Source organism: Dendrobates tinctorius, unplaced genomic scaffold (genome assembly GCF_039654945.1).
Source record: "Dendrobates tinctorius isolate UK_male_01 unplaced genomic scaffold, ASM3965494v1 ptg000151l, whole genome shotgun sequence".
NCBI classification, from domain to species: domain Eukaryota; kingdom Metazoa; phylum Chordata; class Amphibia; order Anura; family Dendrobatidae; genus Dendrobates; species Dendrobates tinctorius.
The window spans coordinates 21,611,218-21,683,306 of NW_027361818.1; positions in this window are offsets into that span (position 1 = coordinate 21,611,218).

Consider the following 72,089-nt stretch of genomic DNA (forward strand, 5'->3'; position numbering starts at 1 on the left):
GGATTGTGTGAGGCCCACTGACTATCTGAGCGCTGTCACAGGCTCGATGGCACAGCTGTGACCAAAGTGACTAGAGGATAAGGGAGATTTTGAATTTCTGCAGACACTTGTGGACACTGGACACTTTTGGATTGTGTGAGGCCCACTGATTATCTGAGTGCTGTCACAGGCTCGATGGCACAGCTGTGACCAAAGTGACTAGAGGATAAGGGAGATTTTGAATTTCTGCAGACACTTGTGGACACCGGACACTTTTGGATTGTGTGAGGCCCACTGAATATCTGAGCGCTGTCACAGGCTCGATGGCACAGCTGTGACCAAAGTGACTAGAGGATATGGGAGATTTTGAATGTCTGCAGACACTTGTGGACACTGGACACTTTTGGATTGTGTGAGGCCCACTGAATATCTGAGCGCTGTCACAGGCTCGATGGCACAGCTGTGAACAAAGTGACTAGAGGATAAGGGAGATTTTGAATTTCTGCAGACACTTGTGGACACTGGACACTTTTGGATTGTGTGAGGCCCACTGAATATCTGAGCGCTGTCACAGGCTCGATGGCACAGCTGTGACCAAAGTGACTAGAGGATAAGGGAGATTTTGAATTTCTGCAGACACTTGTGGACACTGGACACTTTTGGATTGTGTGAGGCCCACTGAATATCTGAGCGCTGTTACAGGCTCGATGGCACAGCTGTGACCAAAGTGACTAGAGGATAAGGGAGATTTTGAATTTCTGCAGACACTTGTGGACACTGGACACTTTTGGATTGTGTGAGGCCCACTGAATATCTGAGCGCTGTCACAGGCTCGATGGCACAGCTGTGACCAAAGTGACTAGAGGATAAGGGAGATTTTGAATTTCTGCAGACACTTGTGGACACTGGACACTTTTGGATTGTGTGAGGCCCACTGAATATCTGAGCGCTGTCACAGGCTCGATGACACAGCTGTGACCAAAGTGACTAGAGGATAAGGGAGATTTTGAATTTCTGCACACACTAGTGGACACGGGACACTTTTAGATTGTGTGAGGCACACTGAATATCTCAGCGCTGTCACAGGCTCGATGGCACAGCTGTGACCAAAGTGACTAGAGGATAAGGGAGATTTAGAATTTCTGCAGACACTTGTGGACACTGGACACTTTTGGATTGTGTGAGGCCCACTGAATATCTGAGCGGTGTCACAGGCTCGATGGCACAGCTGTGACCAAAGTGACTAGAGGATAAGGGAGATTTTGAATGTCTGCAGACACTTGTGGACACTGGACACTTTTGGATTGTGTGAGGCCCACTGAATATCTAAGCGCTGTCACAGGCTCGATGGCACAGCTGTGACCAAAGTGACTAGAGGATAAGGGAGATTTTGAATTTCTGCAGACACTTGTGGACACTGGACACTTTTGGATTGTGTGAGGCCCACTGAATATCTGAGCGCTGTCACAGGGTCGATGGCACAGCTGTGACCAAAGTGACTAGAGGATAAGGGAGATTTTGAATTTCTGCAGACACTTGTGGACACTGTACACTTTTGGATTGTGTGAGGCCCACTGAATATCTGAGCGCTGTCAAAGGCTCGATGGCAAAGCTGTGACCAAAGTGACTAGAGGATAAGGGAGATTTTGAATTTCTGCAGACACTTGTGGACACTGGACACTTTTGGATTGTCTGAGGCCCACTGAATATCTGAGCGCTGTCACAGGCTCGATGGCACAGCTGTGACCAAAGTGACTAGAGGATAAGGGAGATTTTCAATTTCTGCAGACACTTGTGGACACTGGACACTTTTGGATTGTGTGAGGCCCACTGAATATCTGAGCGCTGTCACAGGCTCGATGGCACAGCTGTGACGAAAGTGACTAGAGGATAAGGGAGATTTTGAATTTCTGCAGACACTTGTGGACACTGGACACTTTTGGATTGTGTGAGGCCCACTGAATATCTGAGTGCTGTCACAGGTTCGATAGCACAGCTGTGACCAAAGTGACTAGATGATAAGGGAGATTTTGAATTTCTGCACATACTAGTGAACACTGGACACTTTTGGATTGTGTGAGGCCCACTGAATATCTGAGCGCTGTCACAGGATCGATGGCACAGCTGTGACCAAAGTGACTAGAGGATAAGGGAGATTTTGAATTTCTGCAGACACTTGTGGACACTGGACACTTTTGGATTGTGTGAGGCCCACTGAATATCTTAGCGGTGTCACAGGCTCGATTGCACAGCTGTGACCAAAGTGACTAGAGGATAAGGGAGATTTTGAATGTCTGCAGACACTTGTGGACACTGGACACTTTTGGATTGTGTGAGGCCCACTGAATATCTAAGCGCTGTCACAGGCTCGATGGCACAGCTGTGACCAAAGTGACTAGAGGATAAGGGAGATTTTGAATTTCTGCAGACACTTGTGGACACTGGACACTTTTGGATTGTGTGAGGCCCACTGAATATCTGAGCGCTGTCACAGGGTCGATGGCACAGCTGTGACCAAAGTGACTAGAGGATAAGGGAGATTTTGAATTTCTGCAGACACTTGTGGACACTGGACACTTTTGGATTGTGTGAGGCCCACTGAATATCTGAGCGCTGTCAAAGGCTCGATGGCAAAGCTGTGACCAAAGTGACTAGAGGATAAGGGAGATTTTGAATTTCTGCAGACACTTGTGGACACTGGACACTTTTGGATTGTCTGAGGCCCACTGAATATCTGAGTGCTGTCACAGGTTCGATAGCACAGCTGTGACCAAAGTGACTAGATGATAAGGGAGATTTTGAATTTCTGCACATACTAGTGAACACTGGACACTTTTGGATTGTGTGAGGCCCACTGAATATCTGAGCGCTGTCACAGGATCGATGGCACAGCTGTGACCAAAGTGACTAGAGGATAAGGGAGATTTTGAATTTCTGCAGACACTTGTGGACACTGGACACTTTTGGATTGTGTGAGGCCCACTGAATATCTGAGTGCTGTCACAGGTTCGATAGCACAGCTGTGACCAAAGTGACTAGATGATAAGGGAGATTTTGAATTTCTGCACATACTAGTGAACACTGGACACTTTTGGATTGTGTGAGGCCCACTGAATATCTGAGCGCTGTCACAGGCTCGATGGCACAGCTGTGACCAAAGTGACTAGAGGATAAGGGAGATTTTGAATTTCTGCAGACACTAGTGGACACTGGACACTTTTGGATTGTGTGAGGCCCACTGAATATCTGAGCGCTGTCACAGGCTCGATGGCACAGCTGTGACCAAAGTGACTAGAGGATATGGGAGATTTTGAATGTCTGCAGACACTTGTGGACACTGGACACTTTTGGATTGTGTGAGGCCCACTGAATATCTGAGCGCTGTCACAGGCTTGATGGCACAGCTGTGACCAAAGTGACTAGAGGATAAGGGAGATTTTGAATTTCTGCAGACACTTGTGGACACTGGACACTTTTGGATTGTGTGAGGCCCACTGAATATCTGAGCGCTGTCACAGGCTCGATGGCACAGCTGTGACCAAAGTGACTAGAGGATAAGGGAGATTTTGAATTTCTGCAGACACTTGTGGACACTGGACACTTTTGGATTGTGTGAGGCCCACTGACTATCTGAGCGCTGTCACAGGCTCGATGGCACAGCTGTGACCAAAGTGACTAGAGGATAAGGGAGATTTTGAATTTCTGCAGACACTTGTGGACACTGGACACTTTTGGATTGTGTGAGGCCCACTGATTATCTGAGTGCTGTCACAGGCTCGATGGCACAGCTGTGACCAAAGTGACTAGAGGATAAGGGAGATTTTGAATTTCTGCAGACACTTGTGGACACCGGACACTTTTGGATTGTGTGAGGCCCACTGAATATCTGAGCGCTGTCACAGGCTCAATGGCACAGCTGTGACCAAAGTGACTAGAGGATATGGGAGATTTTGAATGTCTGCAGACACTTGTGGACACTGGACACTTTTGGATTGTGTGAGGCCCACTGAATATCTGAGCGCTGTCACAGGCTCGATGGCACAGCTGTGACCAAAGTGACTAGAGGATAAGGGAGATTTTGAATTTCTGCAGACACTTGTGGACACTGGACACTTTTGGATTGTGTGAGGCCCACTGAATATCTGAGCGCTGTCACAGGCTCGATGGCACAGCTGTGACCAAAGTGACTAGAGGATAAGGGAGATTTTGAATTTCTGCAGACACTTGTGGACACTGGACACTTTTGGATTGTGTGAGGCCCGCTGAATATCTGAGCGCTGTTACAGGCTCGATGGCACAGCTGTGACCAAAGTGACTAGAGGATAAGGGAGATTTTGAATTTCTGCAGACACTTGTGGACACTGGACACTTTTGGATTGTGTGAGGCCCACTGAATATCTGAGCGCTGTCACAGGCTCGATGGCACAGCTGTGACCAAAGTGACTAGAGGATAAGGGAGATTTTGAATTTCTGCAGACACTTGTGGAAACTGGACACTTTTGGATTGTGTGAGGCCCACTGAATATCTGAGCGCTGTCACATGCTCGATGACACAGCTGTGACCAAAGTGACTAGAGGATAAGGGAGATTTTGAATTTCTGCACACACTAGTGGACACGGGACACTTTTAGATTGTGTGAGGCACACTGAATATCTCAGCGCTGTCACAGGCTCGATGGCACAGCTGTGACCAAAGTGACTAGAGGATAAGGGAGATTTAGAATTTCTGCAGACACTTGTGGACACTGGACACTTTTGGATTGTGTGAGGCCCACTGAATATCTGAGCGGTGTCACAGGCTCGATGGCACAGCTGTGACCAAAGTGACTAGAGGATAAGGGAGATTTTGAATGTCTGCAGACACTTGTGGACACTGGACACTTTTGGATTGTGTGAGGCCCACTGAATATCTGAGCGCTGTCACAGGCTCGATGGCACAGCTGTGACCAAAGTGACTAGAGGATAAGGGAGATTTTGAATTTCTGCAGACACTTGTGGACACTGGACACTTTTGGATTGTGTGAGGCCCACTGAATATCTGAGCGCTGTCACAGGGTCGATGGCACAGCTGTGACCAAAGTGACTAGAGGATAAGGGAGATTTTGAATTTCTGCAGACACTTGTGGACACTGGACACTTTTGGATTGTGTGAGGCCCACTGAATATCTGAGCGCTGTCAAAGGCTCGATGGCAAAGCTGTGACCAAAGTGACTAGAGGATAAGGGAGATTTTGAATTTCTGCAGACACTTGCGGACACTGGACACTTTTGGATTGTGTGAGGCCCACTGAATATCTGAGCGCTGTCACAGGCTCGATGGCACAGCTGTGACCAAAGTGACTAAAGGATAAGGGAGATTTTCAATTTCTGCAGACACTTGTGGACACTGGACACTTTTGGATTGTGTGAGGCCCACTGAATATCTTAGCGCTGTCACAAGCTCGATGGCACAGCTGTGACGAAAGTGACTAGAGGATAAGGGAGATTTTGAATTTCTGCAGACACTTGTGGACACTGGACACTTTTGGATTGTGTGAGGCCCACTGAATATCTGAGTGCTGTCACAGGCTGGATGGCACAGCTGTGACCAAAGTGACTAGAGGATAAGGGAGATTTTGAATTTCTGCAGACACTTGTGGACACTGGACACTTTTGGATTGTGTGAGTCCCACTGAATATCTGAGCACTGTCACAGGCTCGATGGCACAGCTGTGAATAAAGTGACTAGAGGATAAGGGAGATTTTGAATTTCTGCACACCATAGTGGACACTGGACACTTTTGGATTGTGTGTGGCCCACTGAATATCTGAGCGCTGTCACAGGCTCGATGGCACAGCTGTGACCAAAGTGACTAGAGGATAAGGGAGATTTTGAATTTCTGCAGACACTTGTGGACACTGGACACTTTTGGATTGTGTGAGGCCCACTGAATATCTGAGCGCTGTCACAGGCTCGATGGCACAGCTGTGACCAAAGTGACTAGAGGATAAGGGAGATTTTGAATTTCTGCAGACACTTGTGGACACTGGACACTTTTGGATTGTGTGAGGCCCACTGAATATCTGAGCGCTGTCACAGGCTCGATGGCACAGCTGTGACCAAAGTGACTAGAGGATAAGGGAGATTTTGAATTTCTGCAGACACTTGTGGACACTGGACACTTTTGGATTGTGTGAGGCCCACTGAATATCTGAGCGCTGTCACAGGCTCGATGGCACAGCTGTGACCAAAGTGACTAGAGGATAAGGGAGATTTTGAATTTCTGCAGACACTTGTGGACACTGGACACTTTTGGATTGTGTGAGGCCCACTGACTATCTGAGCGCTGTCACAGGCTCGATGGCACAGCTGTGACCAAAGTGACTAGAGGATAAGGGAGATTTTGAATTTCTGCAGACACTTGTGGACACTGGACACTTTTGGATTGTGTGAGGCCCACTGATTATCTGAGTGCATCACAGGCTCGATGGCACAGCTGTGACCAAAGTGACTAGAGGATAAGGGAGATTTTGAATTTCTGCAGACACTTGTGGACACCGGACACTTTTGGATTGTGTGAGGCCCACTGAATATCTGAGCGCTGTCACAGGCTCGATGGCACAGCTGTGACCAAAGTGACTAGAGGATATGGGAGATTTTGAATGTCTGCAGACACTTGTGGACACTGGACACTTTTGGATTGTGTGAGGCCCACTGAATATCTGAGCGCTGTCACAGGCTCGATGGCACAGCTGTGACCAAAGTGACTAGAGGATAAGGGAGATTTTGAATTTCTGCAGACACTTGTGGACACTGGACACTTTTGGATTGTGTGAGGCCCACTGAATATCTGAGCGCTGTCACAGGCTCGATGGCACAGCTGTGACCAAAGTGACTAGAGGATAAGGGAGATTTTGAATTTCTGCAGACACTTGTGGACACTGGACAATTTTGGATTGTGTGAGGCCCACTGAATATCTGAGCGCTGTCACAGGCTCGATGGCACAGCTGTGACCAAAGTGACTAGAGGATAAGGGTGATTTTGAATTTCTGCAGACACTTGTGGACACTGGACACTTTTGGATTGTGTGAGGCCCACTGAATATCTGAGCGCTGTCAGAGGCTCGATGGCACAGCTGTGACCAAAGTGACTAGAGGATAAGGGAGATTTTGAATTTCTGCAGACACTTTTGGGCACTGGACACTTTTGGATTGTGTGAGGCCCACTGAATATCTGAGCTCTGTCACAGGCTCGATGGCACAGCTGTGACCAAAGTGACTAGAGGATAAGGGAGATTTTGAATTTCTGCAGACACTTGTGGACACTGGACACTTTTGGATTGTGTGAGGCCCACTGAATATCTGAGCGCTGTCACAGGCTCGATGGCACAGCTGTGACCAAAATGACTAGAGGATAAGGGAGATTTTGAATGTCTGCAGACAATTGTGGACACTGGACACTTTTGGATTGTGTGAGGCCCTCTGAATATCTGAGCGCTGTCACAGGCTCGATGGCACAGCTGTGACCAAAGTGACTAGAGGATAAGGGAGATTTTGAATTTCTGCAGACACTTGTGGACACTGGACACTTTTGGATTGTGTGAGGCCCACTGAATATCTGAGCGCTGTCACAGGCTCGATGGCACAGCTGTGACCAAAGTGACTAGAGGATAAGGGAGATTTTGAATTTCTGCAGACACTTGTGGACACTGGACACTTTTGGATTGTGTGAGGCCCACTGAATATCTGAGCGCTGTCACAGGCTCAATGACACAGCTGTGACCAAAGTGACTAGAGGATAAGGGAGATTTTGAATTTCTGCACACACTAGTGGACACGGGACACTTTTGGATTGTGTGAGGCCCACTGAATATCTCAGCGCTGTCACAGGCTCGATGGCACAGCTGTGACCAAAGTGACTAGAGGATAAGGGAGATTTAGAATTTCTGCAGACACTTGTGGACACTGGACACTTTTGGATTGTGTGAGGCCCACTGAATATCTGAGCACTGTCACAGGCTCAATGACACAGCTGTGACCAAAGTGACTAGAGGATAAGGGAGATTTTGAATTTCTGCACACACTAGTGGACACGGGACACTTTTGGATTGTGTGAGGCCCACTGAATATCTCAGCGCTGTCACAGGCTCGATGGCACAGCTGTGACCAAAGTGACTAGAGGATAAGGGAGATTTAGAATTTCTGCAGACACTTGTGGACACTGGACACTTTTGGATTGTGTGAGGCCCACTGAATATCTGAGCGCTGTCACAGGCTCGATGGCACAGCTGTGACCAAAGTGACTAGAGGATAAGGGAGATTTTGAATGTCTGCAGACACTTGTGGACACTGGACACTTTTGGATTGTGTGAGGCCCACTAAATATCTGAGCGCTGTCACAGGCTCGATGGCACAGCTGTGACCAAAGTGACTAGAGGATAAGGGAGATTTTGAATTTCTGCAGACACTTGTGGACACTGGACACTTTTGGATTGTGTGAGGCCCACTGAATATCTGAGCGCTGTCACAGGGTCGATGGCACAGCTGTTACCAAAGTGACTAAGGGATAAGGGAGATTTTGAATTTCTGCAGACACTTGTGGACACTGGACACTTTTGGATTGTGTGAGGCCCACTGAATATCTGAGCGCTGTCACAGGCTCGATGGCACAGCTGTGACCAAAGTGACTAGAGGATAAGGGAGATTTTGAATTTCTGCAGACACTTGTGGACACTGGACACTTTTGGATTGTGTGAGGCCCACTGAATATCTGAGCGCTGTCACAGGCTCGATGGCACAGCTGTGACCAAAGTGACTAGAGGATAAGGGAGATTTTGAATTTCTGCAGACACTTGTGGACACTCGACACTTTTGGATTGTGTGAGGCCCATTGACTATCTGAGCGCTGTCACAGTCTCGATGGCACAGCTGTGACCAAAGTGACTAGAGGATAAGGGAGATTTTGAATTTCTGCAGACACTTGTGGACACTGGACACTTTTGGATTGTGTGAGGCCCACTGATTATCTGAGTGCATCACAGGCTCGATGGCACAGCTGTGACCAAAGTGACTAGAGGATAAGGGAGATTTTGAATTTCTGCAGACACTTGTGGACACCGGACACTTTTGGATTGTGTGAGGCCCACTGAATATCTGAGCGCTGTCACAGGCTCGATGGCACAGCTGTGACCAAAGTGACTAGAGGATATGGGAGATTTTGAATGTCTGCAGACACTTGTGGACACTGGACACTTTTGGATTGTGTGAGGCCCACTGAATATCTGAGCGCTGTCACAGGCTCGATGGCACAGCTGTGACCAAATTGACTAGAGGATAAGGGAGATTTTGAATTTCTGCAGACACTTGTGGACACTGGACACTTTTGGATTGTGTGAGGCCCACTGAATATCTGAGCGCTGTCACTGGCTCGATGGCACAGCTGTGACCAAAGTGACTAGAGGATAAGGGAGATTTTGAATTTCTGCAGACACTTGTGGACACTGGACACTTTTGGATTGTGTGAGGCCCACTGAATATCTGAGCGCTGTCAGAGGCTCGATGGCACAGCTGTGACCAAAGTGACTAGAGGATAAGGGAGATTTTGAATTTCTGCAGACACTTTTGGGCACTGGACACGTTTGGATTGTGTGAGGCCCACTGAATATCTGAGCGCTGTCACAGGCTCGATGGCACAGCTGTGACCAAAGTGACTAGAGGATAAGGGAGATTTTGAATTTCTGCAGACACTTGTGGACACTGGACACTTTTGGATTGTGTGAGGCCCACTGAATATCTGAGCGCTGTCACAGGCTCGATGGCACAGCTGTGACCAAAATGACTAGAGGATAAGGGAGATTTTGAATGTCTGCAGACACTTGTGGACACTGGACACTTTTGGATTGTGTGAGGCCCACTGAATATCTGAGCGCTGTCACAGGCTCGATGGCACAGCTGTGACCAAAGTGACTAGAGGATAAGGGAGATTTTGAATTTCTGCAGACACTTGTGGACACTGGACACTTTTGGTTTGTGTGAGGCCCACTGAATATCTGAGCGCTGTCAAAGGCTCGATGGCACAGCTGTGACCAAAGTGACTAGAGGATAAGGGAGATTTTGAATTTCTGCAGACACTTGTGGACACTGGACACTTTTGGATTGTGTGAGGCCCACTGAATATCTGAGCGCTGTCACAGGCTCGATGGCACAGCTGTGACCAAAGTGACTAGAGGATAAGTGAGATTTTGAATTTCTGCAGACACTTGTGGACACTGGACACTTTTGGATTGTGTGAGGCCCACTGAATATCTGAGCGCTGTCACAGGCTCGATGGCACAGCTGTGACCAAAGTGACTAGAGGATAAGGGAGATTTTGAATTTCTGCAGACACTTGTGGACACTGGACACTTTTGGATTGTGTGAGGCCCACTGAATATCTGAGCGCTGTCACAGGCTCGATGGCACAGCTGTGACCAAAGTGACTAGAGGATAAGGGAGATTTTGAATTTCTGCAGACACTTGTGGACACTGGACACTTTTGGATTGTGTGAGGCCCACTGAATATCTGAGCGCTGTCACAGGCTCGATGGCACAGCTGTGACAAAAGTGACTAGAGGATAAGGGAGATTTTGAATTTCTGCACACACTAGTGGACACTGGACACTTTTGGATTGTGTGAGGCCCACTGAATATCTGAGCGCTGTCACTGGCTCGATGGCACAGCTGTGACCAAAGTGACTAGAGGATAAGGGAGATTTTGAATTTCTGCAGACACTTGTGGACACTGGACACTTTTGGATTGTGTGAGGCCCACTGAATATCTCAGCGCTGTCACAGGCTCGATGGCACAGCTGTGACCAAAGTGACTAGAGGATAAGGGAGATTTTTAATGTCTGCAGACACTTGTGGACAATGGACACTTTTGGATTGTGTGAGGCCCACTGAATATCTTAGCGCTGTCAAAGGCTTGATGGCACAGCTGTGACCAAAGTGACTAGAGGATAAGGGAGATTTTGAATTTCTGCAGACACTTGTGGACACTGGACACTTTTGGATTGTGTGAGGCCCACTGAATATCTGAGCTCTGTCACAGGCTCGATGGCACAGCTGTGACCAAAGTGACTAGAGGATAAGGGAGATTTTGAATTTCTGCAGACACTTGTGGACACTGGACAGTTTTGGATTGTGTGAGGCCCACTGAATATCTGAGCGCTGTCACAGGCTCGATTGCACAGCTGTGACAAAAGTGACTAGAGGATAAGGGAGATTTTGAATTTCTGCAAACACTAGTGGACACTGGACACTTTTGGATTGTGTGAGGCCCACTGAATATCTGAGCGCTGTCACAGGCTCGATGGCACAGCTGTGACCAAAGTGACTAGAGGATAAGGGAGATTTTGAATTTCTGCAGACACTTGTGGACACTGGACACTTTTGGATTGTGTGAGGCCCACTGAATATCTGAGCGCTGTCACAGGCTCGATGGCACAGCTGTGACCAAAGTGACTAGAGGATAAGGGAGATTTTGAATTTCTGCAGACACTTGTGGACACTGGACACTTTTGGATTGTGTGAGGCCCACTGAATATCTTAGCGCTGTCAAAGGCTCGATGGCACAGCTGTGACCAAAGTGACTAGAGGATAAGGGAGATTTTGAATTTCTGCAGACACTTGTGGACACTGGACACTTTTGGATTGTGTGAGGCCCACTGAATATCTGAGCGCTGTCACAGGCTCGATGGCACAGCTGTGACCAAAGTGACTAGAGGATAAGGGAGATTTTGAATTTCTGCAGACACTTGTGGACACTGGACACTTTTGGATTGTGTGAGGCCCACTGAATATCTGAGCGCTGTCACAGGCTCGATGGCACAGCTGTGACCAAAGTGACTAGAGGATAAGGGAGATTTTGAATTTCTGCAGACACTTGTGGACACTGGACACTTTTGGATTGTGTGAGGCCCACTGAATATCTGAGCGCTGTCATAGGCTCGATAGCACAGCTGTGACCAAAGTGACTAGAGGATAAGGGAGATTTTGAATTTCTGCACACACTAGTGGACACTGGACACTTTTGGATTGTGTGAGGCCCACTGAATATCTGAGCGCTGTCACAGGCTCGATGGCACAGCTGTGACCAAAGTGACTAGAGGATAAGGGAGATTTTGAATTTCTGCAGACACTTGTGGACACTGGACACTTTTGGATTGTGTGAGGCCCACTGAATATCTGAGCGCTGTCACAGGCTCGATGGCACAGCTGTGACCAAAGTAACTAGAGGATAAGGGAGATTTTGAATTTCTGCAGACACTTGTGGACACTGGACACTTTTGGATTGTGTGAGGCCCACTGAATATCTGAGTGCTGTCACAGGCTCGATGGCACAGCTGTGAGCAAAGTGAGTAGAGGATAAGGGAGATTTTGAATTTCTGCAGACACTTGTGGACACTGGACACTTTTGGATTGTGTGAGGCCCACTGAATATCTGAGCGCTGTCACAGGCTCGATGGCACAGCTGTGACCAAAGTGACTAGAGGATAAGGGAGATTTTGAATTTCTGCAGACACTTGTGGACACTGGACACTTTTGGATTGTGTGAGGCCCACTGAATATCTGAGCGCTGTCACAGGCTCGATGGCACAGCTGTGACCAAAGTGACTAGAGGATAAGGGAGATTTTGAATTTCTGCAGACACTTGTGGACACTGGACACTTTTGGATTGTGTGAGGCCCACTGAATATCTGAGCGCTGTCACAGGCTCGATGGCACAGCTGTGACCAAAGTGACTAGAGGGTAAGGGAGATTTTGAATTTCTGCAGACACTTGTGGACACGGGACACTTTTGGATTGTGTGAGGCCCACTGAATATCTGAGCGCTGTCACAGGCTCGATGGCACAGCTGTGACCAAAGTGACTAGAGGATAAGGGAGATTTTGAATTTCTGCCGACACTTGTGGACACTGGACACTTTTGGATTGTGTGAGGCCCACTGAATATCTGAGCGCTGTCACAGGCTCGATGGCACAGCTGTGACCAAAGTGACTACAGGATAAGGGAGATTTTGAATTTCTGCAGACACTTGTGGACACTGGACACTTTTGGATTGTGTGAGGCCCACTGAATATCTGAGCGATGTCACAGGCTTGATAGCACAGCTGTGACCAAAATGACTAGAGGATAAGGGAGATTTTGAATTTCTGCAGACACTAGTGGACACTGGACACTTTTGGATTGTGTGAGGCCCACTGAATATCTGAGCGCTGTCACAGGCTCGATGGCACAGCTGTGACCAAAGTGACTAGAGGATAAGGGAGATTTTGAATTTCTGCAGACACTTGTGGACACTGGACACTTTTGGATTGTGTGAGGCCCACTGAATATCTGAGCGCTGTCACAGGCTCGATGGCACAGCTGTGACCAAAGTGACTAGAGGATAAGGGAGATTTTGAATTTCTGCAGACACTTGTGGACACTGGACACTTTTGGATTGTGTGAGGCCCACGGAATATCTGAGCGCTGTCACAGGCTCGATGGCACAGCTGTGACCAAAGTGACTAGAGGATAAGGGAGATTTTGAATTTCTGCAGACACTTGTGGACACTGGACACTTTTGGATTGTGTGAGGCCCACTGAATATCTGAGCGCTGTCACAGGCTCGATGGCACAGCTGTGACCAAAGTGACTAGAGGATAAGGGAGATTTTGAATTTCTGCAGACACTTGTGGACACTGGACACTTTTGGATTGTGTGAGGCCCACTGAATATCTGAGCGCTGTCACAGGCTCGATGGCACAGCTGTGACCAAAGTGACTAGAGGATAAGGGAGATTTTGAATTTCTGCAGACACTTGTGGACACTGGACACTTTTGGATTGTGTGAGGCCCACTGAATATCTGAGCACTGTCACAGGCTTGATGGCACAGCTGTGACCAAAGTAACTAGAGGATAAGGGAGATTTTGAATTTCTGCAGACACTTGTGGACACTGGACACTTTTGGATTGTGTGAGGCCCACTGAATATCTGAGTGCTGTCACAGGCTCGATGGCACAGCTGTGACCAAAGTGAGTAGAGGATAAGGGAGATTTTGAATTTCTGCAGACACTTGTGGACACTGGACACTTTTGGATTGTGTGAGGCCCACTGAATATCTGAGCACTGTCACAGGCTCGATGGCACAGCTGTGACCAAAGTGACTAGAGGATAAGGGAGATTTTGAATTTCTGCACACCCTAGTGGACACTGGACACTTTTGGATTGTGTGTGGCCCACTGAATATCTGAGCGCTGTCACAGGCTCGATGGCACAGCTGTGACCAAAGTGACTAGAGGATAAGGGAGATTTTGAATTTCTGCAGACACTTGTGGACACTGGACACTTTTGGATTGTGTGAGGCCCACTGAATATCTAAGCGCTGTCACAGGCTCGATGGCACAGCTGTGACCAAAGTGACTAGAGGATAAGGGAGATTTTGAATTTCTGCAGACACTTGTGGACACTGGACACTTTTGGATTGTGTGAGGCCCACTGAATATCTGAGCGCTGTCACAGGCTCGATGGCACAGCTGTGACCAAAGTGACTAGAGGATAAGGGAGATTTTGAATTTCTGCAGACACTTGTGGACACTGGACACTTTTGGATTGTGTGAGGCCCACTGAATATCTGAGCGCTGTCACAGGCTCGATGGCACAGCTGTGACCAAAGTGACTAGAGGATAAGGGAGATTTTGAATTTCTGCAGACACTTGTGGACACTGGACACTTTTGGATTGTGTGAGGCCCACTGAATATCTGAGCGCTGTCACAGGCTCGATGGCACAGCTGTGACCAAAGTGACTAGAGGATAAGGGAGATTTTGAATTTCTGCAGACACTTGTGGACACTGGACACTTTTGGATTGTGTGAGGCCCACTGAATATCTGAGCGATGTCACAGGCTCGATGGCACAGCTGTGACCAAAGTGACTAGAGGATAAGGGAGATTTTGAATTTCTGCAGACACTTGTGGACACTGGACACTTTTGGATTGTGTGAGGCCCACTGAATATCTGAGCGCTGTCACAGGCTCGATGGCACAGCTGTGACCAAAGTGACTAGAGGATAAGGGAGATTTTGAATTTCTGCAGACACTAGTGGACACTGGACACTTTTGGATTGTGTGAGGCCCACTGAATATCTGAGCGCTGTCACAGGCTCGATGGCACAGCTGTGACCAAAGTGACTAGAGGATAAGGGAGATTTTGAATTTCTGCAGACACTTGTGGACACTGGACACTTTTGGATTGTGTGAGGCCCACTGAATATCTGAGTGCTGTCACAGGTTCGATAGCACAGCTGTGACCAAAGTGACTAGAGGATAAGGGAGATTTTGAATTTCTGCACATACTAGTGAACACTGGACACTTTTGGATTGTGTGAGGCCCACTGAATATCTGAGCGCTGTCACAGGCTCGATGGCACAGCTGTGACCAAAGTGACTAGAGGATAAGGGAGATTTTGAATTTCTGCAGACACTTGTGGACACTGGACACTTTTGGATTGTGTGAGGCCCACTGAATATCAGAGCGCTGTCACAGGCTCGATGGCACAGCTGTGACCAAAGTGACTAGAGGATATGGGAGATTTTGAATGTCTGCAGACACTTGTGGACACTGGACACTTTTGGATTGTGTGAGGCCCACTGAATATCTGAGCGCTGTCACAGGCTTGATTGCACAGCTGTGACCAAAGTGACTAGAGGATAAGGGAGATTTTGAATTTCTGAAGACACTTGTGGAGACTGGACACTTTTGGATTGTGTGAGGCCCACTGAATATCTGAGCGCTGTCACAGGCTCGATGGCACAGCTGTGACCAAAGTGACTAGAGGATAAGGGAGATTTTGAATTTCTGCAGACACTTGTGGACACTGGACACTTTTGGATTGTGTGAGGCCCACTGACTATCTGAGCACTGTCACAGGCTCGATGGCACAGCTGTGACCAAAGTGACTAGAGGATAAGGGAGATTTTGAATTTCTGCAGACACTTGTGGACACTGGACACTTTTGGATTGTGTGAGGCCCACTGAATATCTGAGCGCTGTCACAGGCTCGATGGCACAGCTGTGACGAAAGTGACTAGAGGATAAGGGAGATTTTGAATTTCTGCAGACACTTGTGGACACTGGACACTTTTGGATTGTGTGAGGCCCACTGAATATCTGAGCGCTGTCACAGGCTCGATGGCACAGCTGTGACCAAAGTAACTAGAGGATAAGGGAGATTTTGAATTTCTGCAGACACTTGTGGACACTGGACACTTTTGGATTGTGTGAGGCCCACTGAATATCTGAGTTCTGTCACAGGCTCGATGGCACAGCTGTGACCAAAGTGAGTAGAGGATAAGGGAGATTTTGAATTTCTGCAGACACTTGTGGACACTGGACACTTTTGGATTGTGTGAGGCCCACTGAATATCTGAGCACTGTCACAGGCTCGATGGCACAGCTGTGACCAAAGTGACTAGAGGATAAGGGAGATTTTGAATTTCTGCACACCCTAGTGGACACTGGACACTTTTGGATTGTGTGTGGCCCACTGAATATCTGAGCGCTGTCACAGGCTCGATGGCACATCTGTGACCAAAGTGACTAGAGGATAAGGGAGATTTTGAATTTCTGCAGACACTTGTGGACACTGGACACTTTTGGATTGTGTGAGGCCCACTGAATATCTGAGCGCTGTCACAGGATCGATGGCACAGCTGTGACCAAAGTGACTAGAGGATAAGGGAGATTTTGAATTTCTGCAGACACTTGTGGACACTGGACACTTTTGGATTGTGTGAGGCCCACTGAATATCTGAGCGCTGTCACAGGCTCGATGGCACAGCTGTGACCAAAGTGACTAGAGGATAAGGGAGATTTTGAATTTCTGCAGACACTTGTGGACACTGGACACTTTTGGATTGTGTGAGGCCCACTGAATATCTGAGCGCTGTCACAGGCTCGATGGCACAGCTGTGACCAAAGTGACTAGAGGATAAGGGAGATTTTGAATTTCTGCAGACACTTGTGGACACTGGACACTTTTGGATTGTGTGAGGCCCACTGAACATCTGAGCGCTGTCACAGGCTCGATGGCACAGCTGTGACCAAAGTGACTAGAGGATAAGGGAGATTTTGAATTTCTGCAGACACTTGTGGACACTGGACACTTTTGGATTGTGTGAGGCCCACTGAATATCTGAGCGCTGTCACAGGCTCGATGGCACAGCTGTGACCAAAGTGACTAGAGGATAAGGGAGATTTTGAATTTCTGCAGACACTTGTGGACACTGGACACTTTTGGATTGTGTGAGGCCCACTGAATATCTGAGCGCTGTCACAGGCTCGATGGCACAGCTGTGACCAAAGTGACTAGAGGATAAGGGAGATTTTGAATTTCTGCAGACACTAGTGGACACTGGACACTTTTGGATCGTGTGAGGCCCACTGAATATCTGAGCGCTGTCACAGGCTCGATGGCACAGCTGTGACCAAAGTGACTAGAGGATAAGGGAGATTTTGAATTTCTGCAGACACTTGTGGACACTGGACACTTTGGGATTGTGTGAGGCCCACTGAATATCTGAGTGCTGTCACAGGTTCGATAGCACAGCTGTGACCAAAGTGACTAGATGATAAGGGAGATTTTGAATTTCTGCACATACTAGTGAACACTGGACACTTTGGGATTGTGTGAGGCCCACTGAATATCTGAGCGCTGTCACAGGATCGATGGCACAGCTGTGACCAAAGTGACTAGAGGATAAGGGAGATTTTGAATTTCTGCAGACACTTGTGGACACTGGACACTTTTGGATTGTGTGAGGCCCACTGAATATCTGAGCGCTGTCACAGGCTCGATGGCACAGCTGTGACCAAAGTGACTAGAGGATATGGGAGATTTTGAATGTCTGCAGACACTTGTGGACACTGGGCACTTTTGGATTGTGTGAGGCCCACTGAATATCTGAGCGCTGTCACAGGCTTGATGGCACAGCTGTGACCAAAGTGACTAGAGGATAAGGGAGATTTTGAATTTCTGCAGACACTTGTGGACACTGGACACTTTTGGATTGTGTGAGGCCCACTGAATATCTGAGCGCTGTCACAGGCTCGATGGCACAGCTGTGACCAAAGTGACTAGAGGATAAGGGAGATTTTGAATTTCTGCAGACACTTGTGGACACTGGACACTTTTGGATTGTGTGAGGCCCACTGACTATCTGAGCGCTGTCACAGGCTCGATGGCACAGCTGTGACCAAAGTGACTAGAGGATAAGGGAGATTTTGAATTTCTGCAGACACTTGTGGACACTGGACACTTTTGGATTGTGTGAGGCCCACTGATTATCTGAGTGCTGTCACAGGCTCGATGGCACAGCTGTGACCAAAGTGACTAGAGGATAAGGGAGATTTTGAATTTCTGCAGACACTTGTGGACACCGGACACTTTTGGATTGTGTGAGGCCCACTGAATATCTGAGCGCTGTCACAGGCTCGATGGCACAGCTGTGACCAAAGTGACTAGAGGATATGGGAGATTTTGAATGTCTGCAGACACTTGTGGACACTGGACACTTTTGGATTGTGTGAGGCCCACTGAATATCTGAGCGCTGTCACAGGCTCGATGGCACAGCTGTGAACAAAGTGACTAGAGGATAAGGGAGATTTTGAATTTCTGCAGACACTTGTGGACACTGGACACTTTTGGATTGTGTGAGGCCCACTGAATATCTGAGCGCTGTCACAGGCTCGATGGCACAGCTGTGACCAAAGTGACTAGAGGATAAGGGAGATTTTGAATTTCTGCAGACACTTGTGGACACTGGACACTTTTGGATTGTGTGAGGCCCACTGAATATCTGAGCGCTGTTACAGGCTCGATGGCACAGCTGTGACCAAAGTGACTAGAGGATAAGGGAGATTTTGAATTTCTGCAGACACTTGTGGACACTGGACACTTTTGGATTGTGTGAGGCCCACTGAATATCTGAGCGCTGTCACAGGCTCGATGGCACAGCTGTGACCAAAGTGACTAGAGGATAAGGGAGATTTTGAATTTCTGCAGACACTTGTGGACACTGGACACTTTTGGATTGTGTGAGGCCCACTGAATATCTGAGCGCTGTCACAGGCTCGATGACACAGCTGTGACCAAAGTGACTAGAGGATAAGGGAGATTTTGAATTTCTGCACACACTAGTGGACACGGGACACTTTTAGATTGTGTGAGGCACACTGAATATCTCAGCGCTGTCACAGGCTCGATGGCACAGCTGTGACCAAAGTGACTAGAGGATAAGGGAGATTTAGAATTTCTGCAGACACTTGTGGACACTGGACACTTTTGGATTGTGTGAGGCCCACTGAATATCTGAGCGGTGTCACAGGCTCGATGGCACAGCTGTGACCAAAGTGACTAGAGGATAAGGGAGATTTTGAATGTCTGCAGACACTTGTGGACACTGGACACTTTTGGATTGTGTGAGGCCCACTGAATATCTAAGCGCTGTCACAGGCTCGATGGCACAGCTGTGACCAAAGTGACTAGAGGATAAGGGAGATTTTGAATTTCTGCAGACACTTGTGGACACTGGACACTTTTGGATTGTGTGAGGCCCACTGAATATCTGAGCGCTGTCACAGGGTCGATGGCACAGCTGTGACCAAAGTGACTAGAGGATAAGGGAGATTTTGAATTTCTGCAGACACTTGTGGACACTGGACACTTTTGGATTGTGTGAGGCCCACTGAATATCTGAGCGCTGTCAAAGGCTCGATGGCAAAGCTGTGACCAAAGTGACTAGAGGATAAGGGAGATTTTGAATTTCTGCAGACACTTGTGGACACTGGACACTTTTGGATTGTCTGAGGCCCACTGAATATCTGAGCGCTGTCACAGGCTCGATGGCACAGCTGTGACCAAAGTGACTAGAGGATAAGGGAGATTTTCAATTTCTGCAGACACTTGTGGACACTGGACACTTTTGGATTGTGTGAGGCCCACTGAATATCTGAGCGCTGTCAAAGGCTCGATGGCAAAGCTGTGACCAAAGTGACTAGAGGATAAGGGAGATTTTGAATTTCTGCAGACACTTGTGGACACTGGACACTTTTGGATTGTCTGAGGCCCACTGAATATCTGAGTGCTGTCACAGGTTCGATAGCACAGCTGTGACCAAAGTGACTAGATGATAAGGGAGATTTTGAATTTCTGCACATACTAGTGAACACTGGACACTTTTGGATTGTGTGAGGCCCACTGAATATCTGAGCGCTGTCACAGGATCGATGGCACAGCTGTGACCAAAGTGACTAGAGGATAAGGGAGATTTTGAATTTCTGCAGACACTTGTGGACACTGGACACTTTTGGATTGTGTGAGGCCCACTGAATATCTGAGTGCTGTCACAGGTTCGATAGCACAGCTGTGACCAAAGTGACTAGATGATAAGGGAGATTTTGAATTTCTGCACATACTAGTGAACACTGGACACTTTTGGATTGTGTGAGGCCCACTGAATATCTGAGCGCTGTCACAGGCTCGATGGCACAGCTGTGACCAAAGTGACTAGAGGATAAGGGAGATTTTGAATTTCTGCAGACACTAGTGGACACTGGACACTTTTGGATTGTGTGAGGCCCACTGAATATCTGAGCGCTGTCACAGGCTCGATGGCACAGCTGTGACCAAAGTGACTAGAGGATATGGGAGATTTTGAATGTCTGCAGACACTTGTGGACACTGGACACTTTTGGATTGTGTGAGGCCCACTGAATATCTGAGCGCTGTCACAGGCTTGATGGCACAGCTGTGACCAAAGTGACTAGAGGATAAGGGAGATTTTGAATTTCTGCAGACACTTGTGGACACTGGACACTTTTGGATTGTGTGAGGCCCACTGAATATCTGAGCGCTGTCACAGGCTCGATGGCACAGCTGTGACCAAAGTGACTAGAGGATAAGGGAGATTTTGAATTTCTGCAGACACTTGTGGACACTGGACACTTTTGGATTGTGTGAGGCCCACTGAATATCTGAGCGCTGTCACAGGCTCGATGGCACAGCTGTGACCAAAGTGACTAGAGGATAAGGGAGATTTTGAATTTCTGCAGACACTTGTGGACACTGGACACTTTTGGATTGTGTGAGGCCCACTGATTATCTGAGTGCTGTCACAGGCTCGATGGCACAGCTGTGACCAAAGTGACTAGAGGATAAGGGAGATTTTGAATTTCTGCAGACACTTGTGGACACCGGACACTTTTGGATTGTGTGAGGCCCACTGAATATCTGAGCGCTGTCACAGGCTCAATGGCACAGCTGTGACCAAAGTGACTAGAGGATATGGGAGATTTTGAATGTCTGCAGACACTTGTGGACACTGGACACTTTTGGATTGTGTGAGGCCCACTGAATATCTGAGCGCTGTCACAGGCTCGATGGCACAGCTGTGACCAAAGTGACTAGAGGATAAGGGAGATTTTGAATTTCTGCAGACACTTGTGGACACTGGACACTTTTGGATTGTGTGAGGCCCACTGAATATCTGAGCGCTGTCACAGGCTCGATGGCACAGCTGTGACCAAAGTGACTAGAGGATAAGGGAGATTTTGAATTTCTGCAGACACTTGTGGACACTGGACACTTTTGGATTGTGTGAGGCCCGCTGAATATCTGAGCGCTGTTACAGGCTCGATGGCACAGCTGTGACCAAAGTGACTAGAGGATAAGGGAGATTTTGAATTTCTGCAGACACTTGTGGACACTGGACACTTTTGGATTGTGTGAGGCCCACTGAATATCTGAGCGCTGTCACAGGCTCGATGGCACAGCTGTGACCAAAGTGACTAGAGGATAAGGGAGATTTTGAATTTCTGCAGACACTTGTGGACACTGGACACTTTTGGATTGTGTGAGGCCCAATGAATATCTGAGCGCTGTCACAAGCTCGATGACACAGCTGTGACCAAAGTGACTAGAGGATAAGGGAGATTTTGAATTTCTGCACACACTAGTGGACACGGGACACTTTTAGATTGTGTGAGGCACACTGAATATCTCAGCGCTGTCACAGGCTCGATGGCACAGCTGTGACCAAAGTGACTAGAGGATAAGGGAGATTTAGAATTTCTGCAGACACTTGTGGACACTGGACACTTTTGGATTGTGTGAGGCCCACTGAATATCTGAGCGGTGTCACAGGCTCGATGGCACAGCTGTGACCAAAGTGACTAGAGGATAAGGGAGATTTTGAATGTCTGCAGACACTTGTGGACACTGGACACTTTTGTTTTGTGTGAGGCCCACTGAATATCTGAGCGCTGTCACAGGCTCGATGGCACAGCTGTGACCAAAGTGACTAGAGGATAAGGGAGATTTTGAATTTCTGCAGACACTTGTGGACACTGGACACTTTTGGATTGTGTGAGGCCCACTGAATATCTGAGCGCTGTCACAGGGTCGATGGCACAGCTGTGACCAAAGTGACTAGAGGATAAGGGAGATTTTGAATTTCTGCAGACACTTGTGGACACTGGACACTTTTGGATTGTGTGAGGCCCACTGAATATCTGAGCGCTGTCAAAGGCTCGATGGCAAAGCTGTGACCAAAGTGACTAGAGGATAAGGGAGATTTTGAATTTCTGCAGACACTTGCGGACACTGGACACTTTTGGATTGTGTGAGGCCCACTGAATATCTGAGCGCTGTCACAGGCTCGATGGCACAGCTGTGACCAAAGTGACTAAAGGATAAGGGAGATTTTCAATTTCTGCAGACACTTGTGGACACTGGACACTTTTGGATTGTGTGAGGCCCACTGAATATCTTAGCGCTGTCACAGGCTCGATGGCACAGCTGTGACGAAAGTGACTAGAGGATAAGGGAGATTTTGAATTTCTGCAGACACTTGTGGACACTGGACACTTTTGGATTGTGTGAGGCCCACTGAATATCTGAGTGCTGTCACAGGCTCGATGGCACAGCTGTGACCAAAGTGACTAGAGGATAAGGGAGATTTTGAATTTCTGCAGACACTTGTGGACACTGGACACTTTTGGATTGTGTGAGTCCCACTGAATATCTGAGCACTGTCACAGGCTCGATGGCACAGCTGTGAATAAAGTGACTAGAGGATAAGGGAGATTTTGAATTTCTGCCCACCATAGTGGACACTGGACACTTTTGGATTGTGTGTGGCCCACTGAATATCTGAGCGCTGTCACAGGCTCGATGGCACAGCTGTGACCAAAGTGACTAGAGGATAAGGGAGATTTTGAATTTCTGCAGACACTTGTGGACACTGGACACTTTTGGATTGTGTGAGGCCCACTGAATATCTGAGCGCTGTCACAGGCTCGATGGCACAGCTGTGACCAAAGTGACTAGAGGATAAGGGAGATTTTGAATTTCTGCAGACACTTGTGGACACTGGACACTTTTGGATTGTGTGAGGCCCACTGAATATCTGAGCGCTGTCACAGGCTCGATGGCACAGCTGTGACCAAAGTGACTAGAGGATAAGGGAGATTTTGAATTTCTGCAGACACTTGTGGACACTGGACACTTTTGGATTGTGTGAGGCCCACTGAATATCTGAGCGCTGTCACAGGCTCGATGGCACAGCTGTGACCAAAGTGACTAGAGGATAAGGGAGATTTTGAATTTCTGCAGACACTTGTGGACACTGGACACTTTTGGATTGTGTGAGGCCCACTGACTATCTGAGCGCTGTCACAGGCTCGATGGCACAGCTGTGACCAAAGAGACTAGAGGATAAGGGAGATTTTGAATTTCTGCAGACACTTGTGGACACTGGACACTTTTGGATTGTGTGAGGCCCACTGATTATCTGAGTGCATCACAGGCTCGATGGCACAGCTGTGACCAAAGTGACTAGAGGATAAGGGAGATTTTGAATTTCTGCAGACACTTGTGGACACCGGACACTTTTGGATTGTGTGAGGCCCACTGAATATCTGAGCGCTGTCACAGGCTCGATGGCACAGCTGTGACCAAAGTGACTAGAGGATATGGGAGATTTTGAATGTCTGCAGACACTTGTGGACACTGGACACTTTTGGATTGTGTGAGGCCCACTGAATATCTGAGCGCTGTCACAGGCTCGATGGCACAGCTGTGACCAAAGTGACTAGAGGATAAGGGAGATTTTGAATTTCTACAGACACTTGTGGACACTGGACACTTTTGGATTGTGTGAGGCCCACTGAATATCTGAGCGCTGTCACAGGCTCGATGGCACAGCTGTGATCAAAGTGACTAGAGGATAAGGGAGATTTTGAATTTCTGCAGACACTTGTGGACACTGGACAATTTTGGATTGTGTGAGGCCCACTGAATATCTGAGCGCTGTCACAGGCTCGATGGCACAGCTGTGACCAAAGTGACTAGAGGATAAGGGTGATTTTGAATTTCTGCAGACACTTGTGGACACTGGACACTTTTGGATTGTGTGAGGCCCACTGAATATCTGAGCGCTGTCTGAGGCTCGATGGCACAGCTGTGACCAAAGTGACTAGAGGATAAGGGAGATTTTGAATTTCTGCAGACACTTTTGGGCACTGGACACTTTTGGATTGTGTGAGGCCCACTGAATATCTGAGCTCTGTCACAGGCTCGATGGCACAGCTGTGACCAAAGTGACTAGAGGATAAGGGAGATTTTGAATTTCTGCAGACACTTGTGGACACTGGACACTTTTGGATTGTGTGAGGCCCACTGAATATCTGAGCGCTGTCACAGGCTCGATGGCACAGCTGTGACCAAAATGACTAGAGGATAAGGGAGATTTTGAATGTCTGCAGACAATTGTGGACACTGGACACTTTTGGATTGTGTGAGGCCCTCTGAATATCTGAGCGCTGTCACAGGCTCGATGGCACAGCTGTGACCAAAGTGACTAGAGGATAAGAGAGATTTTGAATTTCTGCAGACACTTGTGGACACTGGACACTTTTGGATTGTGTGAGGCCCACTGAATATCTGAGCGCTGTCACAGGCTCGATGGCACAGCTGTGACCAAAGTGACTAGAGGATAAGGGAGATTTTGAATTTCTGCAGACACTTGTGGACACTGGACACTTTTGGATTGTGTGAGGCCCACTGAATATCTGAGCGCTGTCACAGGCTCAATGACACAGCTGTGACCAAAGTGACTAGAGGATAAGGGAGATTTTGAATTTCTGCACACACTTGTGGACACGGGACACTTTTGGATTGTGTGAGGCCCACTGAATATCTCAGCGCTGTCACAGGCTCGATGGCACAGCTGTGACCAAAGTGACTAGAGGATAAGGGAGATTTAGAATTTCTGCAGACACTTGTGGACACTGGACACTTTTGGATTGTGTGAGGCCCACTGAATATCTGAGCGCTGTCACAGGCTCGATGGCACAGCTGTGACCAAAGTGACTAGAGGATAAGGGAGATTTTGAATGTCTGCAGACACTTGTGGACACTGGACACTTTTGGATTGTGTGAGGCCCACTGAATATCTGAGCGCTGTCACAGGCTCGATGTCACAGCTGTGACCAAAGTGACTAGAGGATAAGGGAGATTTTGAATTTCTGCAGACACTTGTGGACACTGGACACTTTTGGATTGTGTGAGGCCCACTGAATATCTGAGCGCTGTCACAGGGTCGATGGCACAGCTGTTACCAAAGTGACTAGAGGATAAGGGAGATTTTGAATTTCTGCAGACACTTGTGGACACTGGACACTTTTGGATTGTGTGAGGCCCACTGAATATCTGAGCGCTGTCACAGGCTCGATGGCACAGCTGTGACCAAAGTGACTAGAGGATAAGGGAGATTTTGAATTTCTGCAGACACTTGTGGACACTGGACACTTTTGGATTGTGTGAGGCCCACTGAATATCTGAGTGCTGTCACAGGCTCGATGGCACAGCTGTGACCAAAGTGACTAGAGGATAAGGGAGATTTTGAATTTCTGCAGACACTTGTGGACACTGGACACTGTTGGATTGTGTGAGGCCCACTGAATATCTGAGCGCTGTCACAGTCTCGATGGCACAGCTGTGACCAAAGTGACTAGAGGATAAGGGAGATTTTGAATTTCTGCAGACACTTGTGGACACTGGACACTTTTGGATTGTGTGAGGCCCACTGATTATCTGAGTGCATCACAGGCTCGATGGCACAGCTGTGACCAAAGTGACTAGAGGATAAGGGAGATTTTGAATTTCTGCAGACACTTGTGGACACCGGACACTTTTGGATTGTGTGAGGCCCACTGAATATCTGAGCGCTGTCACAGGCTCGATGGCACAGCTGTGACCAAAGTGACTAGAGGATATGGGAGATTTTGAATGTCTGCAGACACTTGTGGACACTGGACACTTTTGGATTGTGTGAGGCCCACTGAATATCTGAGCGCTGTCACAGGCTCGATGGCACAGCTGTGACCAAAGTGACTAGAGGATAAGGGAGATTTTGAATTTCTGCAGACACTTGTGGACACTGGACACTTTTGGATTGTGTGAGGCCCACTGAATATCTGAGCGCTGTCACAGGCTCAATGACACAGCTGTGACCAAAGTGACTAGAGGATAAGGGAGATTTTGAATTTCTGCACACACTAGTGGACACGGGACACTTTTGGATTGTGTGAGGCCCACTGAATATCTCAGCGCTGTCACAGGCTCGATGGCACAGCTGTGACCAAAGTGACTAGAGGATAAGGGAGATTTAGAATTTCTGCAGACACTTGTGGACACTGGACACTTTTGGATTGTGTGAGGCCCACTGAATATCTGAGCGCTGTCACAGGCTCGATGGCACAGCTGTGACCAAAGTGACTAGAGGATAAGGGAGATTTTGAATGTCTGCAGACACTTGTGGACACTGGACACTTTTGGATTGTGTGAGGCCCACTGAATATCTGAGCGCTGTCACAGGCTCGATGGCACAGCTGTGACCAAAGTGACTAGAGGATAAGGGAGATTTTGAATTTCTGCAGACACTTGTGGACACTGGACACTTTTGGATTGTGTGAGGCCCACTGAATATCTGAGCGCTGTCACAGGGTCGATGGCACAGCTGTTACCAAAGTGACTAGAGGATAAGGGAGATTTTGAATTTCTGCAGACACTTGTGGACACTGGACACTTTTGGATTGTGTGAGGCCCACTGAATATCTGAGCGCTGTCACAGGCTCGATGGCACAGCTGTGACCAAAGTGACTAGAGGATAAGGGAGATTTTGAATTTCTGCAGACACTTGTGGACACTGGACACTTTTGGATTGTGTGAGGCCCACTGAATATCTGAGCGCTGTCACAGGCTCGATGGCACAGCTGTGACCAAAGTGACTAGAGGATAAGGGAGATTTTGAATTTCTGCAGACACTTGTGGACACTGGACACTGTTGGATTGTGTGAGGCCCACTGAATATCTGAGCGCTGTCACAGTCTCGATGGCACAGCTGTGACCAAAGTGACTAGAGGATAAGGGAGATTTTGAATTTCTGCAGACACTTGTGGACACTGGACACTTTTGGATTGTGTGAGGCCCACTGATTATCTGAGTGCATCACAGGCTCGATGGCACAGCTGTGACCAAAGTGACTAGAGGATAAGGGAGATTTTGAATTTCTGCAGACACTTGTGGACACCGGACACTTTTGGATTGTGTGAGGCCCACTGAATATCTGAGCGCTGTCACAGGCTCGATGGCACAGCTGTGACCAAAGTGACTAGAGGATATGGGAGATTTTGAATTTCTGCAGACACTTGTGGACACTGGACACTTTTGGATTGTGTGAGGCCCACTGAATATCTGAGCGCTGTCACTGGCTCGATGGCACAGCTGTGACCAAAGTGACTAGAGGATAAGGGAGATTTTGAATTTCTGCAGACACTTGTGGACACTGGACACTTTTGGATTGTGTGAGGCCCACTGAATATCTGAGCGCTGTCAGAGGCTCGATGGCACAGCTGTGACCAAAGTGACTAGAGGATAAGGGAGATTTTGAATTTCTGCAGACACTTTTGGGCACTGGACACGTTTGGATTGTGTGAGGCCCACTGAATATCTGAGCGCTGTCACAGGCTCGATGGCACAGCTGTGACCAAAGTGAATAGAGGATAAGGGAGATTTTGAATTTCTGCAGACACTTGTGGACACTGGACACTTTTGGATTGTGTGAGGCCCACTGAATATCTGAGCGCTGTCACAGGCTCGATGGCACAGCTGTGACCAAAATGACTAGAGGATAAGGGAGATTTTGAATGTCTGCAGACACTTGTGGACACTGGACACTTTTGGATTGTGTGAGGCCCACTGAATATCTGAGCGCTGTCACAGGCTCGATGGCACAGCTGTGACCAAAGTGACTAGAGGATAAGGGAGATTTTGAATTTCTGCAGACACTTGTGGACACTGGACACTTTTGGTTTGTGTGAGGCCCACTGAATATCTGAGCGCTGTCAAAGGCTCGATGGCACAGCTGTGACCAAAGTGACTAGAGGATAAGGGAGATTTTGAATTTCTGCAGACACTTGTGGACACTGGACACTTTTGGATTGTGTGAGGCCCACTGAATATCTGAGCGCTGTCACAGGCTCGATGGCACAGCTGTGACCAAAGTGACTAGAGGATAAGTGAGATTTTGAATTTCTGCAGACACTTGTGGACACTGGACACTTTTGGATTGTGTGAGGCCCACTGAATATCTGAGCGCTGTCACATGCTCGATGGCACAGCTGTGACCAAAGTGACTAGAGGATAAGGGAGATTTTGAATTTCTGCAGACACTTGTGGACACTGGACACTTTTGGATTGTGTGAGGCCCACTGAATATCTGAGCGCTGTCACAGGCTCGATGGCACAGCTGTGACCAAAGTGACTAGAGGATAAGGGAGATTTTGAATTTCTGCAGACACTTGTGGACACTGGACACTTTTGGATTGTGTGAGGCCCACTGAATATCTGAGCGCTGTCACAGGCTCGATGGCACAGCTGTGACAAAAGTGACTAGAGGATAAGGGAGATTTTGAATTTCTGCACACACTAGTGGACACTGGACACTTTTGGATTGTGTGAGGCCCACTGAATATCTGAGCGCTGTCACAGGCTCGATGGCACAGCTGTGACCAAAGTGACTAGAGGATAAGGGAGATTTTGAATTTCTGCAGACACTTGTGGACACTGGACACTTTTGGATTGTGTGAGGCCCACTGAATATCTGAGCGCTGTCACAGGCTCGATGGCACAGCTGTGACCAAAGTGACTAGAGGATAAGGGAGATTTTGAATTTCTGCAGACACTTGTGGACACTGGACACTTTTGGATTGTGTGAGGCCCACTGAATATCTTAGCGCTGTCAAAGGCTCGATGGCACAGCTGTGACCAAAGTGACTAGAGGATAAGGGAGATTTTGAATTTCTGCAGACACTTGTGGACACTGGACACTTTTGGATTGTGTGAGGCCCACTGAATATCTGAGCGCTGTCACAGGCTCGATGGCACAGCTGTGACCAAAGTGACTAGAGGATAAGGGGGATTTTGAATTTCTGCAGACACTTGTGGACACTGGACACTTTTGGATTGTGTGAGGCCCACTGAATATCTGAGCGCTGTCACAGGCTCGATGGCACAGCTGTGACCAAAGTGACTAGAGGATAAGGGAGATTTTGAATTTCTGCAGACACTTGTGGACACTGGACACTTTTGGATTGTGTGAGGCCCACTGAATATCTGAGCGCTGTCATAGGCTCGATAGCACAGCTGTGACCAAAGTGACTAGAGGATAAGGGAGATTTTGAATTTCTGCACACACTAGTGGACACTGGACACTTTTGGATTGTGTGAGGCCCACTGAATATCTGAGCGCTGTCACAGGCTCGATGGCACAGCTGTGACCAAAGTGACTAGAGGATAAGGGAGATTTTGAATTTCTGCAGACACTTGTGGACACTGGACACTTTTGGATTGTGTGAGGCCCACTGAATATCTGAGCGCTGTCACAGGCTCGATGGCACAGCTGTGACCAAAGTAACTAGAGGATAAGGGAGATTTTGAATTTCTGCAGACACTTGTGGACACTGGACACTTTTGGATTGTGTGAGGCCCACTGAATATCTGAGTGCTGTCACAGGCTCGATGGCACAGCTGTGAGCAAAGTGAGTAGAGGATAAGGGAGATTTTGAATTTCTGCAGACACTTGTGGACACTGGACACTTTTGGATTGTGTGAGGCCCACTGAATATCTGAGCGCTGTCACAGGCTCGATGGCACAGCTGTGACCAAAGTGACTAGAGGATAAGGGAGATTTTGAATTTCTGCAGACACTTGTGGACACTGGACACTTTTGGATTGTGTGAGGCCCACTGAATATCTGAGCGCTGTCACAGGCTCGATGGCACAGCTGTGACCAAAGTGACTAGAGGATAAGGGAGATTTTCAATTTCTGCAGACACTTGTGGACACTGGACACTTTTGGATTGTGTGAGGCCCACTGAATATCTGAGCGCTGTCACAGGCTCGATGGCACAGCTGTGACCAAAGTGACTAGAGGATAAGGGAGATTTTGAATTTCTGCAGACACTTGTGGACACGGGACACTTTTGGATTGTGTGAGGCCCACTGAATATCTGAGCGCTGTCACAGGCTCGATGGCACAGCTGTGACCAAAGTGACTAGAGGATAAGGGAGATTTTGAATTTCTGCAGACACTTGTGGACACTGGACACTTTTGGATTGTGTGAGGCCCACTGAATATCTGAGCGCTGTCACAGGCTCGATGGCACAGCTGTGACCAAAGTGACTACAGGATAAGGGAGATTTTGAATTTCTGCAGACACTTGTGGACACTGGACACTTTTGGATTGTGTGAGGCCCACTGAATATCTGAGCGATGTCACAGGCTTGATAGCACAGCTGTGACCAAAGTGACTAGAGGAAAAGGGAGATTTTGAATTTCTGCAGACACTAGTGGACACTGGACACTTTTGGATTGTGTGAGGCCCACTGAATATCTGAGCGCTGTCACAGGCTCGATGGCACAGCTGTGACCAAAGTGACTAGAGGATAAGGGAGATTTTGAATTTCTGCAGACACTTGTGGACACTGGACACTTTTGGATTGTGTGAGGCCCACTGAATATCTGAACGCTGTCACAGGCTCGATGGCACAGCTGTGACCAAAGTGACTAGAGGATAAGGGAGATTTTGAATTTCTGCAGACACTTGTGGACACTGGACACTTTTGGATTGTGTGAGGCCCACGGAATATCTGAGCGCTGTCACAGGCTCGATGGCACAGCTGTGACCAAAGTGACTAGAGGATAAGGGAGATTTTGAATTTCTGCAGACACTTGTGGACACTGGACACTTTTGGATTGTGTGAGGCCCACTGAATATCTGAGCGCTGTCACAGGCTCGATGGCACAGCTGTGACCAAAGTGACTAGAGGATAAGGGAGATTTTGAATTTCTGCAGACACTTGTGGACACTGGAAACTTTTGGATTGTGTGAGGCCCACTGAATATCTGAGCGCTGTCACAGGCTCGATGGCACAGCTGTGACCAAAGTGACTAGAGGATAAGGGAGATTTTGAATTTCTGCAGACACTTGTGGACACTGGACACTTTTGGATTGTGTGAGGCCCACTGAATATCTGAGCACTGTCACAGGCTTGATGGCACAGCTGTGACCAAAGTAACTAGAGGATAAGGGAGATTTTGAATTTCTGCAGACACTTGTGGACACTGGACACTTTTGGATTGTGTGAGGCCCACTGAATATCTGAGTGCTGTCACAGGCTCGATGGCACAGCTGTGACCAAAGTGAGTAGAGGATAAGGGAGATTTTGAATTTCTGCAGACACTTGTGGACACTGGACACTTTTGGATTGTGTGAGGCCCACTGAATATCTGAGCACTGTCACAGGCTCGATGGCACAGCTGTGACCAAAGTGACTAGAGGATAAGGGAGATTTTGAATTTCTGCACACCCTAGTGGACACTGGACACTTTTGGATTGTGTGTGGCCCACTGAATATCTGAGCGCTGTCACAGGCTCGATGGCACAGCTGTGACCAAAGTGACTAGAGGATAAGGGAGATTTTGAATTTCTGCAGACACTTGTGGACACTGGACACTTTTGGATTGTGTGAGGCCCACTGAATATCTGAGCGCTGTCACAGGCTCGATGGCACAGCTGTGACCAAAGTGACTAGAGGATAAGGGAGATTTTGAATTTCTGCAGACACTTGTGGACACTGGACACTTTTGGATTGTGTGAGGCCCACTGAATATCTGAGCGCTGTCACAGGCTCGATGGCACAGCTGTGACCAAAGTGACTAGAGGATAAGGGAGATTTTGAATTTCTGCAGACACTTGTGGACACTGGACACTTTTGGATTGTGTGAGGCCCACTGAATATCTGAGCGCTGTCACAGGCTCGATGGCACAGCTGTGACCAAAGTGACTAGAGGATAAGGGAGATTTTGAATTTCTGCAGACACTTGTGGACACTGGACACTTTTGGATTGTGTGAGGCCCACTGAATATCTGAGCGATGTCACAGGCTCGATGGCACAGCTGTGACCAAAGTGACTAGAGGATAAGGGAGATTTTGAATTTCTGCAGACACTTGTGGACACTGGACACTTTTGGATTGTGTGAGGCCCACTGAATATCTGAGCGCTGTCACAGGCTCGATGGCACAGCTGTGACCAAAGTGACTAGAGGATAAGGGAGATTTTGAATTTCTGCAGACACTAGTGGACACTGGACACTTTTGGATTGTGTGAGGCCCACTGAATATCTGAGCGCTGTCACAGGCTCGATGGCACAGCTGTGACCAAAGTGACTAGAGGATAAGGGAGATTTTGAATTTCTGCAGACACTTGTGGACACTGGACACTTTTGGATTGTGTGAGGCCCACTGAATATCTGAGTGCTGTCACAGGTTCGATAGCACAGCTGTGACCAAAGTGACTAGAGGATAAGGGAGATTTTGAATTTCTGCACATACTAGTGAACACTGGACACTATTGGATTGTGTGAGGCCCACTGAATATCTGAGCGCTGTCACAGGCTCGATGGCACAGCTGTGACCAAAGTGACTAGAGGATAAGGGAGATTTTGAATTTCTGCAGACACTTGTGGACACTGGACACTTTTGGATTGTGTGAGGCCCACTGAATATCAGAGCGCTGTCACAGGCTCGATGGCACAGCTGTGACCAAAGTGACTAGAGGATATGGGAGATTTTGAATGTCTGCAGACACTTGTGGACACTGGACACTTTTGGATTGTGTGAGGCCCACTGAATATCTGAGCGCTGTCACAGGCTTGATGGCACAGCTGTGACCAAAGTGACTAGAGGATAAGGGAGATTTTGAATTTCTGAAGACACTTGTGGAGACTGGACACTTTTGGATTGTGTGAGGCCCACTGAATATCTGAGCGCTGTCACAGGCTCGATGGCACAGCTGTGACCAAAGTGACTAGAGGATAAGGGAGATTTTGAATTTCTGCAGACACTTGTGGACACTGGACACTTTTGGATTGTGTGAGGCCCACTGAATATCTGAGCGCTGTCACAGGCTCGATGGCACAGCTGTGACCAAAGTGACTAGAGGATAAGGGGGATTTTGAATTTCTGCAGACACTTGTGGACACTGGACACTTTTGGATTGTGTGAGGCCCACTGAATATCTGAGCGCTGTCACAGGCTCGATGGCACAGCTGTGACCAAAGTGACTAGAGGATAAGGGAGATTTTGAATTTCTGCAGACACTTGTGGACACTGGACACTTTTGGATTGTGTGAGGCCCACTGAATATCTGAGCGCTGTCATAGGCTCGATAGCACAGCTGTGACCAAAGTGACTAGAGGATAAGGGAGATTTTGAATTTCTGCACACACTAGTGGACACTGGACACTTTTGGATTGTGTGAGGCCCACTGAATATCTGAGCGCTGTCACAGGCTCGATGGCACAGCTGTGACCAAAGTGACTAGAGGATAAGGGAGATTTTGAATTTCTGCAGACACTTGTGGACACTGGACACTTTTGGATTGTGTGAGGCCCACTGAATATCTGAGCGCTGTCACAGGCTCGATGGCACAGCTGTGACCAAAGTAACTAGAGGATAAGGGAGATTTTGAATTTCTGCAGACACTTGTGGACACTGGACACTTTTGGATTGTGTGAGGCCCACTGAATATCTGAGTGCTGTCACAGGCTCGATGGCACAGCTGTGAGCAAAGTGAGTAGAGGATAAGGGAGATTTTGAATTTCTGCAGACACTTGTGGACACTGGACACTTTTGGATTGTGTGAGGCCCACTGAATATCTGAGCGCTGTCACAGGCTCGATGGCACAGCTGTGACCAAAGTGACTAGAGGATAAGGGAGATTTTGAATTTCTGCAGACACTTGTGGACACTGGACACTTTTGGATTGTGTGAGGCCCACTGAATATCTGAGCGCTGTCACAGGCTCGATGGCACAGCTGTGACCAAAGTGACTAGAGGATAAGGAAGATTTTGAATTTCTGCAGACACTTGTGGACACTGGACACTTTTGGATTGTGTGAGGCCCACTGAATATCTGAGCGCTGTCACAGGCTCGATGGCACAGCTGTGACCAAAGTGACTAGAGGATAAGGGAGATTTTGAATTTCTGCAGACACTTGTGGACACGGGACACTTTTGGATTGTGTGAGGCCCACTGAATATCTGAGCGCTGTCACAGGCTCGATGGCACAGCTGTGACCAAAGTGACTAGAGGATAAGGGAGATTTTGAATTTCTGCAGACACTTGTGGACACTGGACACTTTTGGATTGTGTGAGGCCCACTGAATATCTGAGCGCTGTCACAGGCTCGATGGCACAGCTGTGACCAAAGTGACTACAGGATAAGGGAGATTTTGAATTTCTGCAGACACTTGTGGACACTGGACACTTTTGGATTGTGTGAGGCCCACTGAATATCTGAGCGATGTCACAGGCTTGATAGCACAGCTGTGACCAAAGTGACTAGAGGATAAGGGAGATTTTGAATTTCTGAAGACACTTGTGGAGACTGGACACTTTTGGATTGTGTGAGGCCCACTGAATATCTGAGCGCTGTCACAGGCTCGATGGCACAGCTGTGACCAAAGTGACTAGAGGATAAGGGAGATTTTGAATTTCTGCAGACACTTGTGGACACTGGACACTTTTGGATTGTGTGAGGCCCACTGAATATCTGAGCGCTGTCACAGGCTCGATGGCACAGCTGTGACCAAAGTGACTAGAGGATAAGGGGGATTTTGAATTTCTGCAGACACTTGTGGACACTGGACACTTTTGGATTGTGTGAGGCCCACTGAATATCTGAGCGCTGTCACAGGCTCGATGGCACAGCTGTGACCAAAGTGACTAGAGGATAAGGGAGATTTTGAATTTCTGCAGACACTTGTGGACACTGGACACTTTTGGATTGTGTGAGGCCCACTGAATATCTGAGCGCTGTCATAGGCTCGATAGCACAGCTGTGACCAAAGTGACTAGAGGATAAGGGAGATTTTGAATTTCTGCACACACTAGTGGACACTGGACACTTTTGGATTGTGTGAGGCCCACTGAATATCTGAGCGCTGTCACAGGCTCGATGGCACAGCTGTGACCAAAGTGACTAGAGGATAAGGGAGATTTTGAATTTCTGCAGACACTTGTGGACACTGGACACTTTTGGATTGTGTGAGGCCCACTGAATATCTGAGCGCTGTCACAGGCTCGATGGCACAGCTGTGACCAAAGTAACTAGAGGATAAGGGAGATTTTGAATTTCTGCAGACACTTGTGGACACTGGACACTTTTGGATTGTGTGAGGCCCACTGAATATCTGAGTGCTGTCACAGGCTCGATGGCACAGCTGTGAGCAAAGTGAGTAGAGGATAAGGGAGATTTTGAATTTCTGCAGACACTTGTGGACACTGGACACTTTTGGATTGTGTGAGGCCCACTGAATATCTGAGCGCTGTCACAGGCTCGATGGCACAGCTGTGACCAAAGTGACTAGAGGATAAGGGAGATTTTGAATTTCTGCAGACACTTGTGGACACTGGACACTTTTGGATTGTGTGAGGCCCACTGAATATCTGAGCGCTGTCACAGGCTCGATGGCACAGCTGTGACCAAAGTGACTAGAGGATAAGGAAGATTTTGAATTTCTGCAGACACTTGTGGACACTGGACACTTTTGGATTGTGTGAGGCCCACTGAATATCTGAGCGCTGTCACAGGCTCGATGGCACAGCTGTGACCAAAGTGACTAGAGGATAAGGGAGATTTTGAATTTCTGCAGACACTTGTGGACACGGGACACTTTTGGATTGTGTGAGGCCCACTGAATATCTGAGCGCTGTCACAGGCTCGATGGCACAGCTGTGACCAAAGTGACTAGAGGATAAGGGAGATTTTGAATTTCTGCAGACACTTGTGGACACTGGACACTTTTGGATTGTGTGAGGCCCACTGAATATCTGAGCGCTGTCACAGGCTCGATGGCACAGCTGTGACCAAAGTGACTACAGGATAAGGGAGATTTTGAATTTCTGCAGACACTTGTGGACACTGGACACTTTTGGATTGTGTGAGGCCCACTGAATATCTGAGCGATGTCACAGGCTTGATAGCACAGCTGTGACCAAAGTGACTAGAGGAAAAGGGAGATTTTGAATTTCTGCAGACACTAGTGGACACTGGACACTTTTGGATTGTGTGAGGCCCACTGAATATCTGAGCGCTGTCACAGGCTCGATGGCACAGCTGTGACCAAAGTGACTAGAGGATAAGGGAGATTTTGAATTTCTGCAGACACTTGTGGACACTGGACACTTTTGGATTGTGTGAGGCCCACTGAATATCTGAGCGCTGTCACAGGCTCGATGGCACAGCTGTGACCAAAGTGACTAGAGGATAAGGGAGATTTTGAATTTCTGCAGACACTTGTGGACACTGGACACTTTTGGATTGTGTGAGGCCCACGGAATATCTGAGCGCTGTCACAGGCTCGATGGCACAGCTGTGACCAAAGTGACTAGAGGATAAGGGAGATTTTGAATTTCTGCAGACACTTGTGGACACTGGACACTTTTGGATTGTGTGAGGCCCACTGAATATCTGAGCGCTGTCACAGGCTCGATGGCACAGCTGTGACCAAAGTAACTAGAGGATAAGGGAGATTTTGAATTTCTGCAGACACTTGTGGACACTGGACACTTTTGGATTGTGTGAGGCCCACTGAATATCTGAGTGCTGTCACAGGCTCGATGGCACAGCTGTGAGCAAAGTGAGTAGAGGATAAGGGAGATTTTGAATTTCTGCAGACACTTGTGGACACTGGACACTTTTGGATTGTGTGAGGCCCACTGAATATCTGAGCGCTGTCACAGGCTCGATGGCACAGCTGTGACCAAAGTGACTAGAGGATAAGGGAGATTTTGAATTTCTGCAGACACTTGTGGACACTGGACACTTTTGGATTGTGTGAGGCCCACTGAATATCTGAGCGCTGTCACAGGCTCGATGGCACAGCTGTGACCAAAGTGACTAGAGGATAAGGAAGATTTTGAATTTCTGCAGACACTTGTGGACACTGGACACTTTTGGATTGTGTGAGGCCCACTGAATATCTGAGCGCTGTCACAGGCTCGATGGCACAGCTGTGACCAAAGTGACTAGAGGATAAGGGAGATTTTGAATTTCTGCAGACACTTGTGGACACGGGACACTTTTGGATTGTGTGAGGCCCACTGAATATCTGAGCGCTGTCACAGGCTCGATGGCACAGCTGTGACCAAAGTGACTAGAGGATAAGGGAGATTTTGAATTTCTGCAGACACTTGTGGACACTGGACACTTTTGGATTGTGTGAGGCCCACTGAATATCTGAGCGCTGTCACAGGCTCGATGGCACAGCTGTGACCAAAGTGACTAAAGGATAAGGGAGATTTTGAATTTCTGCAGACACTTGTGGACACTGGACACTTTTGGATTGTGTGAGGCCCACTGAATATCTGAGCGATGTCACAGGCTTGATAGCACAGCTGTGACCAAAGTGACTAGAGGAAAAGGGAGATTTTGAATTTCTGCAGACACTAGTGGACACTGGACACTTTTGGATTGTGTGAGGCCCACTGAATATCTGAGCGCTGTCACAGGCTCGATGGCACAGCTGTGACCAAAGTGACTAGAGGATAAGGGAGATTTTGAATTTCTGCAGACACTTGTGGACACTGGACACTTTTGGATTGTGTGAGGCCCACTGAATATCTGAGCGCTGTCACAGGCTCGATGGCACAGCTGTGACCAAAGTGACTAGAGGATAAGGGAGATTTTGAATTTCTGCAGACACTTGTGGACACTGGACACTTTTGGATTGTGTGAGGCCCACGGAATATCTGAGCGCTGTCACAGGCTCGATGGCACAGCTGTGACCAAAGTGACTAGAGGATAAGGGAGATTTTGAATTTCTGCAGACACTTGTGGACACTGGACACTTTTGGATTGTGTGAGGCCCACTGAATATCTGAGCGCTGTCACAGGCTCGATGGCACAGCTGTGACCAAAGTGACTAGAGGATAAGGGAGATTTTGAATTTCTGCAGACACTTGTGGACACTGGAAACTTTTGGATTGTGTGAGGCCCACTGAATATCTGAGCGCTGTCACAGGCTCGATGGCACAGCTGTGACCAAAGTGACTAGAGGATAAGGGAGATTTTGAATTTCTGCAGACACTTGTGGACACTGGACACTTTTGGATTGTGTGAGGCCCACTGAATATCTGAGCACTGTCACAGGCTTGATGGCACAGCTGTGACCAAAGTAACTAGAGGATAAGGGAGATTTTGAATTTCTGCAGACACTTGTGGACACTGGACACTTTTGGATTGTGTGAGGCCCACTGAATATCTGAGTGCTGTCACAGGCTCGATGGCACAGCTGTGACCAAAGTGAGTAGAGGATAAGGGAGATTTTGAATTTCTGCAGACACTTGTGGACACTGGACACTTTTGGATTGTGTGAGGCCCACTGAATATCTGAGCACTGTCACAGGCTCGATGGCACAGCTGTGACCAAAGTGACTAGAGGATAAGGGAGATTTTGAATTTCTGCACACCCTAGTGGACACTGGACACTTTTGGATTGTGTGTGGCCCACTGAATATCTGAGCGCTGTCACAGGCTCGATGGCACAGCTGTGACCAAAGTGACTAGAGGATAAGGGAGATTTTGAATTTCTGCAGACACTTGTGGACACTGGACACTTTTGGATTGTGTGAGGCCCACTGAATATCTGAGCGCTGTCACAGGCTCGATGGCACAGCTGTGACCAAAGTGACTAGAGGATAAGGGAGATTTTGAATTTCTGCAGACACTTGTGGACACTGGACACTTTTGGATTGTGTGAGGCCCACTGAATATCTGAGCGCTGTCACAGGCTCGATGGCACAGCTGTGACCAAAGTGACTAGAGGATAAGGGAGATTTTGAATTTCTGCAGACACTTGTGGACACTGGACACTTTTGGATTGTGTGAGGCCCACTGAATATCTGAGCGCTGTCACAGGCTCGATGGCACAGCTGTGACCAAAGTGACTAGAGGATAAGGGAGATTTTGAATTTCTGCAGACACTTGTGGACACTGGACACTTTTGGATTGTGTGAGGCCCACTGAATATCTGAGCGATGTCACAGGCTCGATGGCACAGCTGTGACCAAAGTGACTAGAGGATAAGGGAGATTTTGAATTTCTGCAGACACTTGTGGACACTGGACACTTTTGGATTGTGTGAGGCCCACTGAATATCTGAGCGCTGTCACAGGCTCGATGGCACAGCTGTGACCAAAGTGACTAGAGGATAAGGGAGATTTTGAATTTCTGCAGACACTAGTGGACACTGGACACTTTTGGATTGTGTGAGGCCCACTGAATATCTGAGCGCTGTCACAGGCTCGATGGCACAGCTGTGACCAAAGTGACTAGAGGATAAGGGAGATTTTGAATTTCTGCAGACACTTGTGGACACTGGACACTTTTGGATTGTGTGAGGCCCACTGAATATCTGAGTGCTGTCACAGGTTCGATAGCACAGCTGTGACCAAAGTGACTAGAGGATAAGGGAGATTTTGAATTTCTGCACATACTAGTGAACACTGGACACTTTTGGATTGTGTGAGGCCCACTGAATATCTGAGCGCTGTCACAGGCTCGATGGATGGCACAGCTGTGACCAAAGTGACTAGAGGATAAGGGAGATTTTGAATTTCTGCAGACACTTGTGGACACTGGACACTTTTGGATTGTGTGAGGCCCACTGAATATCAGAGCGCTGTCACAGGCTCGATGGCACAGCTGTGACCAAAGTGACTAGAGGATATGGGAGATTTTGAATGTCTGCAGACACTTGTGGACACTGGACACTTTTGGATTGTGTGAGGCCCACTGAATATCTGAGCGCTGTCACAGGCTTGATGGCACAGCTGTGACCAAAGTGACTAGAGGATAAGGGAGATTTTGAATTTCTGAAGACACTTGTGGAGACTGGACACTTTTGGATTGTGTGAGGCCCACTGAATATCTGAGCGCTGTCAAAGGCTCGATGGCACAGCTGTGACCAAAGTGACTAGAGGATAAGGGAGATTTTGAATTTCTGCAGACACTTGTGGACACTGGACACTTTTGGATTGTGTGAGGCCCACTGACTATCTGAGCGCTGTCACAGGCTCGATGGCACAGCTGTGACCAAAGTGACTAGAGGATAAGGGAGATTTTGAATTTCTGCAGACACTTGTGGACACTGGACACTTTTGGATTGTGTGAGGCCCACTGAATATCTGAGCGCTGTCACAGGCTCGATGGCACAGCTGTGATGAAAGTGACTAGAGGATAAGGGAGATTTTGAATTTCTGCAGACACTTGTGGACACTGGACACTTTTGGATTGTGTGAGGCCCACTGAATATCTGAGCGCTGTCACAGGCTCGATGGCACAGCTGTGACCAAAGTAACTAGAGGATAAGGGAGATTTTGAATTTCTGCAGACACTTGTGGACACTGGACACTTTTGGATTGTGTGAGGCCCACTGAATATCTGAGTTCTGTCACAGGCTCGATGGCACAGCTGTGACCAAAGTGAGTAGAGGATAAGGGAGATTTTGAATTTCTGCAGACACTTGTGGACACTGGACACTTTTGGATTGTGTGAGGCCCACTGAATATCTGAGCACTGTCACAGGCTCGATGGCACAGCTGTGACCAAAGTGACTAGAGGATAAGGGAGATTTTGAATTTCTGCACACCCTAGTGGACACTGGACACTTTTGGATTGTGTGTGGCCCACTGAATATCTGAGCGCTGTCACAGGCTCGATGGCACAGCTGTGACCAAAGTGACTAGAGGATAAGGGAGATTTTGAATTTCTGCAGACACTTGTGGACACTGGACACTTTTGGATTGTGTGAGGCCCACTGAATATCTGAGCGCTGTCACAGGATCGATGGCACAGCTGTGACCAAAGTGACTAGAGGATAAGGGAGATTTTGAATTTCTGCAGACACTTGTGGACACTGGACACTTTTGGATTGTGTGAGGCCCACTGAATATCTGAGCGCTGTCACAGGCTCGATGGCACAGCTGTGACGAAAGTGACTAGAGGATAAGGGAGATTTTGAATTTCTGCAGACACTTGTGGACACTGGACACTTTTGGATTGTGTGAGGCCCACTGAATATCTGAGCGCTGTCACAGGCTCGATGGCACAGCTGTGACCAAAGTAACTAGAGGATAAGGGAGATTTTGAATTTCTGCAGACACTTGTGGACACTGGACACTTTTGGATTGTGTGAGGCCCACTGAATATCTGAGTTCTGTCACAGGCTCGATGGCACAGCTGTGACCAAAGTGAGTAGAGGATAAGGGAGATTTTGAATTTCTGCAGACACTTGTGGACACTGGACACTTTTGGATTGTGTGAGGCCCACTGAATATCTGAGCACTGTCACAGGCTCGATGGCACAGCTGTGACCAAAGTGACTAGAGGATAAGGGAGATTTTGAATTTCTGCACACCCTAGTGGACACTGGACACTTTTGGATTGTGTGTGGCCCACTGAATATCTGAGCGCTGTCACAGGCTCGATGGCACAGCTGTGACCAAAGTGACTAGAGGATAAGGGAGATTTTGAATTTCTGCAGACACTTGTGGACACTGGACACTTTTGGATTGTGTGAGGCCCACTGAATATCTGAGCGCTGTCACAGGCTCGATGGCACAGCTGTGACCAAAGTGACTAGAGGATAAGGGAGATTTTGAATTTCTGCAGACACTTGTGGACACTGGACACTTTTGGATTGTGTGAGGCCCACTGAATATCTGAGCGATGTCACAGGCTCGATGGCACAGCTGTGACCAAAGTGACTAGAGGATAAGGGAGATTTTGAATTTCTGCAGACACTTGTGGACACTGGACACTTTTGGATTGTGTGAGGCCCACTGAATATCTGAGCGCTGTCACAGGCTCGATGGCACAGCTGTGACCAAAGTGACTAGAGGATAAGGGAGATTTTGAATTTCTGCAGACACTAGTGGACACTGGACACTTTTGGATTGTGTGAGGCCCACTGAATATCTGAGCGCTGTCACAGGCTCGATGGCACAGCTGTGACCAAAGTGACTAGAGGATAAGGGAGATTTTGAATTTCTGCAGACACTTGTGGACACTGGACACTTTTGGATTGTGTGAGGCCCACTGAATATCTGAGTGCTGTCACAGGTTCGATAGCACAGCTGTGACCAAAGTGACTAGAGGATAAGGGAGATTTTGAATTTCTGCACATACTAGTGAACACTGGACACTTTTGGATTGTGTGAGGCCCACTGAATATCTGAGCGCTGTCACAGGCTCGATGGATGGCACAGCTGTGACCAAAGTGACTAGAGGATAAGGGAGATTTTGAATTTCTGCAGACACTTGTGGACACTGGACACTTTTGGATTGTGTGAGGCCCACTGAATATCAGAGCGCTGTCACAGGCTCGATGGCACAGCTGTGACCAAAGTGACTAGAGGATATGGGAGATTTTGAATGTCTGCAGACACTTGTGGACACTGGACACTTTTGGATTGTGTGAGGCCCACTGAATATCTGAGCGCTGTCACAGGCTTGATGGCACAGCTGTGACCAAAGTGACTAGAGGATAAGGGAGATTTTGAATTTCTGAAGACACTTGTGGAGACTGGACACTTTTGGATTGTGTGAGGCCCACTGAATATCTGAGCGCTGTCAAAGGCTCGATGGCACAGCTGTGACCAAAGTGACTAGAGGATAAGGGAGATTTTGAATTTCTGCAGACACTTGTGGACACTGGACACTTTTGGATTGTGTGAGGCCCACTGACTATCTGAGCGCTGTCACAGGCTCGATGGCACAGCTGTGACCAAAGTGACTAGAGGATAAGGGAGATTTTGAATTTCTGCAGACACTTGTGGACACTGGACACTTTTGGATTGTGTGAGGCCCACTGAATATCTGAGCGCTGTCACAGGCTCGATGGCACAGCTGTGATGAAAGTGACTAGAGGATAAGGGAGATTTTGAATTTCTGCAGACACTTGTGGACACTGGACACTTTTGGATTGTGTGAGGCCCACTGAATATCTGAGCGCTGTCACAGGCTCGATGGCACAGCTGTGACCAAAGTAACTAGAGGATAAGGGAGATTTTGAATTTCTGCAGACACTTGTGGACACTGGACACTTTTGGATTGTGTGAGGCCCACTGAATATCTGAGTTCTGTCACAGGCTCGATGGCACAGCTGTGACCAAAGTGAGTAGAGGATAAGGGAGATTTTGAATTTCTGCAGACACTTGTGGACACTGGACACTTTTGGATTGTGTGAGGCCCACTGAATATCTGAGCACTGTCACAGGCTCGATGGCACAGCTGTGACCAAAGTGACTAGAGGATAAGGGAGATTTTGAATTTCTGCACACCCTAGTGGACACTGGACACTTTTGGATTGTGTGTGGCCCACTGAATATCTGAGCGCTGTCACAGGCTCGATGGCACAGCTGTGACCAAAGTGACTAGAGGATAAGGGAGATTTTGAATTTCTGCAGACACTTGTGGACACTGGACACTTTTGGATTGTGTGAGGCCCACTGAATATCTGAGCGCTGTCACAGGATCGATGGCACAGCTGTGACCAAAGTGACTAGAGGATAAGGGAGATTTTGAATTTCTGCAGACACTTGTGGACACTGGACACTTTTGGATTGTGTGAGGCCCACTGAATATCTGAGCGCTGTCACAGGCTCGATGGCACAGCTGTGACGAAAGTGACTAGAGGATAAGGGAGATTTTGAATTTCTGCAGACACTTGTGGACACTGGACACTTTTGGATTGTGTGAGGCCCACTGAATATCTGAGCGCTGTCACAGGCTCGATGGCACAGCTGTGACCAAAGTAACTAGAGGATAAGGGAGATTTTGAATTTCTGCAGACACTTGTGGACACTGGACACTTTTGGATTGTGTGAGGCCCACTGAATATCTGAGTTCTGTCACAGGCTCGATGGCACAGCTGTGACCAAAGTGAGTAGAGGATAAGGGAGATTTTGAATTTCTGCAGACACTTGTGGACACTGGACACTTTTGGATTGTGTGAGGCCCACTGAATATCTGAGCACTGTCACAGGCTCGATGGCACAGCTGTGACCAAAGTGACTAGAGGATAAGGGAGATTTTGAATTTCTGCACACCCTAGTGGACACTGGACACTTTTGGATTGTGTGTGGCCCACTGAATATCTGAGCGCTGTCACAGGCTCGATGGCACAGCTGTGACCAAAGTGACTAGAGGATAAGGGAGATTTTGAATTTCTGCAGACACTAGTGGACACTGGACACTTTTGGATTGTGTGAGGCCCACTGAATATCTGAGCGCTGTCACAGGATCGATGGCACAGCTGTGACCAAAGTGACTAGAGGATAAGGGAGATTTTGAATTTCTGCAGACACTTGTGGACACTGGACACTTTTGGATTGTGTGAGGCCCACTGAATATCTGAGCGCTGTCACAGGCTCGATGGCACAGCTGTGACCAAAGTGACTAGAGGATAAGGGAGATTTTGAATTTCTGCAGACACTTGTGGACACTGGACACTTTTGGATTGTGTGAGGCCCACTGAATATCTGAGCGCTGTCACAGGCTCGATGGCACAGCTGTGACCAAAGTGACTAGAGGATAAGGGAGATTTTGAATTTCTGCAGACACTTGTGGACACTGGACACTTTTGGATTGTGTGAGGCCCACTGAACATCTGAGCGCTGTCACAGGCTCGATGACACAGCTGTGACCAAAGTGACTAGAGGATAAGGGAGATTTTGAATTTCTGCAGACACTTGTGGACACTGGACACTTTTGGATTGTGTGAGGCCCACTGAATATCTGAGCGCTGTCACAGGCTCGATGGCACAGCTGTGACCAAAGTGACTAGAGGATAAGGGAGATTTTGAATTTCTGCAGACACTTGTGGACACTGGACACTTTTGGATTGTGTGAGGCCCACTGAATATCTGAGCGCTGTCACAGGCTCGATGGCACAGCTGTGACCAAAGTGACTAGAGGATAAGGGAGATTTTGAATTTCTGCAGACACTAGTGGACACTGGACACTTTTGGATCGTGTGAGGCCCACTGAATATCTGAGCGCTGTCACAGGCTCGATGGCACAGCTGTGACCAAAGTGACTAGAGGATAAGGGAGATTTTGAATTTCTGCAGACACTTGTGGACACTGGACACTTTTGGATTGTGTGAGGCCCACTGAATATCTGAGTGCTGTCACAGGTTCGATAGCACAGCTGTGACCAAAGTGACTAGATGATAAGGGAGATTTTGAATTTCTGCACATACTAGTGAACACTGGACACTTTTGGATTGTGTGAGGCCCACTGAATATCTGAGCGCTGTCACAGGATCGATGGCACAGCTGTGACCAAAGTGACTAGAGGATAAGGGAGATTTTGAATTTCTGCAGACACTTGTGGACACTGGACACTTTTGGATTGTGTGAGGCCCACTGAATATCTGAGCGCTGTCACAGGCTCGATGGCACAACTGTGACCAAAGTGACTAGAGGATATGGGAGATTTTGAATGTCTGCAGACACTTGTGGACACTGGACACTTTTGGATTGTGTGAGGCCCACTGAATATCTGAGCGCTGTCACAGGCTTGATGGCACAGCTGTGACCAAAGTGACTAGAGGATAAGGGAGATTTTGAATTTCTGCAGACACTTGTGGACACTGGACACTTTTGGATTGTGTGAGGCCCACTGAATATCTGAGCGCTGTCACAGGCTCGATGGCACAGCTGTGACCAAAGTGACTAGAGGATAAGGGAGATTTTGAATTTCTGCAGACACTTGTGGACACTGGACACTTTTGGATTGTGTGAGGCCCACTGACTATCTGAGCGCTGTCACAGGCTCGATGGCACAGCTGTGACCAAAGTGACTAGAGGATAAGGGAGATTTTGAATTTCTGCAGACACTTGTGGACACTGGACACTTTTGGATTGTGTGAGGCCCACTGATTATCTGAGTGCTGTCACAGGCTCGATGGCACAGCTGTGACCAAAGTGACTAGAGGATAAGGGAGATTTTGAATTTCTGCAGACACTTGTGGACACCGGACACTTTTGGATTGTGTGAGGCCCACTGAATATCTGAGCGCTGTCACAGGCTCGATGGCACAGCTGTGACCAAAGTGACTAGAGGATATGGGAGATTTTGAATGTCTGCAGACACTTGTGGACACTGGACACTTTTGGATTGTGTGAGGCCCACTGAATATCTGAGCGCTGTCACAGGCTCGATGGCACAGCTGTGACCAAAGTGACTAGAGGATAAGGGAGATTTTGAATTTCTGCAGACACTTGTGGACACTGGACACTTTTGGATTGTGTGAGGCCCACTGAATATCTGAGCGCTGTCACAGGCTCGATGGCACAGCTGTGACCAAAGTGACTAGAGGATAAGGGAGATTTTGAATTTCTGCAGACACTTGTGGACACTGAACACTTTTGGATTGTGTGAGGCCCACTGAATATCTGAGCGCTGTTACAGGCTCGATGGCACAGCTGTGACCAAAGTGACTAGAGGATAAGGGAGATTTTGAATTTCTGCAGACACTTGTGGACACTGTACACTTTTGGATTGTGTGAGGCCCACTGAATATCTGAGCGGTGTCACAGGCTCGATGGCACAGCTGTGACCAAAGTGACTAGAGGATAAGGGAGATTTTGAATGTCTGCAGACACTTGTGGACACTGGACACTTTTGGATTGTGTGAGGCCCACTGAATATCTGAGCGCTGTCACAGGCTCGATGGCACAGCTGTGACCAAAGTGACTAGAGGATAAGGGAGATTTTGAATTTCTGCAGACACTTGTGGACACTGGACACTTTTGGATTGTGTGAGGCCCACTGAATATCTGAGCGCTGTCACAGGGTCGATGGCACAGCTGTGACCAAAGTGACTAGAGGATAAGGGAGATTTTGAATTTCTGCAGACACTTGTGGACACTGGACACTTTTGGATTGTGTGAGGCCCACTGAATATCTGAGCGCTGTCAAAGGCTCGATGGCAAAGCTGTGACCAAAGTGACTAGAGGATAAGGGAGATTTTGAATTTCTGCAGACACTTGTGGACACTGGACACTTTTGGATTGTCTGAGGCCCACTGAATATCTGAGCGCTGTCACAGGCTCGATGGCACAGCTGTGACCAAAGTGACTAGAGGATAAGGGAGATTTTCAATTTCTGCAGACACTTGTGGACACTGGACACTTTTGGATTGTGTGAGGCCCACTGAATATCTGAGCGCTGTAAAAAGGCTCGATGGCACAGCTGTGGCGAAAGTGACTAGAGGATAAGGGAGATTTTGAATTTCTGCAGACACTTGTGGACACTGGACACTTTTGGATTGTGTGAGGCCCACTGAATATCTGAGTGCTGTCACAGGTTCGATAGCACAGCTGTGACCAAAGTGACTAGATGATAAGGGAGATTTTGAATTTCTGCACATACTAGTGAACACTGGACACTTTTGGATTGTGTGAGGCCCACTGAATATCTGAGCGCTGTCACAGGATCGATGGCACAGCTGTGACCAAAGTGACTAGAGGATAAGGGAGATTTTGAATTTCTGCAGACACTTGTGGACACTGGACACTTTTGGATTGTGTGAGGCCCACTGAATATCTGAGCGCTGTCACAGGCTCGATGGCACAGCTGTGACCAAAGTGACTAGAGGATATGGGAGATTTTGAATGTCTGCAGACACTTGTGGACACTGGACACTTTTGGATTGTGTGAGGCCCACTGAATATCTGAGCGCTGTCACAGGCTTGATGGCACAGCTGTGACCAAAGTGACTAGAGGATAAGGGAGATTTTGAATTTCTGCAGACACTTGTGGACACTGGACACTTTTGGATTGTGTGAGGCCCACTGAATATCTGAGCGCTGTCACAGGCTCGATGGCACAGCTGTGACCAAAGTGACTAGAGGATAAGGGAGATTTTGAATTTCTGCAGACACTTGTGGACACTGGACACTTTTGGATTGTGTGAGGCCCACTGACTATCTGAGCGCTGTCACAGGCTCGATGGCACAGCTGTGACCAAAGTGACTAGAGGATAAGGGAGATTTTGAATTTCTGCAGACACTTGTGGACACTGGACACTTTTGGATTGTGTGAGGCCCACTGATTATCTGAGTGCTGTCACAGGCTCGATGGCACAGCTGTGACCAAAGTGACTAGAGGATAAGGGAGATTTTGAATTTCTGCAGACACTTGTGGACATCGGACACTTTTGGATTGTGTGAGGCCCACTGAATATCTGAGCGCTGTCACAGGCTCAATGGCACAGCTGTGACCAAAGTGACTAGAGGATATGGGAGATTTTGAATGTCTGCAGACACTTGTGGACACTGGACACTTTTGGATTGTGTGAGGCCCACTGAATATCTGAGCGCTGTCACAGGCTCGATGGCACAGCTGTGACCAAAGTGACTAGAGGATAAGGGAGATTTTGAATTTCTGCAGACACTTGTGGACACTGGACACTTTTGGATTGTGTGAGGCCCACTGAATATCTGAGCGCTGTCACAGGCTCGATGGCACAGCTGTGACCAAAGTGACTAGAGGATAAGGGAGATTTTGAATTTCTGCAGACACTTGTGGACACTGGACACTTTTGGATTGTGTGAGGCCCGCTGAATATCTGAGCGCTGTTACAGGCTCGATGGCACAGCTGTGACCAAAGTGACTAGAGGATAAGGGAGATTTTGAATTTCTGCAGACACTTGTGGACACTGGACACTTTTGGATTGTGTGAGGCCCACTGAATTTCTGAGCGCTGTCACAGGCTCGATGGCACAGCTGTGACCAAAGTGACTAGAGGATAAGGGAGATTTTGAATTTCTGCAGACACTTGTGGACACTGGACACTTTTGGATTGTGTGAGGCCCACTGAATATCTGAGTGCTGTCACATGCTCGATGATACAGCTGTGACCAAAGTGACTAGAGGATAAGGGAGATTTTGAATTTCTGCACACACTAGTGGACACGGGACACTTTTAGATTGTGTGAGGCACACTGAATATCTCAGCGCTGTCACAGGCTCGATGGCACAGCTGTGACCAAAGTGACTAGAGGATAAGGGAGATTTAGAATTTCTGCAGACACTTGTGGACACTGGACACTTTTGGATTGTGTGAGGCCCACTGAATATCTGAGCGGTGTCACAGGCTCGATGGCACAGCTGTGACCAAAGTGACTAGAGGATAAGGGAGATTTTGAATGTCTGCAGACACTTGTGGACACTGGACACTTTTGGATTGTGTGAGGCCCACTGAATATCTGAGCGCTGTCACAGGTTCGATGGCACAGCTGTGACCAAAGTGACTAGAGGATAAGGGAGATTTTGAATTTCTGCAGACACTTGTGGACACTGGACACTTTTGGATTGTGTGAGGCCCACTGAATATCTGAGCGCTGTCACAGGCTCGATGGCAAAGCTGTGACCAAAGTGACTAGAGGATAAGGGAGATTTTGAATTTCTGCAGACACTTGTGGACACTGGACACTTTTGGATTGTGTGAGGCCCACTGAATATCTGAGCGCTGTCACAGGCTCGATGGCACAGCTGTGACCAAAGTGACTAGAGGATAAGGGAGATTTTCAATTTCTGCAGACACTTGTGGACACTGGACACTTTTGGATTGTGTGAGGCCCACTGAATATCTGAGCGCTGTCACAGGCTCGATGGCACAGCTGTGACGAAAGTGACTAGAGGATAAGGGAGATTTTGAATTTCTGCAGACACTTGTGGACACTGGACACTTTTGGATTGTGTGAGGCCCACTGAATATCTGAGCGCTGTCACAGGCTCGATGGCACAGCTGTGACCAAAGTAACTAGAGGATAAGGGAGATTTTGAATTTCTGCAGACACTTGTGGACACTGGACACTTTTGGATTGTGTGAGGCCCACTGAATATCTGAGTGCTGTCACAGGCTCGATGGCACAGCTGTGACCAAAGTGACTAGAGGATAAGGGAGATTTTGAATTTCTGCAGACACTTGTGGACACTGGACACTTTTGGATTGTGTGAGTCCCACTGAATATCTGAGCACTGTCACAGGCTCGATGGCACAGCTGTGAATAAAGTGACTAGAGGATAAGGGAGATTTTGAATTTCTGCACACCATAGTGGACACTGGACACTTTTGGATTGTGTGTGGCCCACTGAATATCTGAGCGCTGTCACAGGCTCGATGGCACAGCTGTGACCAAAGTGACTAGAGGATAAGGGAGATTTTGAATTTCTGCAGACACTTGTGGACACTGGACACTTTTGGATTGTGTGAGGCCCACTGAATATCTGAGCGCTGTCACAGGCTCGATGGCACAGCTGTGACCAAAGTGACTAGAGGATAAGGGAGATTTTGAATTTCTGCAGACACTTGTGGACACTGGACACTTTTGGATTGTGTGAGGCCCACTGAATATCTGAGCGCTGTCACAGGCTCGATGGCACAGCTGTGACCAAAGTGACTAGAGGATAAGGGAGATTTTGAATTTCTGCAGACACTTGTGGACACTGGACACTTTTGGAATGTGTGAGGCCCACTGAATATCTGAGCGCTGTCACAGGCTCGATGGCACAGCTGTGACCAAAGTGACTAGAGGATAAGGGAGATTTTGAATTTCTGCAGACACTTGTGGACACTGGACACTTTTGGATTGTGTGAGGCCCACTGACTATCTGAGCGCTGTCACAGGCTCGATGGCACAGCTGTGACCAAAGTGACTAGAGGATAAGGGAGATTTTGAATTTCTGCAGACACTTGTGGACACCGGACACTTTTGGATTGTGTGAGGCCCACTGAATATCTGAGCGCTGTCACAGGCTCGATGGCACAGCTGTGACCAAAGTGACTAGAGGATATGGGAGATTTTGAATGTCTGCAGACACTTGTGGACACTGGACACTTTTGGATTGTGTGAGGCCCACTGAATATCTGAGCGCTGTCACAGGCTCGATGGCACAGCTGTGACCAAAGTGACTAGAGGATAAGGGAGATTTTGAATTTCTGCAGACACTTGTGGACACTGGACACTTTTGGATTGTGTGAGGCCCACTGAATATCTGAGCGCTGTCACAGGCTCGATGGCACAGCTGTGACCAAAGTGACTAGAGGATAAGGGAGATTTTGAATTTCTGCAGACACTTGTGGACACTGGACAATTTTGGATTGTGTGAGGCCCACTGAATATCTGAGCGCTGTCACAGGCTCGATGGCACAGCTGTGACCAAAGTGACTAGAGGATAAGGGTGATTTTGAATTTCTGCAGACACTTGTGGACACTGGACACTTTTGGATTGTGTGAGGCCCACTGAATATCTGAGCGCTGTCAGAGGCTCGATGGCACAGCTGTGACCAAAGTGACTAGAGGATAAGGGAGATTTCGAATTTCTGCAGACACTTTTGGGCACTGGACACTTTTGGATTGTGTGAGGCCCACTGAATATCTGAGCGCTGTCACAGGCTCGATGGCACAGCTGTGACCAAAGTGACTAGAGGATAAGGGAGATTTTGAATTTCTGCAGACACTTGTGGACACTGGACACTTTTGGATTGTGTGAGGCCCACTGAATATCTGAGCGCTGTCACAGGCTCGATGGCACAGCTGTGACCAAAATGACTAGAGGATAAGGGAGATTTTGAATGTCTGCAGACAATTGTGGACACTGGACACTTTTGGATTGTGTGAGGCCCACTGAATATCTGAGCGCTGTCACAGGCTCGATGGCACAGCTGTGACCAAAGTGACTAGAGGATAAGGGAGATTTTGAATTTCTGCAGACACTTGTGGACACTGGACACTTTTGGATTGTGTGAGGCCCACTGAATATCTGAGTGCTGTGACAGGCTCGATGGCACAGCTGTGACCAAAGTGACTAGAGGATAAGGGAGATTTTGAATTTCTGCAGACACTAGTGGACACGGGACACTTTTGGATTGTGTGAGGCCCACTGAATATCTCAGCGCTGTCACAGGCTCGATGGCACAGCTGTGACCAAAGTGACTATAGGATAAGGGAGATTTAGAATTTCTGCAGACACTTGTGGACACTGGACACTTTTGGATTGTGTGAGGCCCACTGAATATCTGAGCGCTGTCACAGGCTCGATGGCACAGCTGTGACCAAAGTGACTAGAGGATAAGGGAGATTTTGAATGTCTGCAGACACTTGTGGACACTGGACACTTTTGGATTGTGTGAGGCCCACTGAATATCTGAGCGCTGTCACAGGCTCGATGGCACAGCTGTGACCAAAGTGACTAGAGGATAAGGGAGATTTTGAATTTCTGCAGACACTTGTGGACACTGGACACTTTTGGATTGTGTGAGGCCCACTGAATATCTGAGCGCTGTCACAGGGTCGATGGCACAGCTGTTACCAAAGTGACTAGAGGATAAGGGAGATTTTGAATTTCTGCAGACACTTGTGGACACTGGACACTTTTGGATTGTGTGAGGCCCACTGAATATCTGAGCGCTGTCACAGGCTCGATGGCACAGCTGTGACCAAAGTGACTAGAGGATAAGGGAGATTTTGAATTTCTGCAGACACTTGTGGACACTGGACACTTTTGGATTGTGTGAGGCCCACTGAATATCTGAGCGCTGTCACAGGCTCGATGGCACAGCTGTGACCAAAGTGACTAGAGGATAAGGGAGATTTTGAATTTCTGCAGACACTTGTGGACACTGGACACTTTTGGATTGTGTGAGGCCCACTGACTATCTGAGCGCTGTCACAGTCTCGATGGCACAGCTGTGACCAAAGTGACTAGAGGATAAGGGAGATTTTGAATTTCTGCAGACACTTGTGGACACTGGACACTTTTGGATTGTGTGAGGCCCACTGATTATCTGAGTGCATCACAGGCTCGATGGCACAGCTGTGACCAAAGTGACTAGAGGATAAGGGAGATTTTGAATTTCTGCAGACACTTGTGGACACCGGACACTTTTGGATTGTGTGAGGCCCACTGAATATCTGAGCGCTGTCACAGGCTCGATGGCACAGCTGTGACCAAAGTGACTAGAGGATATGGGAGATTTTGAATGTCTGCAGACACTTGTGGACACTGGACACTTTTGGATTGTGTGAGGCCCACTGAATATCTGAGCGCTGTCAGAGGCTCGATGGCACAGCTGTGACCAAAGTGACTAGAGGATAAGGGAGATTTTGAATTTCTGCAGACACTTTTGGGCACTGGACACGTTTGGATTGTGTGAGGCCCACTGAATATCTGAGCGCTGTCACAGGCTCGATGGCACAGCTGTGACCAAAGTGACTAGAGGATAAGGGAGATTTTGAATTTCTGCAGACACTTGTGGACACTGGACACTTTTGGATTGTGTGAGGCCCACTGAATGTCTGAGCGCTGTCACAGGCTCGATGGCACAGCTGTGACCAAAATGACTAGAGGATAAGGGAGATTTTGAATGTCTGCAGACACTTGTGGACACTGGACACTTTTGGATTGTGTGAGGCCCACTGAATATCTGAGCGCTGTCACAGGCTCGATGGCACAGCTGTGACCAAAGTGACTAGAGGATAAGGGAGATTTTGAATTTCTGCAGACACTTGTGGACACTGGACACTTTTGGTTTGTGTGAGGCCCACTGAATATCTTAGCGCTGTCAAAGGCTCGATGGCACAGCTGTGACCAAAGTGACTAGAGGATAAGGGAGATTTTGAATTTCTGCAGACACTTGTGGACACTGGACACTTTTGGATTGTGTGAGACCCACTGAATATCTGAGCGCTGTCACAGGCTCGATGGCACAGCTGTGATCAAAGTGACTAGAGGATAAGGGAGATTTTGAATTTCTGCAGACACTTGTGGACACTGGACACTTTTGGATTGTGTGAGGCCCACTGAATATCTGAGCGCTGTCACAGTCTCGATGGCACAGCTGTGACCAAAGTGACTAGAGGATAAGGGAGATTTTGAATTTCTGCAGACACTTGTGGACACTGGACACTTTTGGATTGTGTGATGCCCACTGAATATCTGAGCGCTGTCATAGGCTCGATAGCACAGCTGTGACCAAAGTGACTAGAGGATAAGGGAGATTTTGAATTTCTGCACACACTAGTGGACACTGGACACTTTTGGATTGTGTGAGGCCCACTGAATATCTGAGCGCTGTCACAGGCTCGATGGCACAGCTGTGACCAAAGTGACTAGAGGATAAGGGAGATTTTGAATTTCTGCAGACACTTGTGGACACTGGACACTTTTGGATTGTGTGAGGCCCACTGAATATCTGAGCGCTGTCACAGGCTCGATGGCACAGCTGTGACCAAAGTAACTAGAGGATAAGGGAGATTTTGAATTTCTGCAGACACTTGTGGACACTGGACACTTTTGGATTGTGTGAGGCCCACTGAATATCTGAGTGCTGTCACAGGCTCGATGGCGCAGCTGTGAGCAAAGTGAGTAGAGGATAAGGGAGATTTTGAATTTCTGCAGACACTTGTGGACACTGGACACTTTTGGATTGTGTGAGGCCCACTGAATATCTGAGCGCTGTCACAGGCTCGATGGCACAGCTGTGACCAAAGTGACTAGAGGATAAGGGAGATTTTGAATTTCTGCAAACACTTGTGGACACTGGACACTTTTGGATTGTGTGAGGCCCACTGAATATCTGAGCGCTGTCACAGGCTCGATGGCACAGCTGTGACCAAAGTGACTAGAGGATAAGGGAGATTTTGAATTTCTGCAGACACTTGTGGACACTGGACACTTTTGGATTGTGTGAGGCCCACTGAATATCTGAGCGCTGTCACAGGCTCGATGGCACAGCTGTGACCAAAGTGACTAGAGGATAAGGGAGATTTTGAATTTCTGCAGACACTTGTGGACACGGGACACTTTTGGATTGTGTGAGGCCCACTGAATATCTGAGCGCTGTCACAGGCTCGATGGCACAGCTGTGACCAAAGTGACTAGAGGATAAGGGAGATTTTGAATTTCTGCAGACACTTGTGGACACTGGACACTTTTGGATTGTGTGAGGCCCACTGAATATCTGAGCGCTGTCACAGGCTCGATGGCACAGCTGTGACCAAAGTGACTACAGGATAAGGGAGATTTTGAATTTCTGCAGACACTTGTGGACACTGGACACTTTTGGATTGTGTGAGGCCCACTGAATATCTGAGCGATGTCACAGGCTTGATAGCACAGCTGTGACCAAAGTGGCTAGAGGATAAGGGAGATTTTGAATTTCTGCAGACACTAGTGGACACTGGACACTTTTGGATTGTGTGAGGCCCACTGAATATCTGAGCGCTGTCACAGGCTCGATGGCACAGCTGTGACCAAAGTGACTAGAGGATAAGGGAGATTTTGAATTTCTGCAGACACTTGTGGACACTGGACACTTTTGGATTGTGTGAGGCCCACTGAATATCTGAGTGCTGTCACAGGTTCGATAGCACAGCTGTGACCAAAGTGACTAGAGGATAAGGGAGATTTTGAATTTCTGCACATACTAGTGAACACTGGACACTTTTGGATTGTGTGAGGCCCACTGAATATCTGAGCGATGTCACAGGCTTGATAGCACAGCTGTGACCAAAGTGACTAGAGGATAAGGGAGATTTTGAATGTCTGCAGACACTAGTGGACACTGGACACTTTTGGATTGTGTGAGGCCCACTGAATATCTGAGCGCTGTCACAGGCTCGATGGCACAGCTGTGACCAAAGTGACTAGAGGATAAGGGAGATTTTGAATTTCTGCAGACACTTGTGGACACTGGACACTTTTGGATTGTGTGAGGCCCACTGAATATCTGAGTGCTGTCACAGGTTCGATAGCACAGCTGTGACCAAAGTGACTAGAGGATAAGGGAGATTTTGAATTTCTGCACATACTAGTGAACACTGGACACTTTTGGATTGTGTGAGGCCCACTGAATATCTGAGCGCTGTCACACGCTCGATGGCACAGCTGTGACCAAAGTGACTAGAGGATAAGGGAGATTTTGAATTTCTGCAGACACTTGTGGACACTGGACACTTTTGGATTGTGTGAGGCCCACTGATTATCTGAGTGCTGTCACAGGCTCGATGGCACAGCTGTGACCAAAGTGACTAGAGGATAAGGGAGATTTTGAATTTCTGCAGACACTTGTGGACACTGGACACTTTTGGATTGTGTGAGGCCCACTGAATATCTCAGCGCTGTCACAGGCTCGATGGCACAGCTGTGACCAAAGTGACTAGAGGATAAGGGAGATTTTGAATTTCTGCAGACACTTGTGGACACTGGACACTTTTGGATTGTGTGAGGCCCACTGAATATCTGAGCGCTGTCACAGGCTCGATGGCACAGCTGTGACCAAAGTGACTAGAGGATAAGGGAGATTTTGAATTTCTGCAGACACTTGTGGACACTGGACACTTTTGGATTGTGTGAGGCCCACTGAATATCTGAGCGCTGTCACAGGCTCGATGGCACAGCTGTGACCAAAGTGACTAGAGGATAAGGGAGATTTTGAATTTCTGCAGACACTTGTGGACACTGGACACTTTTGGATTGTGTGAGGCCCACTGAATATCTGAGCGCTGTCACAGGCTCGATGGCACAGCTGTGACCAAAGTGACTAGAGGATAAGGGAGATTTTGAATTTCTGCAGACACTTGTGGACACTGGACACTTTTGGATAGTGTGAGGCCCACTGAATATCTGAGCGCTGTCAGAGGCTCGATGGCACAGCTGTGACCAAAGTGACTAGAGGATAAGGGAGATTTCGAATTTCTGCAGACACTTTTGGGCACTGGACACTTTTGGATTGTGTGAGGCCCACTGAATATCTGAGCGCTGTCACAGGCTCGATGGCACAGCTGTGACCAAAGTGACTAGAGGATAAGGGAGATTTTGAATTTCTGCAGACACTTGTGGACACTGGACACTTTTGGATTGTGTGAGGCCCACTGAATATCTGAGCGCTGTCACAGGCTCGATGGCACAGCTGTGACCAAAATGACTAGAGGATAAGGGAGATTTTGAATGTCTGCAGACAATTGTGGACACTGGACACTTTTGGATTGTGTGAGGCCCACTGAATATCTGAGCGCTGTCACAGGCTCGATGGCACAGCTGTGACCAAAGTGACTAGAGGATAAGGGAGATTTTGAATTTCTGCAGACACTTGTGGACACTGGACACTTTTGGATTGTGTGAGGCCCACTGAATATCTGAGTGCTGTCACAGGCTCGATGGCACAGCTGTGACCAAAGTGACTAGAGGATAAGGGAGATTTTGAATTTCTGCAGACACTAGTGGACACGGGACACTTTTGGATTGTGTGAGGCCCACTGAATATCTCAGCGCTGTCACAGGCTCGATGGCACAGCTGTGACCAAAGTGACTATAGGATAAGGGAGATTTAGAATTTCTGCAGACACTTGTGGACACTGGACACTTTTGGATTGTGTGAGGCCCACTGAATATCTGAGCGCTGTCACAGGCTCGATGGCACAGCTGTGACCAAAGTGACTAGAGGATAAGGGAGATTTTGAATGTCTGCAGACACTTGTGGACACTGGACACTTTTGGATTGTGTGAGGCCCACTGAATATCTGAGCGCTGTCACAGGCTCGATGGCACAGCTGTGACCAAAGTGACTAGAGGATAAGGGAGATTTTGAATTTCTGCAGACACTTGTGGACACTGGACACTTTTGGATTGTGTGAGGCCCACTGAATATCTGAGCGCTGTCACAGGGTCGATGGCACAGCTGTTACCAAAGTGACTAGAGGATAAGGGAGATTTTGAATTTCTGCAGACACTTGTGGACACTGGACACTTTTGGATTGTGTGAGGCCCACTGAATATCTGAGCGCTGTCACAGGCTCGATGGCACAGCTGTGACCAAAGTGACTAGAGGATAAGGGAGATTTTGAATTTCTGCAGACACTTGTGGACACTGGACACTTTTGGATTGTGTGAGGCCCACTGAATATCTGAGCGCTGTCACAGGCTCGATGGCACAGCTGTGACCAAAGTGACTAGAGGATAAGGGAGATTTTGAATTTCTGCAGACACTTGTGGACACTGGACACTTTTGGATTGTGTGAGGCCCACTGACTATCTGAGCGCTGTCACAGTCTCGATGGCACAGCTGTGACCAAAGTGACTAGAGGATAAGGGAGATTTTGAATTTCTGCAGACACTTGTGGACACTGGACACTTTTGGATTGTGTGAGGCCCACTGATTATCTGAGTGCATCACAGGCTCGATGGCACAGCTGTGACCAAAGTGACTAGAGGATAAGGGAGATTTTGAATTTCTGCAGACACTTGTGGACACCGGACACTTTTGGATTGTGTGAGGCCCACTGAATATCTGAGCGCTGTCACAGGCTCGATGGCACAGCTGTGACCAAAGTGACTAGAGGATATGGGAGATTTTGAATGTCTGCAGACACTTGTGGACACTGGACACTTTTGGATTGTGTGAGGCCCACTGAATATCTGAGCGCTGTCAGAGGCTCGATGGCACAGCTGTGACCAAAGTGACTAGAGGATAAGGGAGATTTTGAATTTCTGCAGACACTTTTGGGCACTGGACACGTTTGGATTGTGTGAGGCCCACTGAATATCTGAGCGCTGTCACAGGCTCGATGGCACAGCTGTGACCAAAGTGACTAGAGGATAAGGGAGATTTTGAATTTCTGCAGACACTTGTGGACACTGGACACTTTTGGATTGTGTGAGGCCCACTGAATGTCTGAGCGCTGTCACAGGCTCGATGGCACAGCTGTGACCAAAATGACTAGAGGATAAGGGAGATTTTGAATGTCTGCAGACACTTGTGGACACTGGACACTTTTGGATTGTGTGAGGCCCACTGAATATCTGAGCGCTGTCACAGGCTCGATGGCACAGCTGTGACCAAAGTGACTAGAGGATAAGGGAGATTTTGAATTTCTGCAGACACTTGTGGACACTGGACACTTTTGGTTTGTGTGAGGCCCACTGAATATCTTAGCGCTGTCAAAGGCTCGATGGCACAGCTGTGACCAAAGTGACTAGAGGATAAGGGAGATTTTGAATTTCTGCAGACACTTGTGGACACTGGACACTTTTGGATTGTGTGAGACCCACTGAATATCTGAGCGCTGTCACAGGCTCGATGGCACAGCTGTGACCAAAGTGACTAGAGGATAAGGGAGATTTTGAATTTCTGCAGACACTTGTGGACACTGGACACTTTTGGATTGTGTGAGGCCCACTGAATATCTGAGCGCTGTCACAGGCTCGATGGCACAGCTGTGACCAAAGTGACTAGAGGATAAGGGAGATTTTGAATTTCTGCAGACACTTGTGGACACTGGACACTTTTGGATTGTGTGATGCCCACTGAATATCTGAGCGCTGTCATAGGCTCGATAGCACAGCTGTGACCAAAGTGACTAGAGGATAAGGGAGATTTTGAATTTCTGCACACACTAGTGGACACTGGACACTTTTGGATTGTGTGAGGCCCACTGAATATCTGAGCGCTGTCACAGGCTCGATGGCACAGCTGTGACCAAAGTGACTAGAGGATAAGGGAGATTTTGAATTTCTGCAGACACTTGTGGACACTGGACACTTTTGGATTGTGTGAGGCCCACTGAATATCTGAGCGCTGTCACAGGCTCGATGGCACAGCTGTGACCAAAGTAACTAGAGGATAAGGGAGATTTTGAATTTCTGCAGACACTTGTGGACACTGGACACTTTTGGATTGTGTGAGGCCCACTGAATATCTGAGTGCTGTCACAGGCTCGATGGCGCAGCTGTGAGCAAAGTGAGTAGAGGATAAGGGAGATTTTGAATTTCTGCAGACACTTGTGGACACTGGACACTTTTGGATTGTGTGAGGCCCACTGAATATCTGAGCGCTGTCACAGGCTCGATGGCACAGCTGTGACCAAAGTGACTAGAGGATAAGGGAGATTTTGAATTTCTGCAAACACTTGTGGACACTGGACACTTTTGGATTGTGTGAGGCCCACTGAATATCTGAGCGCTGTCACAGGCTCGATGGCACAGCTGTGACCAAAGTGACTAGAGGATAAGGGAGATTTTGAATTTCTGCAGACACTTGTGGACACTGGACACTTTTGGATTGTGTGAGGCCCACTGAATATCTGAGCGCTGTCACAGGCTCGATGGCACAGCTGTGACCAAAGTGACTAGAGGATAAGGGAGATTTTGAATTTCTGCAGACACTTGTGGACACGGGACACTTTTGGATTGTGTGAGGCCCACTGAATATCTGAGCGCTGTCACAGGCTCGATGGCACAGCTGTGACCAAAGTGACTAGAGGATAAGGGAGATTTTGAATTTCTGCAGACACTTGTGGACACTGGACACTTTTGGATTGTGTGAGGCCCACTGAATATCTGAGCGCTGTCACAGGCTCGATGGCACAGCTGTGACCAAAGTGACTACAGGATAAGGGAGATTTTGAATTTCTGCAGACACTTGTGGACACTGGACACTTTTGGATTGTGTGAGGCCCACTGAATATCTGAGCGATGTCACAGGCTTGATAGCACAGCTGTGACCAAAGTGGCTAGAGGATAAGGGAGATTTTGAATTTCTGCAGACACTAGTGGACACTGGACACTTTTGGATTGTGTGAGGCCCACTGAATATCTGAGCGCTGTCACAGGCTCGATGGCACAGCTGTGACCAAAGTGACTAGAGGATAAGGGAGATTTTGAATTTCTGCAGACACTTGTGGACACTGGACACTTTTGGATTGTGTGAGGCCCACTGAATATCTGAGTGCTGTCACAGGTTCGATAGCACAGCTGTGACCAAAGTGACTAGAGGATAAGGGAGATTTTGAATTTCTGCACATACTAGTGAACACTGGACACTTTTGGATTGTGTGAGGCCCACTGAATATCTGAGCGATGTCACAGGCTTGATAGCACAGCTGTGACCAAAGTGACTAGAGGATAAGGGAGATTTTGAATGTCTGCAGACACTAGTGGACACTGGACACTTTTGGATTGTGTGAGGCCCACTGAATATCTGAGCGCTGTCACAGGCTCGATGGCACAGCTGTGACCAAAGTGACTAGAGGATAAGGGAGATTTTGAATTTCTGCAGACACTTGTGGACACTGGACACTTTTGGATTGTGTGAGGCCCACTGAATATCTGAGTGCTGTCACAGGTTCGATAGCACAGCTGTGACCAAAGTGACTAGAGGATAAGGGAGATTTTGAATTTCTGCACATACTAGTGAACACTGGACACTTTTGGATTGTGTGAGGCCCACTGAATATCTGAGCGCTGTCACACGCTCGATGGCACAGCTGTGACCAAAGTGACTAGAGGATAAGGGAGATTTTGAATTTCTGCAGACACTTGTGGACACTGGACACTTTTGGATTGTGTGAGGCCCACTGATTATCTGAGTGCTGTCACAGGCTCGATGGCACAGCTGTGACCAAAGTGACTAGAGGATAAGGGAGATTTTGAATTTCTGCAGACACTTGTGGACACTGGACACTTTTGGATTGTGTGAGGCCCACTGAATATCTGAGCGCTGTCACAGGCTCGATGGCACAGCTGTGACCAAAGTGACTAGAGGATAAGGGAGATTTTGAATTTCTGCAGACACTTGTGGACACTGGACACTTTTGGATTGTGTGAGGCCCACTGAATATCTGAGCGCTGTCACAGGCTCGATGGCACAGCTGTGACCAAAGTGACTAGAGGATAAGGGAGATTTTGAATTTCTGCAGACACTTGTGGACACTGGACACTTTTGGATTGTGTGAGGCCCACTGAATATCTGAGCGCTGTCACAGGCTCGATGGCACAGCTGTGACCAAAGTGACTAGAGGATAAGGGAGATTTTGAATTTCTGCAGACACTTGTGGACACTGGACACTTTTGGATTGTGTGAGGCCCACTGAATATCTGAGCGCTGTCACAGGCTCGATGGCACAGCTGTGACCAAAGTGACTAGAGGATAAGGGAGATTTTGAATTTCTGCAGACACTTGTGGACACTGGACACTTTTGGATAGTGTGAGGCCCACTGAATATCTGAGCGATGTCACAGGCTTGATAGCACAGCTGTGACCAAAGTGACTAGAGGATAAGGGAGATTTTGAATTTCTGCAGACACTAGTGGACACTGAACACTTTTGGATTGTGTGAGGCCCACTGAATATCTGAGCGCTGTCACAGGCTCGATGGCACAGCTGTGACCAAAGTGAGTAGAGGATAAGGGAGGTTTTGAATTTCTGCAGACACTTGTGGACACTGGACACTTTTGGATTGTGTGAGGCCCACTGAATGTCTGAGCGCTGTCACAGGCTCGATGGCACAGCTGTGACCAAAGTGACTAGAGGATAAGGGAGATTTTGAATTTCTGCAGACACTTGTGGACACTGGACACTTTTGGATTGTGTGAGGCCCACTGAATATCTGATCGCTGTCACAGGCTCGATGACACAGCTGTGACCAAAGTGACTAGAGGATAAGGGAGATTTTGAATTTCTGCACACACTAGTGGACACGGGACACTTTTGGATTGTGTGAGGCCCACTGAATATCTGAGCGCTGTCACAGGCTCGATGGCACAGCTGTGACCAAAGTGACTAGAGGATAAGGGAGATTTTGAATTTCTGCAGACACTTGTGGACACTGGACACTTTTGGATTGTGTGAGGCCCACTGAATATCTGAGCGCTGTCACAGGCTCGATGGCACAGCTGTGACGAAAGTGACTAGAGGATAAGGGAGATTTTAAATTTTTGCAGACACTTGTGGACACTGGACACTTTTGGATTGTGTGAGGCCCACTGAATATCTGAGCACTGTCACAGGCTTGATGGCACAGCTGTGACCAAAGTAACTAGAGGAGAAGGGAGATTTTGAATTTCTGCAGACACTTGTGGACACTGGACACTTTTGGATTGTGTGAGGCCCACTGAATATCTGAGTGCTGTCACAGGCTCGATGGCACAGCTGTGACCAAAGTGAGTAGAGGATAAGGGAGATTTTGAATTTCTGCAGACACTTGTGGACACTGGACACTTTTGGATTGTGTGAGGCCCACTGAATATCTGAGCACTGTCACAGGCTCGATGGCACAGCTGTGACCAAAGTGACTAGAGGATAAGGGAGATTTTGAATTTCTGCACACCCTAGTGGACACTGGACACTTTTGGATTGTGTGTGGCCCACTGAATATCTGAGCGCTGTCACAGGCTCGATGGCACAGCTGTGACCAAAGTGACTAGAGGATAAGGGAGATTTTGAATTTCTGCAGACACTTGTGGAAACTGGACACTTTTGGATTGTGTGAGGCCCACTGAATATCTAAGCGCTGTCACAGGCTCGATGGCACAGCTGTGACCAAAGTGACTAGAGGATAAGGGAGATTTTGAATTTCTGCAGACACTTGTGGACACTGGACACTTTTGGATTGTGTGAGGCCGACTGAATATCTGAGCGCTGTCACAGGCTCGATGGCACAGCTGTGACCAAAGTGACTAGAGGATAAGGGAGATTTTAAATTTCTGCAGACACTTGTGGACACTGGACACTTTTGGATTGTGTGAGGCCCACTGAATATCTGAGCGCTGTCACAGGCTCGATGGCACAGCTGTGACCAAAGTGACTAGAGGATAAGGGAGATTTTGAATTTCTGCAGACACTTGTGGACACTGGACACTTTTGGATTGTGTGAGGCCCACTGAATATCTGAGCGCTGTCACAGGCTCGATGGCACAGCTGTGACCAAAGTGACTAGAGGATAAGGGAGATTTTGAATTTCTGCAGACACTTGTGGACACTGGACACTTTTGGATTGTGTGAGGCCCACTGAATATCTGAGCGATGTCACAGGCTCGATGGCACAGCTGTGACCAAAGTGACTAGAGGATAAGGGAGATTTTGAATTTCTGCAGACACTTGTGGACACTGGACACTTTTGGATTGTGTGAGGCCCACTGAATATCTGAGCGCTGTCACAGGCTCGATGGCACAGCTGTGACCAAAGTGACTAGAGGATAAGGGAGATTTTGAATTTCTGCAGACACTAGTGGACACTGGACACTTTTGGATTGTGTGAGGCCCACTGAATATCTGAGCGCTGTCACAGGCTCGATGGCACAGCTGTGACCAAAGTGACTAGAGGATAAGGGAGATTTTGAATTTCTGCAGACACTTGTGGACACTGGACACTTTTGGATTGTGTGAGGCCCACTGAATATCTGAGTGCTGTCACAGGTTCGATAGCACAGCTGTGACCAAAGTGACTAGAGGATAAGGGAGATTTTGAATTTCTGCACATACTAGTGAACACTGGACACTTTTGGATTGTGTGAGGCCCACTGAATATCTGAGCGCTGTCACAGGCTCGATGGCACAGCTGTGACCAAAGTGACTAGAGGATAAGGGAGATTTTGAATTTCTGCAGACACTTGTGGACACTGGACACTTTTGGATTGTGTGAGGCCCACTGAATATCAGAGCGCTGTCACAGGCTCGATGGCACAGCTGTGACCAAAGTGACTAGAGGATATGGGAGATTTTGAATGTCTGCAGACACTTGTGGACACTGGACACTTTTGGATTGTGTGAGGCCCACTGAATATCTGAGCGCTGTCACAGGCTTGATGGCACAGCTGTGACCAAAGTGACTAGAGGATAAGGGAGATTTTGAATTTCTGAAGACAATTGTGGAGACTGGACACTTTTGGATTGTGTGAGGCCCACTGAATATCTGAGCGCTGTCACAGGCTCGATGGCACAGCTGTGACCAAAGTGACTAGAGGATAAGGGAGATTTTGAATTTCTGCAGACACTTGTGGACACTGGACACTTTTGGATTGTGTGAGGCCCACTGACTATCTGAGCGCTGTCACAGGCTCGATGGCACAGCTGTGACCAAAGTGACTAGAGGATAAGGGAGATTTTGAATTTCTGCAGACACTTGTGGACACTGGACACTTTTGGATTGTGTGAGGCCCACTGAATATCTGAGCGCTGTCACAGGCTCGATGGCACAGCTGTGACGAAAGTGACTAGAGGATAAGGGAGATTTTGAATTTCTGCAGACACTTGTGGACACTGGACACTTTTGGATTGTGTGAGGCCCACTGAATATCTGAGCGCTGTCACAGGCTCGATGGCACAGCTGTGACCAAAGTAACTAGAGGATAAGGGAGATTTTGAATTTCTGCAGACACTTGTGGACACTGGACACTTTTGGATTGTGTGAGGCCCACTGAATATCTGAGTTCTGTCACAGGCTCGATGGCACAGCTGTGACCAAAGTGAGTAGAGGATAAGGGAGATTTTGAATTTCTGCAGACACTTGTGGACACTGGACACTTTTGGATTGTGTGAGGCCCACTGAATATCTGAGCACTGTCACAGGCTCGATGGCACAGCTGTGACCAAAGTGACTAGAGGATAAGGGAGATTTTGAATTTCTGCACACCCTAGTGGACACTGGACACTTTTGGATTGTGTGAGGCCCACTGAATATCTGAGCGCTGTCACAGGCTCGATGGCACAGCTGTGACCAAAGTGACTAGAGGATAAGGGAGATTTTGAATTTCTGCAGACACTTGTGGACACTGGACACTTTTGGATTGTGTGAGGCCCACTGAATATCTGAGCGCTGTCACAGGCTCGATGGCACAGCTGTGACCAAAGTGACTAGAGGATAAGGGAGATTTTGAATTTCTGCAGACACTAGTGGACACTGGACACTTTTGGATCGTGTGAGGCCCACTGAATATCTGAGCGCTGTCACAGGCTCGATGGCACAGCTGTGACCAAAGTGACTAGAGGATAAGGGAGATTTTGAATTTCTGCAGACACTTGTGGACACTGGACACTTTTGGATTGTGTGAGGCCCACTGAATATCTGAGTGCTGTCACAGGTTCGATAGCACAGCTGTGACCAAAGTGACTAGATGATAAGGGAGATTTTGAATTTCTGCACATACTAGTGAACACTGGACACTTTTGGATTGTGTGAGGCCCACTGAATATCTGAGCGCTGTCACAGGATCGATGGCACAGCTGTGACCAAAGTGACTAGAGGATAAGGGAGATTTTGAATTTCTGCAGACACTTGTGGACACTGGACACTTTTGGATTGTGTGAGGCCCACTGAATATCTGAGCGCTGTCACAGGCTCGATGGCACAGCTGTGACCAAAGTGACTAGAGGATATGGGAGATTTTGAATGTCTGCAGACACTTGTGGACACTGGACACTTTTGGATTGTGTGAGGCCCACTGAATATCTGAGCGCTGTCACAGGCTTGATGGCACAGCTGTGACCAAAGTGACTAGAGGATAAGGGAGATTTTGAATTTCTGCAGACACTTGTGGACACTGGACACTTTTGGATTGTGTGAGGCCCACTGAATATCTGAGCGCTGTCACAAGCTCGATGGCACAGCTGTGACCAAAGTGACTAGAGGATAAGGGAGATTTTGAATTTCTGCAGACACTTGTGGACACTGGACACTTTTGGATTGTGTGAGGCCCACTGACTATCTGAGCGCTGTCACAGGCTCGATGGCACAGCTGTGACCAAAGTGACTAGAGGATAAGGGAGATTTTGAATTTCTGCAGACACTTGTGGACACTGGACACTTTTGGATTGTGTGAGGCCCACTGATTATCTGAGTGCTGTCACAGGCTCGATGGCACAGCTGTGACCAAAGTGACTAGAGGATAAGGGAGATTTTGAATTTCTGCAGACACTTGTGGACACCGGACACTTTTGGATTGTGTGAGGCCCACTGAATATCTGAGCGCTGTCACAGGCTCGATGGCACAGCTGTGACCAAAGTGACTAGAGGATATGGGAGATTTTGAATGTCTGCAGACACTTGTGGACACTGGACACTTTTGGATTGTGTGAGGCCCACTGAATATCTGAGCGCTGTCACAGGCTCGATGGCACAGCTGTGACCAAAGTGACTAGAGGATAAGGGAGATTTTGAATTTCTGCAGACACTTGTGGACACTGGACACTTTTGGATTGTGTGAGGCCCACTGAATATCTGAGCGCTGTCACAGGCTCGATGGCACAGCTGTGACCAAAGTGACTAGAGGAAAAGGGAGATTTTGAATTTCTGCACACCCTAGTGGACACTGGACACTTTTGGATTGTGTGTGGCCCACTGAATATCTGAGCGCTGTCACAGGCTCGATGGCACAGCTGTGACCAAAGTGACTAGAGGATAAGGGAGATTTTGAATTTCTGCAGACACTTGTGGACACTGGACACTTTTGGATTGTGTGAGGCCCACTGAATATCTGAGCGCTGTCACAGGATCGATGGCACAGCTGTGACCAAAGTGACTAGAGTATAAGGGAGATTTTGAATTTCTGCACACCCTAGTGGACACTGGACACTTTTGGATTGTGTGTGGCCCACTGAATATCTGAGCGCTGTCACAGGCTCGATGGCACAGCTGTGACCAAAGTGACTAGAGGATAAGGGAGATTTTGAATTTCTGCAGACACTTGTGGACACTGGACACTTTTGGATTGTGTGAGGCCCACTGAATATCTGAGCGCTGTCACAGGATCGATGGCACAGCTGTGACCAAAGTGACTAGAGGATAAGGGAGATTTTGAATTTCTGCAGACACTTGTGGACACTGGACACTTTTGGATTGTGTGAGGCCCACTGAATATCTGAGCGCTGTCACAGGATCGATGGCACAGCTGTGACCAAAGTGACTAGAGGATAAGGGAGATTTTGAATTTCTGCAGACACTTGTGGACACTGGACACTTTTGGATTGTGTGAGGCCCACTGAATATCTGAGCGCTGTCACAGGCTCGATGGCACAGCTGTGACCAAAGTGACTAGAGGATAAGGGAGATTTTGAATTTCTGCAGACACTTGTGGACACTGGACACTTTTGGATTGTGTGAGGCCCACTAAACATCTGAGCGCTGTCACAGGCTCGATGGCACAGCTGTGACCAAAGTGACTAGAGGATAAGGGAGATTTTGAATTTCTGCAGACACTTGTGGACACTGGACACTTTTGGATTGTGTGAGGCCCACTGAATATCTGAGCGCTGTCACAGGCTTGATGGCACAGCTGTGACCAAAGTGACTAGAGGATAAGGGAGATTTTGAATTTCTGCAGACACTTGTGGACACTGGACACTTTTGGATTGTGTGAGGCCCACTGAATATCTGAGCGCTGTCACAGGCTCGATGGCACAGCTGTGACCAAAGTGACTAGAGGATAAGGGAGATTTTGAATTTCTGCAGACACTAGTGGACACTGGACACTTTTGGATCGTGTGAGGCCCACTGAATATCTGAGTGCTGTCACAGGCTCGATGGCACAGCTGTGACCAAAGTGACTAGAGGATAAGGGAGATTTTGAATTTCTGCAGACACTTGTGGACACTGGACACTTTTGGATTGTGTGAGGCCCACTGAATATCTGAGTGCTGTCACAGGTTCGATAGCACAGCTGTGACCAAAGTGACTAGATGATAAGGGAGATTTTGAATTTCTGCACATACTAGTGAACACTGGACACTTTTGGATTGTGTGAGGCCCACTGAATATCTGAGCGCTGTCACAGGATCGATGGCACAGCTGTGACCAAAGTGACTAGAGGATAAGGGAGATTTTGAATTTCTGCAGACACTTGTGGACACTGGACACTTTTGGATTGTGTGAGGCCCACTGAATATCTGAGCGCTGTCACAGGCTCGATGGCACAGCTGTGACCAAAGTGACTAGAGGATATGGGAGATTTTGAATGTCTGCAGACACTTGTGGACACTGGACACTTTTGGATTGTGTGAGGCCCACTGAATATCTGAGCGCTGTCACAGGCTTGATGGCACAGCTGTGACCAAAGTGACTAGAGGATAAGGGAGATTTTGAATTTCTGCAGACACTTGTGGACACTGGACACTTTTGGATTGTGTGAGGCCCACTGAATATCTGAGCGCTGTCACAGGCTCGATGGCACAGCTGTGACCAAAGTGACTAGAGGATAAGGGAGATTTTGAATTTCTGCAGACACTTGTGGACACTGGACACTTTTGGATTGTGTGAGGCCCACTGACTATCTGAGCGCTGTCACAGGCTCGATGGCACAGCTGTGACCAAAGTGACTAGAGGATAAGGGAGATTTTGAATTTCTGCAGACACTTGTGGACACTGGACACTTTTGGATTGTGTGAGGCCCACTGATTATCTGAGTGCTGTCACAGGCTCGATGGCACAGCTGTGACCAAAGTGACTAGAGGATAAGGGAGATTTTGAATGTCTGCAGACACTTGTGGACACTGGACACTTTTGGATTGTGTGAGGCCCACTGAATATCTGAGCGCTGTCACAGGCTCGATGGCATAGCTGTGACCAAAGTGACTAGAGGATAAGGGAGATTTTGAATTTCTGCAGACACTTGTGGACACTGGACACTTTTGGATTGTGTGAGGCCCACTGAATATCTGAGCGCTGTCACAGGCTCGATGGCACAGCTGTGACCAAAGTGACTAGAGGATAAGGGAGATTTTGAATTTCTGCACACCCTAGTGGACACTGGACACTTTTGGATTGTGTGTGGCCCACTGAATATCTGAGCGCTGTCACAGGCTCGATGGCACAGCTGTGACCAAAGTGACCAGAGGATAAGGGAGATTTTGAATTTCTGCAGACACTTGTGGACACTGGACACTTTTGGATTGTGTGAGGCCCACTGAATATCTGAGTTCTGTCACAGGCTCGATGGCACAGCTGTGACCAAAGTGAGTAGAGGATAAGGGAGATTTTGAATTTCTGCAGACACTTGTGGACACTGGACACTTTTGGATTGTGTGAGGCCCACTGAATATCTGAGCACTGTCACAGGCTCGATGGCACAGCTGTGACCAAAGTGACTAGAGGATAAGGGAGATTTTGAATTTCTGCACACCCTAGTGGACACTGGACACTTTTGGATTGTGTGTGGCCCACTGAATATCTGAGCGCTGTCACAGGCTCGATGGCACAGCTGTGACCAAAGTGACTAGAGGATAAGGGAGATTTTGAATTTCTGCAGACACTTGTGGACACTGGACACTTTTGGATTGTGTGAGGCCCACTGAATATCTGAGCGCTGTCACAGGATCGATGGCACAGCTGTGACCAAAGTGACTAGAGGATAAGGGAGATTTTGAATTTCTGCAGACACTTGTGGACACTGGACACTTTTGGATTGTGTGAGGCCCACTGAATATCTGAGCGCTGTCACAGGCTCGATGGCACAGCTGTGACCAAAGTGACTAGAGGATAAGGGAGATTTTGAATTTCTGCAGACACTTGTGGACACTGGACACTTTTGGATTGTGTGAGGCCCACTGAATATCTGAGCGCTGTCACAGGCTCGATGGCACAGCTGTGACCAAAGTGACTAGAGGATAAGGGAGATTTTGAATTTCTGCAGACACTTGTGGACACTGGACACTTTTGGATTGTGTGTGGCCCACTGAACATCTGAGCGCTGTCACAGGCTCGATGGCACAGCTGTGACCAAAGTGACTAGAGGATAAGGGAGATTTTGAATTTCTGCAGACACTTGTGGACACTGGACACTTTTGGATTGTGTGAGGCCCACTGAATATCTGAGCGCTGTCACAGGCTCGATGGCACAGCTGTGACCAAAGTGACTAGAGGATAAGGGAGATTTTGAATTTCTGCAGACACTTGTGGACACTGGACACTTTTGGATTGTGTGAGGCCCACTGAATATCTGAGCGCTGTCACAGGCTCGATGGCACAGCTGTGACCAAAGTGACTAGAGGATAAGGGAGATTTTGAATTTCTGCAGACACTAGTGGACACTGGACACTTTTGGATCGTGTGAGGCCCACTGAATATCTGAGCGCTGTCACAGGCTCGATGGCACAGCTGTGACCAAAGTGACTAGAGGATAAGGGAGATTTTGAATTTCTGCAGACACTTGTGGACACTGGACACTTTTGGATTGTGTGAGGCCCACTGAATATCTGAGTGCTGTCACAGGTTCGATAGCACAGCTGTGACCAAAGTGACTAGATGATAAGGGAGATTTTGAATTTCTGCACATACTAGTGAACACTGGACACTTTTGGATTGTGTGAGGCCCACTGAATATCTGAGCGCTGTCACAGGATCGATGGCACAGCTGTGACCAAAGTGACTAGAGGATAAGGGAGATTTTGAATTTCTGCAGACACTTGTGGACACTGGACACTTTTGGATTGTGTGAGGCCCACTGAATATCTGAGCGCTGTCACAGGATCGATGGCACAGCTGTGACCAAAGTGACTAGAGGATAAGGGAGATTTTGAATTTCTGCAGACACTTGTGGACACTGGACACTTTTGGATTGTGTGAGGCCCACTGAAT